Below are 71,502 nucleotides of genomic sequence, written 5' to 3'. Positions count from 1 at the left end.
CGCCTCCTCATTTTCTATCAACTCTCTTGCCCTTCTCCCATGGATTCGGGCCTCCAGTTCTTCCTCTTCCCCGGCATCGTGGCTGTTAGTTTGGAGGCGGTCAGAGGTAGGTCGGGGTTCATTGGTTCTGGGTTCCTCCACTACTGGGAGTGCATTTACTGGGGTGCTAAGGCCCCTCTGTTGCATTATCTGCCCTAACCAGTGAGCAATAGTCTGTAGCTGGAGAGCCATGGTTTGAATGTCCTGGTTAGACAGAGTCACGGTGGGAATATTCCCTGCCAAGCTAGGCGAGGGATTAAGAGGGATAGGCGTTTGGTTATTCAACGTTGTAGGGCTAGAAAAGGAGAACTGCTGCCCATCTTAGGCAGAGCTCAGGTCATTTGGAATGTTAAGGTTACTTTCTTGGTGGTTTGCCATCATGGATCTCAGTGGGTTTTGAAAGTGAAAACTCCGGTGATGAAAAGATCTCCTTCGTTTTCCACAGACGGCGCCAATTGATGATCTGAGATCCAATAGAATAGGATTTACAAGGGTTTTGGTATTGAAAAATAAACTTGAACTTTCTGGGGAGGGGACTCCCCTTTTATCCATTTCGCTATGCTTGCTGGTGACGTGGAAAGGCCTCTCCATGATTGGGACACGCGTCTCTGACATACAGATTCGGGCGTACGAGGGTATCAGCCGCCTGCTCCATGCGTAACGGCCTCTGATTCTCCCCGTGCGTACGCTCGAGCGGATCTGCTAGGCTGTCTGAGTATGGCTCTGGATACTGGGCTGGGCCGAGAGTCGGGCCGGACGCTGAGCCTGAGAGGAGAGGGCCTGCAGGTCGCGGACTAGGCCGATCTTAGTGAAGAAGCTTGGTTGAGCCCGGTCTTGAAGGTTGAATGAGCCAGACTTGTTGTGCATATCAGGTGCGTGGGCCTCTACGTTATGGGCTTTTGGCTGTGGTCAAGCCCCTGATCCGGGGTGAAGAAATCCAGCGGTCATAAAAAATAATGATAAAAATGAAGAGCAAATAAGAAAAAAGGGAAAATTAAAGGAAATGAGAAAAAAGGAAGAAAAAATAGAAAAAAGAAAGAAAATGAGAGAAAGATGAAGAAAAAATAAAGAAAAATAAAGAGAAAATGAAGATATACAAAAGAATGTAAAAAAAAAGGTTAGAGTATATATATGAGAGAAAAGAAAGTAAATGAATGAATAATGAAAGAAAAAGGAAGGGAAAATGATAGAAAGTGGAAGAGAAAATGAAAGAAAATAAAAGAAAATGAAAGAAAATATAAGAAAATGAAAGAAAAAAATATGAGAGAAAATAAAACAAAAATCAAGTGATAAAAGAAAGATCAATAATGAAAGAATATTGAAGAGAAAATTGAAGGAAATGAAAGAAAATTGAAGAGAAAATTGAAGGAAATGAAAGAAAATGAAAAAAAATTGGAGTTAATAATTAAGAAAAAAAAAAGATAAGGGAGAAATGAAGAAATGAGGAGAGAGAGGAGAAAGAAAATGAATGAAATGAAAGGGAAATAAAATGGGGAGAAAGAAAATGAATGAAGTGAAGGGAGATAAAATGGGTGAGTGTATAAATACGCGAATTAGTAACGGATTTAGTAACGGATTTAATCCGTTACTAAATTTTAAAAAAAAACGCGGGCGAACTAAAATAAAAAGGCGGTATTATTCTCCAAATTTTAGTAACGGATTTCTTAATCCGTTACTAATTTTTAGATTAGTAACGGATGTAGTAACGAATTAAATCCGTTACTAATTTTTTTAAAAAAAACGCGGGCGAACAAAAATAAAAAGGCGGTATTATTCTCTAAATTTTAGTAACAGATTTCTTAATCCGTTACTAATTTTTAGATTAGTAACGGATTTAGTAACGTATTAAATCCGTTACTAAATTTTAAAAAAAAAAAAACACGGGCGAACGAAAATAAAAAGACGGTATTATTCTCCAACTTTTAGTAATGGATTTCTTAATCCGTTACTAATTTTTATATTAGTAACGGATTTAGTAATGGACTAAATCCGTTACTAAACTTAAAATAAAAATTTGGAATTTTAAAAAATAAACAATTGATTTTTTTATTAAAAAAATAGTAACGGATTAAATCCGTTACTAAATCCGTTACTAATTATATAATATATTGCATTCCGTTATTAAATTCGTTACTATTTTATTTATTTAATTTATTTATTTAGTAACCGATTTAGTAACAAATTTATTAACTGATTGAAATCCGTTACTAATTTTTAGCTAATTTAGTAACGGATTTATAACGGATTTCAAAATCTGTTATTAAATTTATAAATAATTTTATTAAGTAACAGATTTAGTAACGGATTGTTAATCCGTTACTAAATAATAAAAATTAATAACGGAATATAAAATTCATTACTAATCCGTTATAAATTTATAACGAATTTAAATCCGTTACTAATATCCGTTACTATTTCGACAGATTTTTGTAGTGAATGGCAGCAGAGAGAATTAAGCTATTGAATGATTGCTTAATGAATATGAGAAGGACTTGCTGAAAGCAATTGTTTCAACTGAAGGGAGTCAAATTTTGAACATGACCTGATGGCTCCACGAGAAATAACAAACTGAATCGTTGATCGAAGGCCTACGCCTTCTACCACTGAAGATGAACAGCACAAGAAGACAGAAGCACGTCCATCCACTATATATCTTGCTGAGTTTCTGATAATAAAACCAAAAGCTGCTTGGATTAAATCTTAAAATTTCCATGAAATTAATGTATTCAACTTCTCAAAAATAATAATTAAAATATTTATTTCATTTGATTAATATTTTCTCTTAATTTATCATGAATTTAAAAATAATAATAAATTATTTCATGAAAAATTTACTTCTCAACAAGAAAATTTCAAAGTAATGAGTTAGAAAGACTACTAATTTATTAAGTTTAATAAAAAAATATTTGTATTTATTTAGAGTATAATAAATGAGGCTTTAATAAATTAATGAAGTAAAATTTTATTTTTAAATGGAGACAATAATACAATTTGTATATAGTTATAATGGAAATTTTGAATATATAGAAGCAAATTTTGAGGGACAGTGATGACACGATTCTGAAAGTTGAGAGACCAAAATGAAATTTAGATGTATGACCAAAATAAAAATGAAAATTAAAAAAAAAAATCAAGAATTTATTTCACTAATAAACTTATTCAACTGCTAAATTGGCATGTCATCTTTTTATTATAAAATTTTTCTTTTCGTTTCTGCCTTTTAAGTTGCCTACCACGAAATCCAGCAACCATTGTTCATATTATCTTCATTTTGAATAAGTAATTCACTTCGTTGCTGTCTCTGTGAGGACACTGTGCAGCACGACAGTTTCCACCGTTAGACCAGGCCCAAATCCGAATAAAACACCCCACTCTAATCCTTCTCCGGTGGTGACTTTCCTTTCTTCTAAAGACTTCTTTCTCATTTCATCCAAGATAAATATCACACAAGCACTGGACAAGTTTCCATATTCACTTAGAATATGCCTGGTTGCTCTCATCTTTTCGGGTTTTAGACTAAGTTTTGCTTCAACCTGGTCCAAAATGGCTGGACCACCTGGGTGAGCTATCCAGAATATAGAGTTCCAGTTGTTGATACCAATTGGACTGAATACTTCTACAAGGCTTTTCTCTATGTTCTTTGAAATCAAACTTGGAACCCTGTCTTGCAAGTGAAAGGAGAGACCCACTTCTCGTAAGTGTCCTTCAATGGCTCCATCAGAGTCAGGGAGGATTGTTTCTGCTGTAGACACAAGTTGAAACAATGGATGCTCGATGGAAGTGTCAGGATCGGCTCCAACAATTAAAGCTGCAGCTCCATCACCAAAAAGAGCTTGACCCACCAAGGAATCTAAGTGGGTATCAGCAGGACCACGAAAAGTGACAACAGTTATCTCAGAGCACACAACAAGAACTCGAGCACCCTTATTATTCTCAGCCAAGTCTTTGGCTAGACGGAGGACCGTCCCACCGGCAAAGCAGCCTTGCTGATACATCATGAATCGCTTGACAGAGGGACGAAGACCAAGGAGCTTAATGAGCTGGTAGTCGTAACCAGGCATGTCGACTCCAGAGGTTGTGCAAAAAATAAGATGGGTGATCTTGGACTTGGGTTGGCCCCATTCTTCTATAGCCTTAGTTGCTGCTTTATTCCCTAGCTTAGGGACCTCCACCACCATAATATCTTGACGAGCATCAAGAGATGGTTCCCAGTAAGTGCAGATATTGGGATTTTCTTTCAAGATTTCTTCAGTTAAATGCATGTAACGTTTCTTAATCATAGATTTATCACCTGTTACCACAAATAGGATAATAATAATGAGAAATGGACTACATGTAGATTTTCATTTTAATTTATATGAATAAATAGTTAGCTCAAGCTTATGTAACTATAAGTAAATAATCATTAAATTATATCTAAATTTGTATGTTCATATATTTTAATTAATTTTACGTCAAATTTCAATATAAATATTTATTATTTATTAATTATAAAGTTTATTCTCAAATAAAATCGAATTTAAATCTAGCAATAAAAGATTTAAAAGGAAAAATAAACGTACAAATGCGCTTGAACTTCTCTTTCAACTCAGTCATATGCTCACTCTTGGTCACCCTGAAGTAATAATCAGGATAATCAGCCTGGTTGACACAGTTAGAGGGAGTGGCGGTGCCAATGGCGAGGATGGTGGCAGGACCATGGGCTCTCTGGGCCTTTCTGATCTCCTCTACTGATGCAGCCATTGATAATATTCAATTACTTGAAAACAAATTAAACAAAGGAATTTGATTGTGCAGTAATTAAAGAAAGCTCCAGGTCTGGTGGAATAATGGCAGCCTCAAGTGCTGATTATATATGCGAAGCTGGTTGGCGAGGTTTGGTGGAATAATGGCACGCGAGTGGTAGACGTGTTCCCACATGCATAAATTGTTCAAAAAAAACAAAAGCTCCCCGACAATAACTTTCAGGAAAATTTTTTTTTTTTGTCTGGGAGATAGTGAAAAAATTTTCTTAATGAATTAAAAAAAATAAATTATATTAATATTGTTTAATTCTTTTAATATGACAACTAAATAATAAAAAATAAATTACTTTTTAAAAAATATTTTCTATTTATAAATTATTCTCATGAATCTTAAATGTTTCGATATTATTTGTTGCAAATTAACAATTAAAGGCTTATCAAATTAAATTTAACAATTAAAAAAATAAAATTGATATACAAATTTTAAGATATCATCTTTAATCAGGATAATGAAAATACTAATTATAAGTAATAATTTTATTTATATGATATTAATTGGATCAATCAGATTTCAAACTCACTAAATTTAATTTTCAATAGATAATTAATTTTGGTTTTTCTTTCTCGTAATTTCTGAAATTTTTTATATAATTAAACTTTATTGTTTGGCGAGAAAATAATTTATGTGTGTAAAATATTTTTGAAACAAAATTTATTTTTATTTAATTGTAATGCTAAAAAAAACAAAGGATATAAATAAGATTAATTTATAAAAACTTCATTAGTATTAAAAAAGTTTTTGGAAAGAGGGTGGGATTTTCTCTGAAAAGTCGTTTAAATTTTTTGATGTAATCCTAACTTTTTGCTGCTTCGTGTCCTAATTGTTTGGTTAGTTTGTTTTTGTTTGATTTTGCTTTTGTCCGTTGTTTTGCTCTTCCTTTGTATTTTTCTCTTAGCATGCACCCTTCAGGTTGTGTCTTGTCAAAAGTTAGATTGCGATGGATTCCTTATGTTTTTCATGGATTTCATTATAGTAAATTTTTTTACTTATATATATATAAATGATACAAGAAGAAAAATAAAATTATAGTTCTATGAAAAAAAAATTTAAAATTAATTTTTATATTTTTTAAGGTTTGAAATATTCAAAAAAATATTAGTTAATATAAAATATTTTCTTTAAAAAAATAACTTACTCGTCTCTATAATAATTCAGAAATCGGACTGCTACCGGCGTTAAAATTTAAATTCACTTAAGGTCGCTGGATTCCGTAGCAAGTCTACTATATATCTTGTTATACCTTATATAATCCCATATATATACATAAAAGCGTATAAAATATTTTTATCTCATAAACCAATATACTTGACATATACATACGTGTATCATAACTGAAAATATAAAATTTATATTAGAACCCGAATCAAATATGTGAGTATCATAACTGAAAATATAAAACTCATACTAGAATTCTCATCAAATACTCCAATATAGTTAATATTACATGCCTCAAATTTTATTGAAATATAACTTATACTTTAAAACTTTTATATAAAAAAATCATAAATAAAGAATTATAAAAAAAATTCAGGCAAAACACAATTCTAATTCACAAATTATTATATCTCAACGGCTATACTATTATATCAAAGTTGTACCTTTAAAACTTTTATATAAAAAATCATAAATAAGGGATTATAAAAAGGAAACTCGGGCAAAATACAATTCTAATCCATAAATTATTACATGTCCAGGGCTATATTGTTACATCAGAACTGTACTAAATAACTCTGCGACCTCCCGAGCTAACTCTGGTCATGCACACCTAGGGTTAGAGGAAAGGGATAACCTATAAGATCCTAATGAGCAGAAACATAAATAAAAACAGTTTAATAAAACATATGATCGTATGAATGTATCATAACACAGATAATTCACATCAAGATGGACTTCTCACCAGTAACCCTTCATAATTTCAATTGCGTCCGGCCCACAACGGGTACTTCTCAGAACTTTCTCTTAAATATAAAATAATATATCTATAGTGCCAAGAGTGTAGAATGCGCAATTCTGGTCTCTCCTTTACATAGTGTCAGGGGTATAGAATGGGCATCCTAATCTTTCTATATCCGTCATAACATATCATAGCATGGTCGATGGCTAGTAGGTCATCCAACATCCATCCACAACAACAATTAATTGCAATGTATCAAATTCATAAATTCTAATGCAAATAACCTAAATATATAAATGGAATTGATGATGCATAACCATACTTAAAACGTTTAATTTCTTTAAAATAATAGTTTAGTTTAGTTTTGCTCACATTTGGCTGACGGAAGCTTAGCTCTGAAACAGTTATCTCACTGCAAGCCTTTACGGTCTCCTAAGTCTGATCTTACATAGATGGACTTAAATGAGGGATCGAACATAACTTTTACAACACTCAAAACTACACTAAGAAACCCCTATAAACATATAAGAAAACATGTATAAAGCAAGCTGAAAAAGGTTGGACAAAGAACTTTCGACGGCAGGTTCGACGGCCTAAAGTCCCCTTACAGATCTGAAGGTCAAACCTTCGGGGGTAGGTTAGGCGGCCAAAAGGCTATCTTCACAAGCAATTTCAGCGGTCGAACCTTGTTTCGGTAGCCGGACCTGAGTTTTTCTATAATGAAGAACCCGATTCTGCCTCAGCCCATAGCCATCAAAACATAATAGAACTCACATGCAACAACTTAACAGCAATAAAAACATCCATTGTTGACTTAAAAGGTTTAGAAAAACTCTAGATACACCAAAACCAACATGCAAACCACTCATCACATAAACATTCAAGGTTCAATCATAAAAAAAGAAAAAGACACCAGCCTTGCATGAATTCTCATAACAACAGCTCCAACTCACACAACTCACATTTAGCCCAAAATAATAAGTTTTTGAGAAAACAAGCTTACTTCTTGAAGAACACACAAATGCAACAACAAGAGAAGGATCTCGGAGAAGAAGGGATGAGCTCTGAATATCCCAAAAGCTAGACTCGAAAAAATGAGAATCAATTCTTCAAAATAGAAGATAAAAGTCATGAATTTTCTAGGAGATTTGAAGAAAACTCAAACAAAATCATCAAGGGATCGTAGGCTTACCTCTGCCTAAAAGAAGAGAAGAATTTCTATCAAAAGCAGACTGAGACTCTTTTATAGATGGGTCTGCCAGTATATGTTCAGCAGCCAAACATGAGAGGTTCGGCGGCCGAACCTTGATAACTTGAAAAACTCTTTTCTTTAAAAAAAAATACATTATAAAAGACTTCAAATTCATTTTATAAAAAATCTATTTTACCCTTCTAAAGATTCTAGTTTTGATATTTCGGATTCCAACAGAGATTCTATCAGAAAGTTGAAATTTCGACACCGGAGTTTAGTCGGGTATTACATGCTTCCCACTTTAAGAACATTCATCCTCGAATGTTCAACCATATAAGCAAACATAGCATACATATCAAGAAAAGACATAAAACCATCTAACAACTTACTTTAAAAGAGATGAGAGTACTTCTTAAGCATCGACTCTCTGATCTCCCAGGTACACTCTTCCATATTGTGGTGATTCTATAAAACTTTCACCATCGTAATTTTCTTATTTCTCAGCTTTTTGATTTGTGTGTCTACAATCCATACTTGTTGCTCAACATAGGTGAGATCTCCTAGGATCTTTACATCAGGCTCACTAAGAACCTTGTCTGGATCTAACACAAATCTCCATAACATAGAAACATGAAAAATCGGATGGATTCTCTCCATGGAAGCAGTTAAATCTAACTTGTAAGATACATTCCCAATCTTTTGCAAGATTTCAAAGGGTTCGATGTACCTTGGAGCTAGTTTACCTTTCTTTTCAAACTGAATCACCCTTTTCAAAGGAGACACCTTAAGCAATATCATATTTCCCTCTTGAAAGACACCTTGCTTTCTACGGATGTCTACATAGCTCTTTTGCCTAATCAAGCTGTTTTGATTCTTTCTTTAATGATGGGCACTACCCTGTTGGTGATATCTAGTAACTCTAGCCCTGCTAAGGCATTTTCTCCCTCTTTTTCCCAATAAATAGGTGACATGCACTTCCTCCCATATAAAACTTCATATGGAACCATCGCAATACTAGCATGGTAACTGTTATTCTAGGCAAATTCTACTAAGGGTAGGTGTTGCCTCCAAGAACCACCAAAGTCTAGCACACACATTCTTAACATGTCCTCTATGGTTTGGATGGTCCTTTCTGATTGTCCATCAATCTGTCAATGGAAATCAATGCTAAAATCTAATCTTGTGCCCATAGCATTATGCAGACTCTGCCAAAATCTGGAGGTAAACTGGGGTCCCCTATCTGATACTATAGAAACTAGAGCTCTATGCAGTCTGAGGATTTTTTTCACGTAGATTTGTGTCAATTTATCTACAGAGTAACCACTCTTGACAGGAATAACGTGAACATATTTGATCAATTTGTCCTCTATTACCCATATAGAGTCGTGTCTGTTGGACGTTGCTGGTAACCCCACTACAAAATCCATTGCCACGTTTTTCCATTTCCATTCTTGTAATACCCGGCTAGATCCTAGCATCGGAATCCCGACTTTCCGGCGGAATCTCCGTTGAAATCCGAAAATCTCGAATGCCGGAGCCTTCTAGAAGGGTGAAATTTGTTTTCTAAAATATTTTCACATGTTTTTATGGTTTTAAATGGAAAAGAAATGGAGTTTTGAAAAGAATAGGCCAAGGAGGAAGGACCCAGGTTCAGCCGCCGAACCTCATGATCGGCCGCCGAACATGGGGCTGTTTCGAGAGTGCTTTAGGCCTCCGAAGGCTTTGAGGGAAGAAGCCAGGTTCGGCCGCCGAACCTCAAGTTTGGCCGCCGAACATGGGGGTGTTTCGGAAGCAGGTTTGGCTTCCGAAGGTGTTCTGCTCAGCCACCTATAAAAGGCCCCCAGATCGAAAATGGGCGAGTTTTCTCTCCCCATTTCGGTCATAGGTGAGTTCATGCCTCCTTTGGTTGATTTCATGTCTTTCCTTCAATATCCCAAGGTTTTTATAAGTTTTACGGTTGTTTTGAAGAGTTTTAAAGCTTAGATAGAAGTTTTGGAGCTTGGAGATTTTTGGAGCTTGGATTCTCCATATCTTCAAGTTAGGATTGTACCAATCCTCGATCTTCAAGAGGTAAGTGTAGATCCTTGCTTTCCTTTATGTTTCATAAAGTTTTAAGTAAGTTTTAAGAAGTTTTGATGCATGGGATAGAGTAGATGTGCATGTTTAGGTTTATGTGGGTTTTATGCCCAATGTTTGTTTATATGATGTTATATTGGGGGTTTAAGTTAGTTTATGCCCCTATATGCATGTGGGAGTATGTTTGCATGTTTGGGAGAGAGCATGTGAGGTTTTGGGTGGTTTGGAGGTTGGTTTTACTTGTGTCGGATTCGGACCTGCTGTTCGGAGGGAACCAGGTTTGGCCGCCGAAGGTATGTTCGGCTGCCGAACCTACATGGAAGGCAGCTTTGGCCGCCTAATGTGCCCCCAAAGGCCAGGACTTTCGGATCTGTGAGAGGCTTCGGCCGCCGAACCTGCCGCCGAAGGTGCCATACTTTCGGCTCTGGAAGGACTTTCGGCCGCAGAAAGTGCCCCCGAACCTGCATGGCTTTCGGCTATGGAAGGGACATTTGGCCGCCGAAAGTGCCATGTCCAGCCCTTTCATGGTTGTTTTCTATGCATGTTTTGAGGATGTTTGAGGGGGTTTTTGGGGAGTTTTTGGGGAGTTGTTTACGAGTTGTTTAGAGTATGTTTGGCACCTCATTCGAGTCCACCTGTGTAGGATCGGACCCGAGGAACCGAGGAGGCCAGCAGAGTTAGCTGTTGCAGAGTCAGTCCAGCGTCTGCCAGAGGTGAGTAGAACTAACTCAAATGTTTTAAGCATGTTCACGCATCATGATTACCATGTATATGTATTAGGCTGTTGCATTAGATTTCACGAAGATGTTGCATTGCATAATTTGCTGTTGATGTGGATGGACCAAGGCGACCCCAATAGCCCTAGATATGATATATTAATGAAGTCCTGAGAAGCCCCATCGAGGGCCGGGCATAATAAAGTCCTGAGGAGCCCGAAGGGCCGGGCATAATGAAGTTCTAAGGAGCCCGAAGGGCCGGGCACTATGATATGTTACAGAAGTCCTGAGGAGCTCCTTCGAGGGCCGGGCACAGACAGAGGGAGTTTTGGTGGTCATGTCCATCCGTGATGTGAAATGTTTGTGCTGTGATGCATTCCATGATAGCATATGATTTATTATTGTTTTCCCTGTTCTGCTCATTGGGCTTTTTAGCTCACCCCTTTCCCCTAACCCCCAGGTTTGCAGGTCAAAGGTAGTCCAGGAAGACATCAAGGGTAATGTCATGCTTATGTAATAGATTAGTGTTTTGGTGTGGACATGTAATGTAAATTGATATAATGTATTGTAAGATAATGTGATGTAATGTAACGTAAAGTAGAGTTATATTTATGGATTAGTATTGTGCTTGGCCCTAAGGCTTAGTTAGTCCCTTTTTAGTACATGATGTATGTAATGTTTTAGTGATGAGTTGTGTTTGAACCAAACTTGTGGCATGTGACGTTTATCACGCTAGAGTATTTGATGAGGACTCTAGTGGAGGTTTTATGTTTATGGTTTTGATACATGCACAGGTTAGGTTTTAGTTCATCGGATGTGATCCAAGCTTGATGTATGTTATGTTGACTCTGCTAGAGCTTTTGTTGAGGGCTCTAGCATGGGGTTCTTTTATGTTTCCAGTTATGTAGCATACGAATCAAGCTTGGTGTATGAAAGATTTTAAAGTTTTATGTTTATGTTTGATTATGTATGGGATTATACCAGCTGTACAGGATGTATGTCAGGCTTGCTACGGGTCCCGGCGGCCTTAAGCCGATCTGGATCCTAGCGCCGATAGCGGTCCGATTTCCGGGTCGTTATAATTCTAGAATCGGTAGTGAGTTGAATATTCCAGCTGGCTTCTGATGCTCTAACTTCACCCTCTGACACACTTCACATAAAACCATAAACTGAGCCACTTCTCTCTTCATAGAAGGCCACCAATACACTTTTTTCATATCCTGATACATCTTGGTAGCTCCCAGGAGGACACTGTACCTGGCATTATGAGCCTCTCTCATAATGTCTCCCTTCAAGTTTATGTTATCTGGTACACATAATCTATTTCCATAATGGAGAATCCCATTGTTATCAAACCTGAAATCCCATTCTTACCTTGTTGAATTGCTCTTACTATTTTCACCAACTCTGGGTCCTCGTACTGTTTCTGTGCCACTTGTTCCAGAAACACAAGTGTCACTTTCATTTGTACCACCAAAGCACCTGTACCAAATAACTTCATCTGTAAACCTTCACTAACAAGCCTGTAAAACTTTTTCACGATCAGTCTCCTTTCCACTGAGATATGGGATAAACTACCAAGTGATTTCTAGGTAAGAGCATCTGCTACTACATTTGCTTTATCCAGATGATACTGGATTTTGCAATCATAATCACTAAGCAGTTCTACCCATCTCCTTTGCCTCACGTTCAACTATCTCTGACTCAAGATGTATTGCAAACTCTTATGATCTGTAAAGATCTCACACTTCACTCTATACAAGTAGTGCCTCCACATCTTGAGTGTAGAGATCACAGCTACCATCTCTAGATCATGTGTTGAAAAATTTAACTCGTGCTTCTTCAACTGTCTAGAAGCATAAGCAATTACCCTATCATTCTGGATCAATACACAACCTAGTCCCACTCAGGATGTATCATAAAACACTGTGAAATTCTTATTACTTGTAGGCAGAGCTAACATTGGTGTTGACGTCAACCTTCTCTTTAACTCTTGAAAAATCTCCTCAAACTAATCTGACCAGACAGACTTCTGATTCTTCTGGGTCAACCTGGTTATAGGAGTAGCTATTTTGGAGAAATCTTGAATGAATCTCCTGTAGTAACTTGCTAAATCCAAAAAGCTTTTAATCTTTGTTACCATAGTGGGTCTGGACCAGTTAGCTACTGCTTCTACTTTCTTAAGGTCTAACTAGATTCCATTTTTTGATACTTCATGCCCCAAAAAAGAGATACACCTCAACCAAAACTCACATTTAGAGAACTTGGCATACAACTCATATTTTCTCAAGGTCTGCAATACCCTCCTTAGATGATGGGCATGCTCCTCTACATTTTTGGAATACACTAAGATATCATCAATAAAGACAATAATAAAGTGATCCAAAAACTGTTTGAAAACTCTATTCATGAGATCCATGAATGTTGCAGGGGCATTGGTCAGCCCGAACAACATCACTAGGAACTCATAATGCCCATATATGGTCCTGAAAGCTATCTTAGGCACGTCTTCTTCTCTGATTCTCAACTGATGATACTCGGATCTCAAATCTATCTTAGACAAACAACCGACTCCTACTAGCTAGTCAAATAGATCATCAATCCAGAATAAAGGATACTTATTCTTGGTAGTGACTTTGTTCAAATGCCTCTAGTCAATACAGAGTCTTAGAGATCCATCCTTCTTTTTCGCAAACAACACTGGAGCACTCCAATGTGAGATACTAGGTTGGATGAAACCCTTATCTACTAACTCTTGCAACTGTTCCTTTAGATCTTTCAACTTGGCAGGTTCCATCCTGTAGGGAGGAATAGAGATAGGTCTAGTTCCTAGCAATACTTTAATTTCAGACTCTATTTCCCTAACAGGTTGTAATACCCGGCTAGACTCCGGCGTCGGAATTCCAACCTTCCGACTGAATCTCCGTTGGAACCCAGAATCTCGAAGCTGGAATCTCCTTAGGAAGGGTAAAATAAGGTTTTTATTAAATGGATTTGAAAATTTTAAGGTTTTAAGAAAGAAAGAAAATAGTTTTGGAGAGGAAAAACCAGGTTCGACCGCCGAAGGTGGTGCCGCCGCGGGATCTCCTCTTTCGGTCCCCTAAGGTGGTTTATCTAGCCACCTATAAGAGGCCTTCAGCCCGAAAGTGAGAGAGTTTTTCTCTCCATTTTCGGGCAGAGGTGAGTCTTTGCTACCCTTTGATGCTTTTGTGGTTTTTCCTTCAAATCTCTTAAGAAATTCATGAGTTTTGTTTTGTTTTTGAAGATTTGAGCTTGAATCTGAGTTTTTAAACCTTTGAGACCTTCGGAGATCATTTTTCTTTCATCTCCAAGTTTGGGTTGCTGCTACTCTTAGATCTCCAAGAGGTAAGCCTAGACCCTTGTTTTCTTATGTTTTAATTAAGTTTTAAGAAGGGTCAAGGGGTTAAAAATGCATGAAATGATTAGATCTAAAAGTTTTAGGGTTTGTGTTAGCTTTGATGATGAATATTTGCTCTTATGAGTTTTTGTTGTTGTTTGTTGGGGTTTAGGCTAGTTTTTATGCCCCTTATGCATGATGAGTGAGTATGTATGCTTTTGAAGAGTTGGGTGGCTGTATGTATTGGGCATAATCGAGTTCTGCCTTGCTGAAGAACTCAGGTTCGACCGTCGGAGGCAGCCTTTTGGCCGCCTAACCTGCCCCTGAACGCATGACTTTCAGATCTGTGATGGGGTTTCGGCCACCGAACCCGCACCCGAAAGTCCCTGACTTTCGGATCTGTGTGGAGTTTAGGCCGCCGAACCTGCCCCCAAAAGTCCCTAACTTTCGGATCGGTGAGGGACCTTCGGCCGCCGAACCTGCCGCCGAAAGTCTCCTACCCAGCCTTCCTTTACTTGTTTTATGTGCACATTTTGGTATGTTTAAAGGGGTTATTGGGGAGTTGTTTAGAGTCATGTTTGGTCCCTCATTTGAGTCCATCTGTGTAGGATCGAACCTGGGAGACCGTAGAGGCCTGCAGTGAGTTAGCTGCATTTTGTTAGGCAAGCTTCAGCCAGAGGTGAGTAGAACTAAATTAATATATTGTTTTAAAGTAATCAAACTTTTTAAGCATGTTCACGCATCACGAATGTCATATTTATGTATTAGGCTGTTTGCATTAGAGCTCACGAATATGATGCATTGCATAATTTACTGTTGATGTGGATGGATATTGGATGACCCACTAGCTCTCGAGATGCTATGATATGATATGATACGGAAAGACCAGGACTTGCCCATTCTACGCCCCTGACACAATGTAAGGAAAAGACCAGGGCTTGTCTATTCTATACCCCTGCCATTATGAATATGTTATGTTATGTTTAAGCGAAAGTCCTTAGGAGTTCCGTCGAGGGCCGGGCACATGAACGCAACAACAAAGGAAGGATCACAGAGAAGAAAGGATGAGTTCTGAATATCCCAAAAGCTAGACTCAAAAAAACAAGACTCGATTTTTTAAAACAAAATGTAAAACTCATTAATTTTATAAAAGATTTAAAAAAAAAAACTCAAATAATATCATCAAGAAATTATAGACTTACTTCCGTCCAAAAGAAAAGAAGAATTTCTCTCAAAATCAGGCTGAGACCCTTTTTAAAAATCTATGTTAGATTTTGGTGTTGCTTTGTTATCAGTCTTAATTTTGCGGTAGCTAAAAGAAAATAAAATTAACTTTCTTATTAAAAATACTCTTTATAGTTTCTTTATCAGAATTTAATCCTTGTATATGAAAATTTTTACATATGTAAAAAAATTGAAAATGTAAAAAGATAAAACTAAAAATCTATATACATTAAAATCTTTGTTAGACTTAGGAATTGTTTTATTTTTCAATCTTAATTTTATGATATTTAAATAAATGAAATTACTTAGCTGATTAAAAATAAAATAAAATATATTTTACTCTCTAAATTTTAATATAATTAACAAATCAATTTTTATAATTTTAAAATTAAACTATTAAATTTTTAAATTTTAAAATCATTCAAATTAACTATTAAAAAAATCTATAATTAGTAATAAGATATAACTCTATATTTCTAAAATATTTACTTGTACAATTAAAATATCAGTTTTTTTAATTAACTACTCAGTTTTTTTAATTTTATAATACTTAGACAATTAAAATATCAGATACTCAATGTTTAAGGTTTCGTTTTATATAATATTTCAATTCTTAAATTTTTTAATACAAATAATTTTAATTTATTTTATTTTTAAATAATCTTTAATTAATATTGAAATAAAATTTTTTATTTACATCAAATTACATATGCAATTAAATAATTACTTCAAAAATTTACTATTATTTATAAAATTTAACTCTCAGCGATGAGAATTTTCAATCGTTTTATTTATATCAAACATTTAAAATAATTAATTTTAATATTTATATTTTATATTTTAAAAAAAATCTTAATAATTAACTTTTAACTATAGCTAAATGTAAATTTTTTAAACTCTTATATATTTTGTATAATAAGTTTTTGTTTTTAATTTTAAATTCAAATAATTATATTAAATAGCAAACATATTATATAGAATTTAATAATAAAATTTATTAAAAATAAAGTAATTATATGAATAAATAATTATAAATTAATTAAATATAAAATATGTAAAAGAGGGAGGAGTATGGATAGAGATGTTGATAACCTGAAAACCTACCATGCCAAGTTATTAATAATTAATTTTTAATGTTTTATTTATGTACAAAATAATAAAAATTTTAATTGGATTCATAATTTTAAAAAAATATGTTAAATTATTCTTAAAATTTTTAAAAAAACTGATAACTAATTAGTTTTTTTATTTTTTTATACTATAATAACATATAAATTAATTATTATAATCTTATTTAATTTTATTTTATTTTTAAGAAATTTATCAAAATATTTTTTAATATTTAATAAAATTTAATATTTTTAAAATGGATATAAATGAAAAGTTAATAAAAAATTATTTTTTTAATATTTATAAAATAATAAAGTGAGCGAAAATTATGAAATTGAAAAAATAATATTTATAATATCTCATACACTAAATTACAATTGAGGACTGAGCCCAGCATTAGAGCTAGCTCATGGGCTCACAGCCCACGGTTAGAGGGCGTGCCAATTTTTAATATTATGAATAATTATATTAAAAATTTTTAAAAATATTTATTTAGATTTAGTCCATGATATATTTAATATAAAAAATATAAAAGATTATTGTTATAATTTTTATTTATATAATTAATTGATTCCTGAAAGTATTGTCAATCAATTACATTAATTTAATAAAATTCTATGGTATTTTTTTAATATTAATGGAGTAATAAAATTGTAATTTTTTTGGTTAGCTTAAATAATTAATTCACTATAAAATATATTTAATTTAATATATAATATTAAAAATATCTAATAAAATAGTTGTATTCCATTATAAAAATAGGATAAGCAGTTGCACTAATCTGAATCCAACTTTTAATTATAGATTAAATTAACTAATTATATAACTGATAAAATAAATAAAATAAATAATTAATAAATTTTTTAAAACGTTAAAAATATTTTAATATATTTTTTAAAATAAAAATACTACCTAATAAATTTTTTTCATATTATAAATATTATGTAGTAATTTTTTTTTATATGTAGCTTGTAATGTAAGGGTAGATTGGTAATTGGATTGAGAACATTATCAATTATCTTAAATTGAAATTGAAGTATTTTGTGATACAATTTAAAGTTTGAAGGACAAAAGTGAAATTTAGACTTCAAGAGTTGATAATTAAAAACAAAATAAGAATTTATTGCAATAATACACACATTCAACTGATAAACCGACCAGACTTCTTCTTATAATAATATATATATATGTTTTTTTTTTCATTTCTACCTTCAGTTGTCTACCACAAAATCCAGCAAGTCTTGTTCTTATTATCTTCCATTAGAGTAATTGATTCATTGAGTTCCTGCCTCATGTGGAGACACTGTGCAGCACGACAGTTTCCACCGTTAGACCAGGCCCAAAACCGAACAAAACACCCCACTCTAATCCTTCTCCGGTGGTGACTTTCCCTTCCTCTAAAGACTTCTTTCTCATCTCATCCAAGATAAACAACACACAAGCACTTGACATGTTTCCATACTCACTTAGAACATGCCTGGTTGCTCTCATCTTTTCAGGTTTTAAACTAAGTTTTGCTTCAACCTGGTCGAGAATGGCTGGACCACCTGGGTGAGCTATCCAAAATATGGAGTTCCAATCGCTGATACCAATTGGCTTGAATGCTTCCACCAGGCTTTTCTCTATATTCTTTGAAATCAAACTTGGAACGTCTTTTAGTAAGTGAAAGGTGAGACCCACTTCACGTAAGTGTCCATCAATGGCTCCATCAGAGTCAGGAAGGATTGTTTGTGCTGCAGACACAAGCTGAAATAATGGACGCTCGATGGAAGTATCAGGATCGGATCCAACAATTAAAGCTCCAGCTCCATCACCGAAAAGAGCTTGACCCACCAAGGAATCCAAGTGGGTATCAGAAGGACCACGAAAAGTGACGGCAGTTATCTCAGAGCACACAACAAGAACTCGAGCACCCTTATTGTTCTCAGCCAAGTCTTTGGCCATACGGAGGACCGTCCCACCAGCAAAGCAGCCTTGCTGATACATCATGAATCGCTTGACAGAGGGACGAAGGCCAAGGAGCTTAGTAAGCTGGTAGTCGCAACCAGGCATGTCGACACCAGAGGTGGTGCAGAAAATAAGATGGGTGATCTTAGACTTAGGTTGACCCCATTCTTTGATAGCTTTAGTTGCTGCTTCCTTCCCCAGCTTCGGGACCTCCACCACTACAATATCCTGACGAGCATCAAGAGATGGCTCCCAGTAACCGCACATGTTGGGATTCTCTTTCAAGATTTCTTCATCTAAATGCATGTAACGTTTCTTAATCATAGACTTATCACCTGTAAAAATAAAAGAAACAACAATAATAAGGAAAAGACTACATGTAGATTAAAGATTGTGATACGATATGAATATCAATAAAATATTTCAAGAAAATTAACAATAGAGAATTCAAGAGCAATAAAAGATTTAAAAGGGAAAAAAAAACGTACACATGCGCTTGAACTTCTCTTTCAACTCAGCCATGTGCTCACTCTTGGTGATCCTGAAGTAATAATCAGGATAATCAGCCTGGTTGACACAGTTAGAGGGAGTGGCGGTGCCAATGGCGAGGATGGTGGCCGGACCCTGGGCTCTTTGGGCCTTTCTGATCTCCTCTACTGAAGCAGCAGCCATTGATGATTTGATTGTGTAGCAGAGATGAGGTAGTAAAGAGAGCTGCAGGTCTGGTGGAAGAATGGGAGGCTCAAGGGGTGCTTATATATGGGAAGGTGGTTGGTTAGATGGACGGAGGGTCGATGGCCACGCGGGCCTTGGTGTTAGCTGACTTCAGTGGTAGATGCGGTACCACTTGCATAAAGGTTGAATTTTAGGTAGTTTAATTAATTCTACCAAAAGTATTTTTCTTGATCTCAAAGATGTAAAAAAAAAAAAGTTTATAAAGTGGAAAATATTTTCTTAATAATGAAAAATTAAATTATTTTTTCAACTCAATTCGTTTAAAAAAAAAAGTTATTTGTTGAATTTAAGAATATCAACATCATTAGTTTTTTATATTTAAATTTTATTAATACGTACTGACAATTAAATAATAAAAAATAAATTATTTTTTAAAAAATTTCTTTCATTTATAAAAATTGAATTTTATCAATCTATTCATAAAAAAAATTTATTTATTTAAAATTAATTTAAATATAATAAAATTCAATTTAAATATTTTATATTAAATCAATTAATAATAAAATTTAAATTAATTTAATTTATTCATCATTCTTATTATTTTTAAACTAAATATAAACATTTATTTTATAAATAATAATTATTATCACATTTATTAAAACAAATATTATTAATATTTTTGTAATATTTAAAATCTGAATTTTATATAATTTTTTATTATTAAAAATTCTCTATGGGAAGGGCTTATTTGAACTCAGACAGAAGGAAGGAATGAGCATTAATAAAATAAAGAATAAATTATACTTTCGGCTCTGAATTTTAAGAAAAATAACGAATTAATCTTTTAATTTTAAAAATTAAATATTTAAATTCTTATATAATATATTTATTTAATAAAATAGATGAAAAGACTGTGTTATTAAACGAAGCTATTATATAAAGATTTAATCATCCGATTTTAAAAATTAAGAGACTAATCTATTAATTTCCTTAAAATTCAGAAATGAAAATTACTCCCTTTTATACCTTATTTTCATAATAATTAACAAAGTAATTAAATCATTTAAATTCTAACAAAAATAATTTTTAATGCGACTGAATTACCATCATCGCATCTAAATATTTCGATTTTAATTATTTTTTTTGAATAAAAAAATTAAATAATTAAAAAAATAATAATAAGAAAAATTTTAAAAATTATAAAAGTAATTATTATGTGATAAGAGTAAAATTAGAAAAATAAATTAATACTCTTAATCTTTCTAAAGCAACAAGTATTTTTAGACAAATAAATTTTTTAAAAATGACAAACAAAATTGGATAGGATTATTTATTTTTATTTGATTCAGTTAATTGCTATTAAATTTAAATCATATTTAATTTATTTTAAAAATTAATTCAAAGGAAAGAGTATCTAAAATAAATTTATTTTTTAACTTTGCAAATTACATTAGTGTTATTTAATTAATGCGTTGATATATATATATTTCCAATCTTTTGATAAGATTCAATTCTTATAACCCCTCATTATCTATCACCTTAATTATATCTTGATGCATGATGTTGATTAGCAACTGCATTGACAATTAGATTACTTGCATAATCATCTTTCTCTAATTTTTTTAGAGAGAGCTTTCTTTCAGGTTTTTTTTTTAAAGAATTAATTTTTTTTAATTAGATTTACTGCTTTTTTTGCTCTTTCCAAACAAGGGAAGTCACTTCTCCTCCTCCGGGTGAGAGGCGTAAATTTTTCTTTTTTTTTTTTATTTTGTTTGTGATTGTTTTGTCTTTATTTTTCTCCGGAATGGACTACATGATTTGATTATCTATAAATTCTGCTGAAAAAAGGAAAATTAAAGGGAGAGCTATTGTTTGGCAATGGCTATCTCTTAAAGTCTATGCTAAGCGTCTTGCCATTATTGATGACTCTCAATTACTAATATATGTGTGAAGCTCTAGTCGTCATTCTTTCTGCGATTTGTTGTTCATCTGTGTTTTCTCTCTTAGTAGGTCGATTTTTTCTTCTCTCCTTGCCTTTGGTCCATACTTTTGAAAATATGGTTCTCTTCTCTATTTCCTGTCTTGATTCAACAATAAGATCTAAGAAATGTGCTTTCAAAGGAAACCTTTCGATTTGTCTTTTAGTCTTTTGAGCATCCATGATGTGATTTTCCTTTTTACGATGATTTCTCATCTTCTAAAGAGGGTTGGGTCTCAAAAATAGGGTTGATCGGTGCTCTATGGGAAGGGTTTATTTGAGCTCACACAGAAGGAAGGAATGAGTATAGAGAGATCTAAATGCTAGATGAAAAAGAATGATAGGCGGTTTTATAATAATAAAATAAATGATAAATTATATTTTAGTCTTTGAATTTTATGAAAATTAACGGATTAATTTCTTGATTTTTAAAATCAAATATTTAAATCTTTATATAATAGATTCATCCAACAATATATTTATTTTATTTATTTTATTTGATGAATTTATTATATAAGAATTTAAGTGTTCGGTTTTAAAAATTAAGAAATTAATCTGATAATTTTCTTAAAATCAAGAAATGAAAGTTACTCCATTTTATATCTCATTTGAAGATTTTTCATAATTATTAACAAAGCAATTAAATCATTTGAATTCTAACAAAAATAATTTTTAATGCGACTAAATTACCATCATCGCACCTAAACATTCCGATCTCAATTATTTTTTTTCTATATTAATTTATGAATAAAAAAATTAAATAATTAAAAAAATAATAAGATAAATTTAAAAAATTATAAAAGTAATTATTATGATAAGAGTAAATTTAGAAAAATAAATTAATACTCTTAATCTTTCTAAAGCAAAAATATTTTTAGATAAATTAATTTCTCAAAAATGAAAAATAAAATTGGATTATGAAGAATTATTTATTTTTATTTGGTTCTATTAATTGCTATTAAAATTATATTTAATCCATCTTAAAATTAGCTCAAAATAGAAAAATTATTTAAAATTCTTATAAAAAGCACATTATTTTTATTCCAAATTGATGTGTCCAACTATTAATGTCATTATTAATTTGGTGATATATATATATTTCCAACCTTTGAAAAATGGATTAATTTTTGTCAATTACTGCTGCTCCTTAATTGCTTCCTAAGGCTGCACCGAGTGCAAAAAATAGAAAGAGAAATGCTTTAATTATAATTAATTATAATAGCTGATCAGCTCTCTTTGTCTAAGATTCAATTCTTATAGCCCCTCATCATCTATCACCTTAATTATATCTTGATGCATGATGTTGAATAGCAACTGCATTGACAATTAGATTATTTGCAGATTCATATCTCTCTAGTTTTTTCTTATTTTAGGAATTATTCCTTTTTTTTTTGTCAGATTCGCTGGCTTTCTTACTCTTTTCGAATAAACAAAAAAGTCTTTTTTTCCTTTTGTTCAAATACGTGGATATTTTTCCACCTCCAGTGGGAGATGTAGATTTTTCTATTTTTCTTTATTTTATTTGTGATTGTTTTGTCTTTATTTTTCTCCTTTGAATAAATTATTTATAAATTCTTCTAAAGAAAGAAATATCAAAAGAATGGCTATTATTTGATAATAGCTATCTCTTAGAGTCGATACTAGTCATCTTGCCGTTATTGGTGACTCTCATATCACTAATGTGAGAGTGAAACTCTAGTAAACACCTCTCTGCAGTTTGTTATTTATTAGTGTTTTTTGCCACTCGATTTTTCGCCACTCGATTTTTCCTTTTTTCTTTAGCGTTGGTTCATACTTTTAAAAATATAACTTTTTTTTTATTTTTCGTCTTGATTAACGAAAAATTTAGAAAATGCATTTGCAAAAAAAATCTTTTGCTTTTTGATTTTTCGTTTAGTCTTTTGAACATCCATAATAAAGTTTTTCCTTTTACGATGATTTCTCATCCTCTTCTGGATGTTACATTATGATCAAGCTTTTTAATTTTTGTGTGTCTCGTTTGAGATTTGGGTCTAAAAAATAGAGTTGATTGGTGCTCGATGTTGGCGGCCAAAAGTCCCTGTTATGGTCCCCATCGGTGGCTACAGGCTAGACTATCCTTTTCCTAGAGTTAAGGTTTGTGGGTGTTGCTTATGGGTTTGAGTTTTATGTATTTGGACCTTAATAGTCTTTTATTTCTTTAAGCATTTCCTTTATATGGGCTTCAGCTTAGAATTTTTTTTATAAAATATATTTTCTGAGGCAAAAATAAAAAATAAATTACTTGAATTATTCTTAAAATCAAGATATAAAAAATTATTATAATTCATGTTAATTTATATATAGATTACATATTTGTTTTGAATAAAATATTTTTTCAAATTTAAAAATAATTTAAATTAATTGATCAATTTATTTTAAAAAATTATAAAAATTAAAATAATTGTAATTTTAACAGAATATAAATTTAATTAAGAATTTGAAATAGCAACAACTTCATAAAGAGAGAAATCGATCGTCAATTGTTTGATTCAGGTAGCATTAAAAAAAAATCATAAATAGAAAGGAGGAATAAATCAAATCCAAGCAAGAAAAATTAAAGAGAAAATGGTAGGAGAGCCATACGAAGTTAATGTGGTTTGGTAGTTAAGAGAAAATGTGTAAGAAAACCAAGTCAAGGCTCAACCTACTACAGAACAGAAGTTAATGTGGTTTGGTAGTTAAGAGGTAATACCTAACCACTTTCCTTGTCCTTCAACTGTTTGCCTAACTACTTTTCCCCTTAACACAACCATGAATAACACTAAAGTTTTTATCTTGTTTTTATTTTTAACTCTATAAAACAAATATTTTATGATGTTATTGATATTTTATTTAAATAGTCAACATCCTAAAATTATTAAAGTTTAAAGAAAAAGTTTTCTGAAAAATTATTTTTCTTTTTCCTTCTATTTTTTTTATTATTAATAATATATAAAATAAATTATATTTTAATTTATTAATTTTAACGTAATTAGCATGTTAATTTTTTTATTTTTAAAATTAAACATTTAAACTCTTGATTTTTACAACCGTTCAAATTCAATATTTTTTCTGTTGTTAATAAAATATGAAATAATCACATTACCCTTAATTGACTAGAAAAATCTTTAGAAAAACCTACCACTTTCAAGCAACAAACATACTTCTCAATATTTCTCACAGACATTTTATCAAATAAGATAGGTGCATCTCTTCAATCTACTCCCTTTTTAGCTACTGATTTCACTACTATTGAAATCTAAATACCACCAAATCAAATTCTTATATCCTCAACACCTTGAAAGCCCAATTAACCAAGCATTAGGTGCATATCTTTCAAATAATCAAAGTATTAATTAGGTATTTATGTTTTATATGTGGCAAAACTCTACCAAATAAAATTTAAATATAACTAAAGAAAAAAGAAAAAAAAAAGAAAAAAAATGAGGTGATTTATTAAGAGTAAAATTGAGTTTTAAAATTTTTATCTCATTTTTTATCTATTTTGAAAAGAAAAAGAGTACAGAGTGACTTTTTAATTCTTGTATAATGAAAAGAAAATATTCATAAATAATTTATTTTTATTAAGAAATGGACATTATTATATGTAAATTCGGATGTATGGTACACATCAATTTATTCCCGTGCATTTTCCCTTTTTAGTTGGAATAAATATGCTTTTGGATGTTTTCTCTAAAATTTAAAGTGTATATTCTTATCCGAATTTTATCAATCACTTATTCTGATTCTATAAATTAATCATTTTAAATTATTATCATGATTCCTTCTTATATTATATTCTATGTATAAATTAAAAAAAAATTTAACCACTAATTATATTTCATCAAAAAATATAATAAATACATTAAATATTTAGAAGTTATAACAAAAAGACGGAGTATTGGGATATTTACCTTATGTATTCAAATAAAAATCTGATAGATATTTATTCAGAGTAGAGAACAAACCTAAAAAAATTGAGATTACATCCGTTTTTAGCTCTCTCTAACCCTACGTCTCTTATTCCTAAGAAGTTTTCTTCCACTGGCAGATTTTTTCGGAAAACTCTATTTATTTTGGCGTGGACAGTAAACATGCTTATTATTTTATTAGTCTAACAAAATTTTAGAGAATATATTACAATTTATTATTAATTTATTTATATTTAATTTAATTATCTTGTAATAATTGTGACATTAAAAATATTTAATTTCATTATCTAAAAATTTAAAGTTTTTATATAAATATAAATTAATATAAATATTTAAATTTTTTATTTAATAGACCTAAAAAAATAAAATTCACCTATGTAGATTAAAAAAAAGTAATCAAACTTAATTGAATGTAATGGCTAAAAGTTAAGTTAATTGTGAGAAATTGTTTTTATTGTCTAAAAATTTAACGATGTAAATGTAAAAATTTGCAACTTTTTGAACTTTTTATTTAATAAACTTAATAAATTTAATATTAAAATTTTAATTATAATCGTTTAATAACGTAAAATTTTAAATTTTTTTATTCACTCTAATAAATTACTTAAAATTTACTTATAATTATAAAAAATTTTAAAGTTATAATTTTATCATCTTAAATTAAAAATTATAATTACAATTAAATGTAAAATGGCCTTTTCAATCAATAGTACACAAAAAAAAAAAAAAAAAAAAAAAACCAGAAACCATAGCTCCATCCTCGACTACCTTAAATTAATGCGTGCTTGAGCTCGAGCTCTTGCTCTTTGAAGAGATGGGGAATCCTTTCTTTTGGACTTCAGCTCGAGTGTTTTCTGGGTTTGGCCTCTATTTGCTCATTTGAGTCGATGGAGTTTTAGGATCTTTCAAGGATTGTACGGACATTCTCCGCCATTCCTCCATCAAACTTGCTGTCATCTTTCCTACTGGAGATTTCCTAGGGGTAGCACTTCTGGAAGAAATTTCGAGTCAAATGCTTTTGATTGTTGAAAGAAGGAAATCAACTAACTGAATCGCATTTTTTTCAATTAAATTAATTTCTTTAATGGAATCAATTGGGTTTTAATTAATTTTGACAATTCAGTTCAGTATTTTTTATTCATTTCGAAGGCTCATAAGAGCCATTCCACATGCTTTAGCAAAACTGTGTCATACACAGTGAAATAATCATGTCCCTCCATTCAGCTTTTCAAGCCGAAGCACAGTGGAGTTTCTGAGCTTCAGATTAACAGGCCAGCTCAAGATTGCCTGTTGTTACAATGCTGCAGCTGATACTGTAAAGGGCAACCACAAGTCCACAGCTAGGATTCACTGGGACACTGCTCGAATTCATTACCATTAAGGAGATTGTGTATACAGTTTTATGCTAGTTTTGTTGCCCGCGACTCTTCTTCTCCTCAATACCCGATTGAGTAAATCTGCATCGAAGAACATCTAGCACATCTTCCATTTTCACGTCTTTAAGTGCCAGCAAAACCATGGCATGATATAGAACATCTCCCATCTCTGAGGCAGTTCGTGTACTGTGCTCATTCTCCTCTATCGTTCTGCACAACTCATCTGCCTCTTCCCTATAAAATACAGAATATTAAAATCTAAATTTGAAAAAACCTGAAAAACAGTCAAAAGAAAGGTACCTAATTTTTGAGCAAAGCAAGTTGTTATCGAGCAGTAGCCGTTTAGTCCAGGAGGGTTTTCCATGTTCCGGCGCTGCTAATTCTGCTTTGCGCTGGGAAATTGTGGACTCTAATGAATACAAAGTTGTCAATGCCAGTCTACTGCCCTCAGTCTGCCATGGATAATACAATTTCCTTTTAAATCCCTACATCAATTTAAGATATGTGAAACTAGAGCATGATTAATCACTTGAAAGAAAATTATTTGACCTGCTTCTGTTCTAGAACATCATTCACTGATGTATAATAGCAAGTTTCCGATCCAGTGTGGCAGGTAGGCCCATCAGGTTTCCCAAGGTAAATAATCTGAACAAACAATCAAACAAGTAAATTCAAATCAGAATTTGTAAATAACACTTCATAATTCCAGCCAGATTGTTAAGAACATACAGAGTCGCAATCACAATCAAGAAAGATGTCATGGATATTGATGAAATTCTTGGAGGTTTCCCCCTTTGTCCACAACGATGACCGTGACCGACTGTAAAATGTTGCCTTTCGAGATGAAATGGTTGTAGCTAGTGCATCCCTGTTCACAAACCCTTGCATTAATATGGCTCCTGTGTCAATATTTTGAGCTATAGCCACTGCCAAACCTTTGTCGTCCCATTTTACACTGTCTAACAATGTCTCAACCTAAAATTTTAGACAGTTAGCTAGTTCACTCTTGCTTATGATTGTATGGAAATTAAACAATAGCAGGATACTAAGCAAAACAGATTTGGAACCAATGCATGTGCAGTGCCATTTTATTTTTTTGCTCCCCGTCGTCATATACACAACTGACATCAGGGAATGTGTGTTACATTATAAGATTGCATTACTTATGTATGTTAAATTTCTTTCCAAAGAAATCACAATGAACAAAAGAAACTAATTTGCATAACATAAGAACTGCATTCATAAACATCTAACTGGCTAGCTAAGCTAAGATGCCAAGACAAGGCAGCTTCAAAGGTACTGAGGCTTTCTTTTCAAGAATATATATATAGTTATTCCGGGTGAAAGGATTTAAATGGAGCATCAATGCAACGTTTCGTGCTAAAACTAACACAAAGGCGGCCTCCTACAATGATGTGACATAAATGAGGATGAAAACAGAAACAGAAATATGATTTAAAAAGACATTCAGCCTTCTCCAAAGCCATGTCTGTGACAACGTTTCTGCCATGAGAATTAAAAGGGGAACAGGTAGAGGGAAATGTGAAGTCCAGATGTAGCTCAAATAATAATCAACCACATACTATTGGGCAACGATGGACACCTTCAAGAGATGGTCAATAGAAAGATGGAAACCCATCCATCATATTTGCTTCCCTCTCTTTAATTTTCCAGACAAGTAACGATCTCTACCACAAGAGACAAGGTAGATTTCTTACTTTCTGGTTGAATCATGGTCATTCAAATAAAAGCAATATTAAAGTTTCAACAAGCAAATGCATGATCTTGAAAAGCACTGAAAAAGTAGCAATATAGTTAGCAAAACTACCAATGAACGTTTAAGAAAGAACCTTCTCTTCTTATGAGGGAGCAAAAAACCATTTTAGTAGAGAAATGGCAAGTTCTTTTTAAAACTTGGACTACTCAGTAACTCTTTTAATGCAAAACACACATGTGAATCAGTGAGTATATTGCAGTGACCACATGAAAGATATGTAGAGTCCAGATGTAGCTCAATAATAATTGAAAACATATTATTGGGCAACGATGGACACCTCTAAGAGATGGTAAATAGAAAGATGGGAAACCCATCCATCACATTTCCTTCCCTCTCCTTGATTTTCCAGACATGTAACAATCCCTACGAAACAACACGCAGTAGGCATCTGACTATGTCTGGATACCATAATATAGAAACATAAAAAATGGACAAAGGTTAAAACAGTAGCTTTATCAAACAGAAAGATATGTAAATTTAAGTACCCTGGATTCAAGGCACAGATCTCTATCAGATTTCTTCCCAGAAGCAAAAACTAGACAGTTCTTGCTCTTCCTGGCATTGTCTCTGCTGCAATCACCAACAGGGAAGAATGCACGGCCTCTTGAGGAAAACCCAAGAGATTGAACACAGTGCAAGGATGAAACCGCCATTAGAAGCACAAAATCTAAGCTCTTTCTCTGCTATATCAAGGTCATCCTGCAACTGACCAAAACAAGCCATATACAAACATCAAGCTATGAAATGCTATAGAGCTCAATTAATGGCAACAAAGCTGAATCAAATACGATACCTTTAGTTTAGAATAGGGCTTGGGCTACCGAGTCCACCAGCTGCGGCGCTTCGCTACTCACTTCTGCAGCGGTGAGGGGGTAGGGTTTTTAAAGAGGACGAGAGTATATAAAATGAATAAAAAATAAATTTTGCTTAAATGAGTGGGAGATATTTTTGCTGTCACATGCAGTGACGGAGTCCAAGTAACTGCCCACAAAGAAACCAAAGCGTAATTAAGAAAGTGGTTTCCCTTCAGCGAAATATCATATTTATATAAAAATCTAAGACTAATCGTAACGAGTAAATTAAATTAACTAAGTTAACAATAAATTATTTTATTATTTTAAACTTTTATTTAATTAATAAAATAATTATTAGCTTTATTTATTAAATTCAATTATTTTTTTAATAATTTTTTATTTTTTTAAATCATTAAATATAATAACACCAAAAAAAATATCTATAGTTCTTTTTAAAAAAAAATCATGAAGATTAGTATTTGCAAGACCATGAACAATAACATTACCGGCCTCCTTACTCAAGATCCGATTAGACTTCTGAATAAAAATAAAATGTTAATTTATAACCCATTAATCAAATTCAGATCAATCATCATCTCCTGAGGGACAAGCATTCATAATGAACTTTACATCCATTTCAATATTATAAAATAAATTGCTACACAATCAATTCAGAATCTATTTTAAATAAAAAAAATTTAGTTAAATTAAGTAAAAACAGTATCTATGATAAAGAGCATACGTCAGTTTAAATTGAAAAATCTAACTAAAAGTGATTGATTTTAATTTAATAATTCGATTAATTAAAATATTTAATTTAATTTAATTAATATTTTTTAAATTATTCAGTTTTCAATTTGATTCGATATAAATATAATAAATAACATACTAATCAAATTAATTAATTTTATTATATATTATTATACTAATCTTTGTCTAACTCAACTAACAGTCCAATTTCAATATCTTTCATTCTTCCCTTATCTAACTCAATCAGCCACACAAAATTAAATATATTAAATTTATAAATTTTAATTTTGATATAATCAAACCGAATTAATTTTTATTGGCTTAGTTCAGTTTAATTATATTTTAATAATTAATTTTTAATTTTTTTAAAATTTAATTTTTAATTTTTTCAATTTAATTCAATTCAAAATCGAGTCGAGACAATACAAGTTAAAAATAAACATACTAGTAGAATCACTAATAATTATAAAAAAGAAATACACCTCAAATCCCTCAGTACAGCACCTTTCATATTATATTTTAATTTGTTAACAATTAAAATGTAGAAATTAATTTTTAAATTAAAATTAATATTTTTTACTTTAAAAATAATAAAAATAAAGTTTTGAAATTGATTTTAACGGTATTTAAAATTTAATATTAATATTACATAATAAAAGTTTATGTACATTTTTAATATTATTGAGTATGTAATATTAAGAATAAAAATTTAACAGAACTTTTGATGAATGATTTTGGTGATACTCAATTATTATTAAAAATCATACAATCCGAAAATCGGACCGCTACTGGTGCTAAGATTCAGATCGATTTAAGGTCGCCGAATCCGTAGTAAGCCAACTATATATCCTGAGTACCTTATAAAATCTCATAAATGATCACACATCATCACAAAAACTTAAACATTCCATGAAATCAAGCTCAACATGTACATGTATCATACTAAATCCCTCATCAAATGCTTCAGTATGGTTAACATCACATGCCTCAAGTTTTGTTCAAACATAACTCATAATAAAAACTTTTACATAATTATCATGTTAACAGATATTACAAAGGTAAAGAAAGTTAGGGCCAAACACAATTATAATCCATTAAAATTTACATGTCCACACTATACTATTACAAGAACTATACTAGCTACTATGCCGACTTCCCGATGCTATATTTGATCTTGCAAACCTGGGATTAGGGGAAAGAGATAAGCTACAAGAGTTTAGTGAGCAGAATATAAAAACAGTTTAATAAACATATGCTCATATGAAATGCGTCACAACATAACCAAGATTTGTCACCAGTAACCCTCTATATATTCCAATATGTCCGGCCCTCAATGGAGCTCCTCAGGACTTTCGCTTAAACATAACATAACATATCCATAATACCAGGGGTGTAGAATGGACAAGCCCTGGTCTTTCCCTTACATCGTGCCAGGGGCGTAGAATGGGCAAGCCCTGATCTTTCTGTATCATATCATATCATAACATCTCGAGGGCTAGTGGGTCATCCAATATCCATCTACATCAACAGTAAATTATGCAATGCATCATATTCGTGAATTCTAATGCAAGCATCCTAATATATATATATACATGCTATTCGTGATGTGTGAACATGATAAAAAGTTTGATTACTTTGGTTCAGTTCTACTCACCTCTGACTGACACTTGCCTAACAATGACGCAGCTAACTCACTGAAGGCCTCTACGGTCTCCCAGGTTCGATCCTACACAGATGGACTCAAATAAGGGACCAAACATGACTATTATATGACTCTAAACAACTCACCAAAAATCCCTTTAAATCTACCAAAACATGCACATAAAACAAGTAAAGGAAGCCTAGGCAGGGGACTTTCGGCGCCAGGTTCGGCGGCCGAAGGTCCCTCACAGATCCGAAAGTCGGGGACTTTCGGAGGCAGGTTCGGCGGCCTAAGCCCTTCACAGATCCGAAAGTCAGGGACTTTCGAGGGCGGGTTCGGCGACCGAAACCCCTTCACAGATCCAAAAGTCCATGCTTTCGGGAGCAGGTTCGGCGGCCTAAGCCCTTCACAGATCCGAAATTCAGGGACTTTCGGAGGCGGGTTCGGCGGCTGAAACCCCTTTACAGATTCGAAAGTCCATGCTTTCAGGGGCAAGTTAGGCGGCCAAAAGGCTGCCTTCACCAGCAGGTTCAGCGGCCGAACCTGGGTTCTCCAACAAGGCAAAACCTGATTCTGCCCTATGCATACAGCCTCCAAAACTCTCAAATCCTCACTCCCAACTCTTCAAAACATGCATACTCACTCATCAAGCATAAGGGGCATAAAAACTAGTCTAAACCCCAACAAACAACAATAAAAAACAACACAAGAGCAAACATTCATAAACAACCCAAGTCAAATCTTATAACTTTAGATCTAACCATTACATGCATTATTAACCCTTAACCCTTTCTTAAAACTTGATTAGAACATAAAAAAAAAACAAGGATCTAGGCTTATCTCTTGGAAATCTAAAGGCAACAGCAACCCCAACGTGGAGATGAGGTAAAACGGTCTCCGGAGGTCTCCAAGATTTCAAAACTTGGATTCAAGCTCAAATCTTCAAAAACAAGAGAAAAACTCATAAATTTCTGAAAGATCTGAAAGAAAAACAATAAAAGCATCAAAGAGTGGCAATGACCCATCTATACCCGAAAATGGAGAGAAAAACTTTTTCATTTTCGAATTGGAGGCCTCTTATAGGTGGCTGGATAAACCACCTTTAGGGACCGAAAGAGGAGGTCCCGCGGTGGCACCACCTTCGACGGCCGAACCTAGTTTTTCCTCCAAAATTCTTTTCTTTCTTTCTTAAAACCTTAAAATTTTTAAAATTCATTTAATAAAAACCTTAGTTTACCCTTTCTAAGGAGATTCCAACTTCGAGATTATGGTTTCCAATGGAGATTCTGTCGGAAGATTGGAATTCCGACCCCGGAGTCTACCCAAGTATTACAATATATATGAGTTTTAAAATTAAAAATGTTTTGAAATACTGTTAAAATTACGCTTCCTTGTGCTTCCATGGCAAGTTTAAAGCTTCCTGATGTTGTTAACCTTGAGTCGCATATTACACCTTCCAACATAACTAAGTATATTGCCCAGAGACTTTTAGATGCTCCGTTGTATTTCATTCGAGCGCCTCTTCCAAATGAAAGGATAGTCCTTCCTTACCCTCCCCCTCCGGGTTTGGTAGATCCCCAAGGGGGTCGTCGCATAGTGTTTTTCTTGAAGCAGAGAGAATTCGGTCTACCGTTTCCTTTTACCCCTTTCTTTATTGAGGTCTTTGAATACTTCGGGGTAACTCCTCGGATGTTATCCCCAAATTCCATTTTGTTCATGTCCTGTTTTGAGTCTATCTGCCTGAGTTGGGGTTTTACACCCACGGCTTGTCTGTTTGTTACTTTTTTCCGTCTGGTTAGGGCGGTGCAAAAGTTCTATTATTTTTCCCCCCGTACTGGGTTATCTCTTTTCACGGGGTACAAGGACTCCATAAAGGGATGGATGGAGAATTTCCTTGTGGTGGAGTTAAAATTAGGGTCCGCCTGAACGTGGGAGGTGGATCTAGGTTAGGGGGAGATCTTTCCGGGTTGCAACGAGCTGCCCCAATTGAGTCTTATTGAGCAGGTCGGGCTGCTTCGACTGACTTCCGTTGAGAGGAAGTATGACGTCGAGAAGTGTATGTTCGCGTCCAATCTTAGGGATATCCGGGACACGGGTATAATGCCTTGTCCGACTATTCTGTTTCTTCTTTGCTCATAATATCGGAAAGTATGCTGATTCTTTATAATTTTGTTTCTTTTACAGCTTCTGAGGTAAAAATGGATGACATCAAGTTCCCCAAGAACTTTGTCCTGTCTCGGGATAATATGCATGCCATTTTCGATGCCTTTGGGGATGGGCGTTCAGTGACTGAGATTGCTGCGGAGATGGTTCAAGCTGCTTCCTCCAAGAAGGTTAGCCGACCTCCCGCCAAAGCTTCTTCTAGAGCTTCGAAGCCAAGCTCTCGCAGCACCAAGTCATCTCGGCTGTCTAGCCGAGGTGGATCGAGCTCAACTTCGAGGCCTGCTGAAGGGTCTGGATCTACTCCAGCCTCCTCAGAGGTCGTGAGGGAGGCCTCCCTAGCTATCGTGGATCAGACCCAAGGTGCTGAACAAGTGGAGCAAGGTATTGCCCATTCTCCTGAAAGGGTATTAGGGGGAAGTCTAAGTCCCCCGTTGTTGAAGATAAGGAGGCCTCTGGGACAGGGCTGGAGATCGTCCTTATAGAGGACCCAATTCCAGAGGTTTCTACCCGAGATGCTCCTGCCCCTGTGAGGACTGAACCTGAGGGTTCTGAGGACATTCCATCAAAGACCGGGGGCAAGCGTCCAGCCCCCCCTGGAATATCTACCCCATCTCCTGCTCGGAAGAAATCCAGGGCTGCCGCAGGATCTTCTCCAGCTCTTCCTTCCATTGGGAAGGGGAAAAGTGTTCCTGTCGAGCCTTTGTTGTCTTCTTCTGACAACTTTCTGAACGCGTCGGATATTACTCCTGAATCTCCGGCTAGTGCTGTTGCTGACCTTCTCAGAGAGCGAATGTTCAGCGGAACTACAGAGGCTTCGGATCCTCGTCTTCTTGCCCTGACTGGTCTCTTAGCCAGTTCTACCAAGGAGCAAGTTTCCTTCCGATCTCGCTCTCGTGAGGAGCTCGGGTCTTCGATTAGAGAGATGCTTCTGCTGGTAAGTTATTTTTTCACCTCTCTGTAGATTTGCTTCGTTTCTTTTTCTGACAGTTGTTCTTCCTTTTTAGGTGACGGGCCTCTTTATGGAGGTGGATGCTCGTGATCGCTCCCTCCAGGAGTCTGTAGACCGCCGGATTGAGGAGGCGCGTCTGGAGGAGAACTTATCTGCAACCAGTGACGCAAGGGGTAATCTGGTAGCTGCTCGAGAGCAAATCCAGTCCCTCCAAGTGGAGCTGCATTCGGCGCTAGAGGCCCTTAAGAAGGCTAATGAGAAGGCGGCTGAGACAGCAGGGCATATCAAGTCTTTAGAAGCAGAGCTGTCTCAGACTCGCGAAGTTCTCAAAGTGTCTGATGAGAGGGCAGCTGCCTTGGAGGTTCGCTGCGAAGGAGTTTTAAAGCAGCTGTCCTCTATGACGGAGGCCCTTAAAGAAAGGGATGAGGCTATGAGTCAAAAAACTGAGGTCCAACGCCAATATGATGCCTTAAAGGCTGATTTTGAAGGACTTCAGGTTCATCTGGAGGAAGTGAAAACTCAGAGGGAAACAGCCCTAGCTTGGGTGGAGGTCCTTGAGCAGGAGTTGAGCACGAGCTCTGATCGTATCAGAGACCTGGCTTCATCGGCTGAGGAGTTCAACCTTCGCCACCAGCAACTCAACCATGAAGTCAAGACCTTAGAGCGCAAGTGTTCAGCCCTGCTCGGGGTAGTAAAGCATGTTGAAGATAAGGCTCAGTTAGTGCGCGAGCAATGTATTGCGGAGTATCAAGAGTCTGACGAGCTGAAAAAGAAGATCGAGCAGGCCTGTGAGGCTCATCTTCAGGACTACAAGGACTCTTCTGAGTTTAAGGAATTTGTAGCTGAGGCCTGCGAGGAACATCTCGATGAATATAAAGCTTCTGGTGAAATGAAATCGACTATTCTTAAGAAAGCCTTCCGTATGTATGTGACCGGCTACAATCGCGGCTTAAGAGAAGCCAGACACGCTCCTGATACTCCTTTGGCCGAGCTTCGCAGGTACGAAGTGGACTCAGATGGCGAGCCAGTGCTGTATGGGGAGGATGATTTCCCTATGCCCCGAGGAGATTGCCAGAGGGACATATGCCGGCCAGCTGAGTCTTCTTCGGAAGAATCCGAGCTAGAGGGGGAGGACGTGGAAGTCCTTGAGTCGGGGAAGGATGACCCTAACTCTGAGAAGGAGGATCTCCACCTTGAGTCAGAGATAGCTCCTGTTGTAAACGTTGAGGGCTCTGATCCAAGGGATTCCGAGCTCCCTTCAAATGTGACTGCAAGTAGAAATAATGTAGGCGAGGGTGTTCTTACTGATGTAAGTCCTTTAAGGACTATTTATCCCCCCACCTCGTCAGAAGGATAATTTGTAATAGTTATTTGTAATGGAATATCAGTTTTCTTTTTCCTCAAAGTACTCTAATATCTTTTTTCTCATATTTGTACACTATGTATTCTCATTCATAAGCTCTGGATTGCTCTTGAGTTGCAAGCTCAGCTCTTAGTTAATAGTCTGAGAGATCAAATCTCATACCTTTTAATGGCGACTAACATGTCTGTTTTTTGCTTTTAGCCTTTCCTTCTTGGTTGTGAATTTGGATGTCTGTTCCCGATAAACTGATTTTGGAATATAGCCTTTTCCTCCTCCATTTGTCCTCCTACAGGTTTCTTCGTTTATGGGCCTTTTGAAAGAGGGAGCTCGGCCTTTTGTTTTGGCCTTCATACCTTGGGCTTTTGAGGATGCAAGTCTATCCGAGCTGGGAGCTCGACCTTGAGCTTAATATAGGTCTATCCGAGCTGGGAGCTCGGCATTTTGCCCGATAGCCAATCTTTTAGCATTAGCGTCTGTTTCGAGGTCGGCGCTTTTTGGCTATTGTGCCCCGAACCTCTTCAGGAGGTCGGAACCTGATTTTGCCTTGGTAGCTCTGGGCTCCTCTCTTTTTTGTGAGGTCGGAACTGTGTGTTAAGTTGTCCCTGCATATGATATGGGAATTTTCATTTCGGGAAGCTCTTAAGTCCTTCACCGACCATTTTTTGTTTTTAGGAGATCTTACGGGATCCTGACTGTTTTTGTTCCGGGGTGACCTCGGGGCCCCGCCGGCAGTTTTTTGTTTTGTTTTCCCGGGAGTTCTAGGGGATCCCGGTCTTCTTTGTTTACCCGGGAGTTCTAGGGGATCCCGGTCTTCATGCTCCGGGAGGCATCTTTTTGATCCTCACCGGCCGTTCCGGGGTGAGCTCAGGGCCCCGCCGGCAGTTTTGTGTTTTGTTTTCCCGGGAGTTCTAGGGGATCCCGGTCTTCTTTGTTTACTCGGGAGTTCTAGGAGATCCCGGTCTTCATGCTCCGGGAGGCATCTTTTTGATCCTCACCGGCCGTTCCGGGGTGACCTCGGGGCCCCGCCGGCAGTTTTTTGTTTTGTTTTCCCGGGAGTTCTAGGGGATCCCGGTCTTCTTTGTTTACCAGGGAGTTCTAGGGGATCCCGGTCTTCATGCTCCGGGAGGCATCTTTTTGATCCTCACCGGCCGTTCCGGGGTGACCTCGGGGCCCCACCGGCAGTTTTTTGTTTTGTTTTCCCGGGAGTTCTAGAGGATCCCGGTCTTCTTTGTTTACCCGGGAGTTCTAGGGGATCCCGGTCTTCATGCTCCGGGAGGCATCTTTTTTATCCTCACCGGCCGTTCCGGGGTGACCTCGGGGCCCCGCCGGCAGTTTTTTGTGTTTTCTTGAGGTGTTTGTACAAGATTCAGGCTCATTGGCCTTACTGTCGCTTCGTCATCTCAGCTGGTTTTGTGCCTAACTGAGGTCTTGTTTCAAGGGATCTTTCTAAGCCCTGTTCTTTCTTTTTTATGGAGGAATGTTATTCATAAAGATAACTCATATTTGTATAAATAATTTTTATTTATTCATTTTTGTCAAAATACAATGTTTTTCTTTACAAATATTTCAAGGGAAATACCTTTTTAGGTGCTGGATGTTCCAGGCGTGGGGCTCGGGGTTCCCTTGCATATCTTCGATTCGGTATACCCCTGGCCTGACCACTTTTGTCACCTTGAAAGGACCTTCCCAGGTCGGTGCCAACTTGCCTGCGGCCACTCTTTTTCCTGTAGCTTCTAGGTTTCTTAAGGTCAGGTCTCCCACTTTTAAGCTTCTTTCTCTGACCTTTTGGTTGTAATATCTCGCTACTCGTTGTTGATAAGCGGCAGTTCGGACTTGGGCTTCCTCCCTGACTTCCTCAAGAGCATCCAGGTTGCTTCTTAACTTATCCTCATTGGTATTCTCACTAACGAATTGGACTCGATGAGTGGGGATCTGCAATTCAACTGGGACTACTGCTTCTGTGCCATAAGCAAGTGCAAACGGCGTTTCTTTAGTGGGCGCTCTGGGAGTGGTTCGGAGTGCCCATAGTATGCTATTGAGTTCTTCTGCCCAATTTTCATTTGCGCCATCCAGCCTTTTCTTTAATCCTTGAAGGATAGCCCTGTTAGTGACTTCTGTTTGGTCGTTAGTCTGAGGATGAGCCACGGAGGAGAACTTATGCCATATACCCATGTTCGTCGTGAATGCTCTGAAAATGCTGCAGTCAAATTGTCTGGCGTTGTCTGAGATAAGTACTCTAGGTATGCCAAATCTGCAGATGATATGTCCCCATACGAAATCTATCATCTTTCGAGCTGTGATTGTGGCTATCGCTTCTGCCTCTGGCCATTTCGAGAAGTATTCCACAGCCACCACTACGAATTTCCTTTGCCCCGTAGTCTTGGGGAAAGGTCCCAGGATGTCGATTCCCCATTGTGAGAAAGGCCATGGACTGGATATGCTTGCTTGAGGAGTGGCAGGGGTTCTGATGGTGTTAGCAAATCTCTGACATACGTCGCACCTCCGGACAAACTCTTCTGCTTCTTTTTTAACAGTGGGCCAGTAGTACCCTTGCCTGAATATTTTGTTGGCTAATGTCCCTGCTCCCTCGTGAGCCCCACATAGGCCTCTATGTATTTCCTCCATTACCTTTGCAGCTTCTTCCGGACTCACACATCGGAGCCATGGGCTGGACTTCCCTTTTCTGTATAAGGTTCCCCTTATTGCTTGGTAGTTGGCGGCACGAGCTGCTATCTTTCTGGCTTCATCTTTATCTTTGGGGAGCTCACCCTCCTCCAAGTATCTCAGGTATGGGGTCATCCAAGTTGGGCTCTGTTCTACCTGCAGTACCGTGTTTGTCTTTTTAAAAGCAGGTGTACGGACATGCTGTATATATACTTCATCGGGAAGCTGTTCTAACTCTTCTTTAGTCAATCGACTAAGCAGGTCTGCTTCCTCATTTTCATCCCGAGGTATTCTTTGAAATCTGACGATAACTCCCCGACCTGTGAGCTCGGCTTCTATAGTCTTTACTTTATCAAGATAGTTCTGCATGATGGGGTCCCTAGCTTGATATACTCCCGTCACCTGGTTGATTACCAATTGAGAGTCGCTATTCACCTCAAGGTCGGTTACCCCTACCTCCGAAGCTACCAACATTCCATTTACTAAGGCTTCGTATTTGGCCATATTGTTAGAAGCCGTAAATTCTAGACGCAAGGCATAACATACTTTAAAACCTTCTAGCCCCTTAAGCATTATCCCAGCGCCACTACCCTCAGCACCTGATGCTCCGTCTACATACAGCTTCCAGCTAAATTCTTGGGGGGCTCTCTCTCTTCCCCCTTTCTTGATATCTCTGAGGATGATCCTCCTTTCTCCTCATTGAATGCGCATTCTGCTATGAAGTCAGCCAGAGCTTGGGATTTTATAGCTGTTCGAGGTCGGTACTCTAGACAGTAAGGGCTAATTTCTACAGACCATGCCAACATCCGCCCTGAAGTTTTCGGCCTATGTAAAATCTTCTTTAAGGGTTGGTCTGTCATCACGACTCCTTGGTGGCCTTCTAGATAAACTCTGAATTTCCGGACCGCTAGCAATAAGGCGTAAGCCAATTTTTCAATGTTCGAATATCTGACCTCAGTGTCTCTGAGTACCTTGCTAACGTAGAAAACAGGTTTCTGTTCTTCTTCTTCCACCCTTACTAGTACTGCGTTGACTGCTTGTTCTGAGGCCGCCAGATATATCAGAAGTTCTTCTCCTTTTATGGGACTGCTGAGCACATGAGGCGAGCTAAGATACTTCTTAAGTTCTAAGAAGGCCTTTTGGCAATCTTCTGTCCATTCGAAATTCGGTACTTTCCTCAACTTTTTGAAGAATGGCAAGCACTTTTCTGCCGACCTCGACATGAATCGGTTAAGCACTACTACTCTCCCGGTTAGTCTCTGAACATCTCTTACACAGGTCGGTTCTGGCATATTCAATATGGCTTCTACTTTTTCCGGATTGGGCTCAATGCCTTTACCACTCACCATGTACCCCAAAAATTTTCCTCCCTTAATTGTAACGCCCCGGAAATCCGGACCGCTACTGATAGAGCCAAATTTAGACCCATTTTCTATATTGTTATTTATGTCAATTTACATATTTTCTGCCTAATTTTGTGGTTTTGATCTTATTTTGCAGAAAATGGAGTAAAATGGTAATTTGGCAAAAAATGGCTCTAAATCTGCCCAAAAGAGAGTAAAGATGCACAAGCATGGTTTGCCCAACTTGTTTGCCCAAACCAAAGTGAAGCTGAGAAGAAGAAGAAAAGCGATAAGCTGGCTGTCCAGACTGTTTGCCCAAACAGCACTAGGCAAACAGCGAAGCAAGGCAGAATGTAGGCAGAAACTGATCCCAGACAGCCTGTTTGCCCAAACAGCGTCGGGCAAACAGCACCAGCAGGCAGAAACCAGCAGAAATCTGCCAAACTTGCTGACCAGGTCAACACGAATCCCCACGCACTCCAAACACGTGGGACAGCTCAGAAACACCTGTGTACACCTCAGCAAGCTCTCCTACATATTCAGGAAGCCAAGAAATAAAAAGACAAGAATGCCCTCCAAGAATTCAAGACTAAATAGGAAAAAAGAGTCCCAAACTAAAAAGGAAAAATAGGGCAGCCTCTTCACCTATAAAAAGGCATGCAAACCAGCAAAGAAGACATCCTGGAATTCGGGGGACTATCCTTGGATCAAGACACCTACGGCAGAAGCTGCACCAGCAGCTGCGCCCTTGCGCCAGCCCTTCTTCTTCCTTTTTCTTGTTTTCTTTCTTTTCTTTTATGTTAGTTTCAGCCATGAGTGGCTGAAACCCTTTTGCTAGTTGAAGAATAAGGTGAAACTTTGGTTGTTCATGGATTGTGAGATCTGAACCTTTGTGTTAATCTTTTATTAATCAATATTTATGCAATTTTGTGCTTAATTAATTGTTGCCTTGTTATCTTAATCAAATTGGCCTATTGATTATTGATTGCAAAGTTATAAATCTGTTTGTTTGGATAATTCTTAGTCCGTAATTGCTGGAATTGTTCACACACAAGAACACTTGGTGTAAAAAACCAAGAAATTGCATAATCTAGCAATATCACCATGCTTATGGGTAGCTAGAATTAGGTCTCTCTTTCTCTTAATGCAATCAACAATTGTTTGTTGCCTATGGCCCAAGGACGTTCCTTGGCAATTTGTTGATTAGTGATTGATTAGAGGACGTTCCCTAATTGATCTAAGCTTAAGGAGGGATTTGGTTGGTGAGAAGCTTCTTCCACCTCCTAAACTAATTTATTGAACCTAATAAAAGAATCTTTTGTGTCAATGATCAATCCCAACAACTAAAGTGGACCCAATTCTTCAACTGGGCTTTTCTCATTATTGATTTCTCTTTACTTTATTACTTGCTTTACTTGCTTGCTTTCAATTCTAGTTTAGACATCAAATCTTCAAAACCCCCAATTTTACTTTTATTGTCTCTTTATTTACTTGGTCTTGATAAGAAGAATAAATAGTATTGATTCCCTGTGGATACGATCCCTTTGCCACTGTCTACAAGTTATTAAATTGTTGGTAACCAAAAGGGTTATTTTTGACCGGCCTCGACAACCGACTGTCAAAAATTGGCGCCGTTGCCGGGGAATCAATTTAACTAATCTATTTTTCTTTCATGACCAGGTCTGGATGCAAGGACATTCAACCTTACGATCCAGAAATTGAGCGCACATCAAGGCAACTAAAGAAGAAGAACCAAGCCTCAAAAGCATCCACATCAACACCTGCTGTCCAAACAGCCCCTGTTGAAGCCTCTACTGTCCAAACAAGGACAGCAACTACTGTGAACAGTGCTGAACCAGCAATAATCCCAGAAAATCCTGCAGACCAGCAATTTACAAAAACAGCAACCTGCTGTCCACCTTCTGCTGCATTTTCTACTGTCCAAAAACAGCAACCTGCTGAAGCTGCTGTCCAAGGGACAGCACATACAAAATCTGCCATAACAGAACTTGGAGTTGCTGTTCAAAACAGAACCAGCAACATTCTTAATCACACCAAACCATTGCAGATCTGAATCATGGAGGAGGAAAGTACATCTAATCTCCCTTCTCAAATTCCTGACCTAACCTCTGTTGTGGAAAGATATGTCTTAGCTCTACAGGCTCGAAAACTTCAGCAATCCCAACCATGTAGGATATGTGCATATGTAGGACATCTAACCTCTGAATGTCCTACACTTTATGAGGATGACCAACAAGTAGATGCATTTGGAGGATACTATAGCCAGCCAAGACATGATCCCTACCTTGAGACATACAATCCATATTGGGGAGACCATCCGAATTATGATTATGCTGGGGTTGACCACTACCAGAACTACCAAGGAAATCAAGCTCAACCAGCACCTCCAAATTTCAATGACACTCTTAATGAGGTAGTGAAGACTATGCAAATGATGCAACAGCAAATGGATCAAATGGCCACCTCGTTAAGTGCAATCATGTTGAGAAGAGAGCAAGAACTTCAAGATGTATGGGATGATGATGAAAGTCCCCAAGAAACAGAACCTGCTGCTGTCCAAACACCAGCAACTTCTGGAAGTGCTCCAACTGAACCAGAACCTGTTGATGGTTTAGACATCATTGATTATTGGAGCCAAGAAACTTTTGATATAAATCAAAATGATATGCTAACCAATGATTTTTGTAGGGAGGACAGCCAAGAAGATGAAAAGAGCCAAGTGGAGCTGCAACACACAGCAAAGGACTTTTGCCTAGAGCAGACAGACTGTTGTTTGCCCAAACAGACTGGGCAAACAAGCAAACAGGCGGCAGAACATGCAGATGACTGTTTGCCCAAACAACCCGCAAAGGCAGATCAGGCAAGCCTCTGTCTGCCCAAACAGGTTCAGCAGCCAACTGAGATAGAATGCAGACCACCCAAGTCAATTCAGCAAGAAAACCTCAGTTTGCCCACATCAGTTGCCCAAACGGCTGTGGCAGAACACTGTTCACCTGCAAAATCAGCAGAAAAGCAACCATCAAGTTACTGTTTACCCAAACCAGCTATGCAGATTGTACAAGAAAATTGCTGTTTGCCCAAACAGCAAGTCAAGACAGATTGCTGTTCGCCCAAACAGCAACATAAGGTAGAATTTATTTTGCCCGAATTCGATACTAAATTGCAGCTACCTATGGAGAAACATGCATTGGAGTTCCAAGTGCTGCCCAATCATCTCAAAAATGCAAACACAAGGGCCACAAGTACACCTCACCTCAAAGAGGAGGAGCTAATCATGTTACTTCATGAGTACATGAAAGAAATAGGAGGGGTGATGACCAAATCCAAAGGCACGCTACACTTCTTACTCAATGCAGTTGGGACCCTTTTCCCTCCCCCAATTACTTGAGCCTTGATCAAATGGAGAAGGTCCAGCCCGTGACCTTAAACAAGGGCGCACCACACAAACCACACCAAGGGAGTACTCAATTTTCTTTGAACTTTATTTTTCCAATACATGAGCTAGGTGTGGGGGTGCACATTTTTTTTTTAGTCATTTTTAGTTTTAGTTCGAATAGCCACATTTTTGCTTTCAGCTAATAAAAAAAAAAAAAAAAAAAAAAAAAAACAGAGATATGTCATCGTTTGCCCAAACAGCATGGGCAAACAACCAGGAGTGCAGAAATCAGTACCATAACCCACTTCCAGGTTTTTAGTTATTTTGCAGGTTAAAGTTGGATGACCAACCTGTTTGCCCACACAAGCTGGGCAAACAGCATAGATAACTCAGAAAAAGTTGGCACACTGTCTGCCCACACAGCAAGCTACCTGTTCGACCAGCTTGTTTGTCCACACGGCTAGGCAAACAACAAGCCTTCACACAGAATGCTGCAGAAATTCCACCTGTTCTACCAGCCTGTTTGCCCAAACTGTCTGGGCCAACACCCAAGGCAGCAACAGCAACAAGGAAGAAATCCTAAACAGGGCAGTACTTTCTTCATCTTTATTCAATATTCTATTATGCCCTTCCCATAACAACTCTTCTTCTTCTCAAAACTTCTTGTTGCTGCACAAAATGGACAAAACCTTTGCATTTTCTGCTGTCCCACTGCATGACAGCATGTTTGGGCATCACACAAACAGCACTAGTGGGCCAACCAGCAGCATACCAAGCTGTTTGCCCACACAAGCTGGTCAAACACCTGCAGCAGGTCAGCAAGCAGCCTATATCAGTAGGCCTACCAACCAGCAGTCCACCACCAAACAGCATATCTTGCCACCTGCACGCAAAGACAGCTAGTTCACCCAGCTGTTTGCCCAAACAGCACTGGGCAAACAACCACACCAGGGAAGTACCAGTTTTTCTTTTTGAACTTTAATTTTTCCATACATTGAGGACAATGCATGATTTAGGTGTGGGGGTGCATATCTCTGAATTTTACTTTTAAGTTTATTTTTGCTTTAATCTTTAGTTTGCTTGCATTAGGCAAAATTTTTTCATTTTTATGCTTTCAATAATACACACACAACCACAACCAACCTTCTTCTTCTTTTTTTTTGGTTTGCTTTACTCAAATACATAGGCTATGTTGGATGAGCCTTCTTTCCATGACCCCATTGATGTGATAACTCTTTAAACCTAAGTTGAATCACTTGTAGTGAGTTGCATTCATTTTTGGGAATTTCCTTTTGAATTGAATCCTTGAGCTTGCCATGGTAAAAAATATATTGATGACCCTCAATCGATTGAGAAAAAAAATTAAATTTGTGTGAATGAACTTAATGTGACTTGATTTAGCAATTGGTGTTGATTTGCCCAAATCATTGAGAGAAAGAAAATTCAGCAAAGGCAAAGACCTCAAAAGCACAAATTGAAAATTGTTCTAATGGTCAAAAGACTATGAACAAGGCTAGTAGCCACTTGGATAGGTGATCAACTGAAAATCTAAACCTTCAAATCAAAAATAGGTTGGTGACCTTTCCAAGCAAGATCTAAAGTGCAAAAGCCTGAATAAAGTACTTCAAGGTAAGGGCAAGTCAATCCAAAAGCTAGAAAAAGTCTTAACATATAATGTGCATGATCTCTCTTGAGGAAAACAAATCCTAGCCATGGTAAGTAAAGGGAGACAAGGAAAAGAGGAAAGTAACCTTGGTGCATGCACACTTCACTACAATGCTTCAAAGTAGGGGTCTAGGGTATGAGCTTAAGTGGTAATAAGGATCAAGTGGAAAAAGAAGCTTGTTTGACTAAACCTATTTGCTTGAGGACAAGCAAAGGGTTAGGTGTGGGGGTATTTGATAGAGCCAAATTTAGACCCATTTTCTATATTGTTATTTATGTCAATTTACATATTTTCTGCCTAATTTTGTGGTTTTGATCTTATTTTGCAGAAAATGGAGTAAAATGGTAATTTGGCAAAAAATAGCTCTAAATCTGCCCAAAAGAGAGTAAAGATGCACAAGCATGGTTTGCCCAACTTGTTTGCCCAAACCAAAGTGAAGCTGAGAAGAAGAAGAAAAGCGATAAGCTGGCTGTCCAGACTGTTTGCCCAAACAGCACTAGGCAAACAGCGAAGCAAGGCAGAATGTAGGCAGAAACTGATCCCAGACAGCCTGTTTGCCCAAACAGCGTCGGGCAAACAGCACCAGCAGGCAGAAACCAGCAGAAATCTGCCAAACTTGCTGACCAGGTCAACACGAATCCCCACGCACTCCAAACACGTGGGACAGCTCAGAAACACCTGTGTACACCTCAGCAAGCTCTCCTACATATTCAGGAAGCCAAGAAATAAAAAGACAAGAATGCCCTCCAAGAATTCAAGACTAAATAGGAAAAAAGAGTCCCAAACTAAAAAGGAAAAATAGGGCAGCCTCTTCACCTATAAAAAGGCATGCAAACCAGCAAAGAAGACATCCTGGAATTCGGGGGACTATCCTTGGATCAAGACACCTACGGCAGAAGCTGCACCAGCAGCTGCGCCCTTGCGCCAGCCCTTCTTCTTCCTTTTTCTTGTTTTCTTTCTTTTCTTTTATGTTAGTTTCAGCCATGAGTGGCTGAAACCCTTTTGCTAGTTGAAGAATAAGGTGAAACTTTGGTTGTTCATGGATTGTGAGATCTGAACCTTTGTGTTAATCTTTTATTAATCAATATTTATGCAATTTTGTGCTTAATTAATTGTTGCCTTGTTATCTTAATCAAATTGGCCTATTGATTATTGATTGCAAAGTTATAAATCTGTTTGTTTGGATAATTCTTAGTCCGTAATTGCTGGAATTGTTCACACACAAGAACACTTGGTGTAAAAAACCAAGAAATTGCATAATCTAGCAATATCACCATGCTTATGGGTAGCTAGAATTAGGTCTCTCTTTCTCTTAATGCAATCAACAATTGTTTGTTGCCTATGGCCCAAGGACGTTCCTTGGCAATTTGTTGATTAGTGATTGATTAGAGGACGTTCCCTAATTGATCTAAGCTTAAGGAGGGATTTGGTTGGTGAGAAGCTTCTTCCACCTCCTAAACTAATTTATTGAACCTAATAAAAGAATCTTTTGTGTCAATGATCAATCCCAACAACTAAAGTGGACCCAATTCTTCAACTGGGCTTTTCTCATTATTGATTTCTCTTTACTTTATTACTTGCTTTACTTGCTTGCTTTCAATTCTAGTTTAGACATCAAATCTTCAAAACCCCCAATTTTACTTTTATTGTCTCTTTATTTACTTGGTCTTGATAAGAAGAATAAATAGTATTGATTCCCTGTGGATACGATCCCTTTGCCACTGTCTACAAGTTATTAAATTGTTGGTAACCAAAAGGGTTATTTTTGACCGGCCTCGACAACCGACTGTCAGCTACCGGCGCTAGGATCCAGATCGGCGTAAGGCCGCCGGGACCCGTAGCAAGCCTGACATATAACCTGCGAACCTGTTCAATCCCATGCATGATCATACAATACTCATAAACCTGTATACTTTCTCATACATCAACCAGCTCAACCTGTGCATTCTCATAAACATAACATAAACCTCCACTGGAGCCCTCATCAATATACTCCAATGGGGTATTTCATACATACATTGAGCCTGGTTAAACATAATCATCATAATAAAAACTATAGATCATGTATCAAGGGATAACAAACACATATGGTCAAGCACTACTCTATTCCTCAAAATCATATCATTACATTACATGACCTTACAAAACTTTTTCAATATACATCAGATCATCATGTCCACATCTAACCATTCTATTACATAATTGGAAACTTTACTCTTCTACACTTCCTGGTCTAGCCCGAACCTGCAATCCTGGGGGGTAAAGGGAATGGGGTGAGCTACAAGAGCCCAATGAGCAGAATAAAAAAGCATTTAAAATACATGCGATCATGGAATGCATCACATCACAGACAAGCCACATCAAGGGTAAACCTGTCACCAATTAGTCCCATATTAACTCTGTGCCATGGCGTAGTCAAAGGCTCACTGGACTTCCTGTAATCATAACATATTAACTCTGTGCTAGGGCGTAGTCAAAGGCTCACTGGACTTCCTGTAATCATAACATATTAACTCTGTGTCAGGGCGTAGTCAAAGGCTCACTGGACTTCCTACCAGGGACTATTGGGTCATCCAACATTTACCCACATCAACAACGTAATGTGCCATGCAACATATTCGTGAAATTTCTAATGCAACAACCTAAAATATCACATGGCATATATGATGCATGAACATGCTCAAAAATTTATATCTCATTACTTTAAAAACTTAAGAGTTTATTCTACTCACCTCTGGTTGGCTCTAAAGACTCTGACAAGGTACTGAAGCAGCTAGCACTACTGGGGTCCTCGGTTCCTCGGGTCCGAACCTACACAGGTGGACTCAAATGAGGGACCAAACATACTAGAACATAACTCTAAGAATACCCCCAAAACCCCCCTAGAACATCATGAAATAATCACATAAAGATATGCATGAAATGGCTGAACAGGGCACTTTCGGCGGCACCTTCGGCGGCCGAAAGTCCTGGATAGATCCGAAAGTCAGGCACTTTCGGCGGCACCTTCGGTGGCCGAAAGTCCCAGACAGAGACGAAAGTCTCTTTTCGGGGGCAACTTCGGCAGCCGAATGCTGCCTCCACAAAGGGGGTTCGGCGGCCGAAACTCCCTTCGGCTGCCGAACCTGGTTTCTGCCAAAGGGCAGAAACTTGGTTCAAACGAACCTCTTGCCTCCCAAAACCTCTAATCATGCATAATCTTGCTCTACAACATGCATACTTCACATACATTACACCTAGGGGTCTCAAACTATCATATACCCCATCTACAGCACTTCAAACAGCACATAAACAAGCTACATTGTTCATCAAAGCATCAAAACCCATAAACTCATCAATAAGCCTAAACATGCATCTCTACCCATAAATCAACTTAAAGCTTGTTTAAAACACATAACAAGGGTGGATCCGAGCTTACCTCTTGAAGAAACGAGAGGAAAGGCGATCCTAGCTTCGAGATGGAGAGATTGAGCTCTTTGAACCTCCAAGTACCCAAAACTTGCTCTTTACTCACAAATCTTCAAAACAGAAGTTAAAACCCGTGAAAACCATGAAAGATCTAAAGAAAACACTCAAGATCGAGGGAGGAGCGGCGGAGACTCACCTTGGCCGACAACGGGGGAGAAAAAGCTCGCCCGTGCGGACCTAAGGGACCCTTTTATAGGTGGCTGGCCAGGCCACGTTCGGGGGCCGAATGTGCCTCCGCATGCATGCCATGTTCGGCGGCCGAACTTCATTTTCGCTTCCCTCACTCATGCTTTCGGGGGCCTAACGTGCCTCCAAAACGCATGCAAGTTCGGCGGCCGAAAGTCAAGTTCGGCGGCCGAACCTGGGTTTTCCTTCAAGCTATATTCATGCAAAAACTCATTTAAAATCATACGTAAAACCATTAAATACATGAAAACATTTCATAAAAAAAAATATGATTTTACCCTTCTAGAGGTCTCCGACATCCGAGGTTCCACCGGACGGTAGGAATTCCGATACCGGAGTCTAGCCGGGTATTACACTAATGAAGAAAGCACATTTTGCTGGATTCAACTTCATTCGGTATTGATCTAACACCCCAAATATCTCCCTCAAATCTGCTACGTGTTGTTGGAAAGTTGAACTTTTGACCACCATATCGTCCACGTACACTTCCAGATTTCTACTGATCTGATTTTTGAAGATTTTATTCATCAACCTCTGATAAGTTGCCCCGACATTTCTCAATCCAAAGGGCATAGCCCTATAACAGTAAGTTCCATCTTCAGTTATGAATGAGGTCTTTTCCTCATCCGACCTTTCCATTGGGATTTGATGATAACCCGACATAGCATCCAAAGAAGACATATAATCAAAACCGGCCGTTGAGTCGATCATTTTATTAATATCGGGGAGGGGGTAACAATCTTTAGGGCAGGCCTTATTTAGGTCGGTAAAATCTATACACATCCTGTATTTGCCATTGGCTTTTTTGACTAACACAGGATTTGCCAACCACTGTGGGTACATGACTTCCCTAATAAAGCCTGCCTCTTCTAGCTTCTGCACTTCTTCCCGGGTGGCCTGCTGCTTCTCTCTTCCCACTACTCTCTTCTTTTGCTTTACTGGTCTGGCCTTGGGGAGGACATTCAATCGGTGTGTCATCACTTTGGGGTCAATTCCCGGCATGTCTGAAGGCTTCCATGCGAAGGTCGGCGCGTGACTTTGGATCAGGGTCATGACTTCACCTTTTTGTTCTTTGGTGAGGCTGGCATTAAGACTGAAGACCTTGTTTGCATCTGCTTCTGATAAGGGGAAGGTTTCCAACTCTCCAACTGGCTCTGTCCGGGCTTCTTTTGTTTCATCTCTGACCTCCAGAACTTCCGAGTCGAGTGCTTCTCCAGTTGAGCTCGGCTCTGTTACTGTGGCCAAGTATACCGCTCTTGCTTCCTCCTGGCTGCCCCGGACCATTCCCACTCCTTCTTCCGTTGGGAACTTTAGTGCCAAATACCTGATGCTAGTGACAGCTTCAAAATCGAACAACGCCGGTCTCCCCAAGATTGCATTGTAACTCAGTGGAAGTTTGACCACCAAAAACACCTCATGATGGGTGCGAACTCTGGGTGCTTCTCCCAGGGTAAGAGCTAGCTTCACCTTTCCTTCTACAAGTACCGGTGCTCCTCCGATCCCCTTGATTGGTGACTGGTCCCGAACCAGCTGTTCTTCTGGGATTCTCATCTGTTGGAAAACCCGATATGGTAGCAAGTTGACCTTACTCCCATCATCTACTAGAACCTTCTTTACTCGAAAATTATTAATGATAGCCTCAATGACGAGCGCATCATCATGGGGCATCTGAATGCCTTGTGCATCTTCCGGAGAGAAAGCGATAGTCATGGGAGAGTGTTCGACGATTTGCATGACTTCACTATTGCTGGTCTCTCCTTCCCGGTTCCTCTTCTTTCCTCGACGGCTCATCCGTCCTCCCGTTCCTCCAACAATCATGTGGATGGTCCCACTGGACCCATCATTCACTGGTCCAGCTCCTATTCTCCTAGGGGTCTGAGCTGTCGAACCAGGCTGAGGCCTCTGTCCCTCTGGCTTCTTCACAAAATTTTTGAGGTGCCCCCTTTTTATCAGCCTCTCAATCTCCGCGATTAACTGAAAACAGTTATTCGTATCGTGCCCATGGCTCCGGTGGTACTGACAATACTTGTCAAGATTTCTTTGATCTGCTTCCGACTTCATGGGTTTGGGCCACTGGAGGAACTCCTTATCCTGGACTGCCATGAGCACTTCGGCTCTGGAGGCGTTGAGGGGAGTTGGCTTCTCAGGAACCCAGGGAGGGAGCACTTTTGGTTCAAGAGCCCGAGGAGGAGGAGGAGGCCTTTGATCCCTTCTCTCCCAGGCCTGCTTGTACGGCTCAAGCCTCTTTCCATGTTTCTTCTCGTGTCTCTCTGGCCTCCTCTCCTCCGGGACTTTCTCTTTTCCTGCCATTCCTTTAGCAAATCTACTCGTCACTAAGGCGTCATCCTGCCGTATATACTTCTCCGCCCTCTTCATCAACTCAGCTAGTGAGGTCGGAGGTTTCCTGCTCAAAGAACCAAAGAACTCAGCAGAGGTTGTTCCCTTTTGCATGGCCTCCACCGCCCTTCCTTCATCTAGCTCGGGAATCTGCAGGGCCTCCGTATTAAAGCGGGCGACATACTCTCTGAGTGATTCACCTTCTTTCTGTTTCACTGTTTCTAGATAGCTCGTCTTCCTATCTGCTGGCACCCCGGCTATGAACCGGCTGATGAAGCGGGTGGCAAGATCTCCAAAACTTTTAATGCTTCCGGCCTCCAGGCTGTTGAACCACGCCCGCGCTGGTCCCGAGAGCGTTGTTGGGAACACCTTACACATTAAGGCATCTGACAGGGTTTGCAACTCCATGAAGGTCTTATAGTTCATGACATGCTCTCTCGGGTTACCAGCTCCATTATAGGCCGCCATTGGCGGCATCATAAACTTCTTGGGAACGGTCTCCTGCTGCACTATCTTTGAGAAAGGGGAAGAAGTGGGCAAAGAGGTTTGGCTCTGGTCTTTCTTACCTAGCTCGGCTAAGAGCTGCTCCTTCAACCTTTTCAACTTTTGGTCCATTTTCTCGTCTGCTGAGCCGGATCTTCCCTCCAAGCTGCATTCCTCTTCTTCTGTTGCAGTTCCCATTGTTTCGGCAGAATAGTTGTCCGCCCCTTCATTTTCTATCATCTCTCTTGCCCTCCTCCCATGGATTCGGGCCTCCGGTTCTTCCTCTTCCCCGGTATCGCGGCTGTTAGTTTGGGGGCGGTCAAAGGTAGGTCGGGGTTCATTGGTTCTGGGTTCCTCCACCACTGGGAGTGCATTTACTGGGGTGCTAAGGCCCCTCTGTTGCATTATCTGCCCCAACCAGTGAGCAGTGGTCTGTAGCTGGAGAGCCATGGTTTGAATGTCCTGGTTAGACAGAGTCACGGTGGGAGTATTCCCTGCCAAGCTTGGCGAGGGATTAAGAGGAATAGGCGTTTGGTTATTCAACGTTGTAGGGCTAGAAAAAGAGAACTGCTGCCCATCTTGGGCAGAGCTCAGGTCATTTGGGATGTTAAGGTTACTTTCTTGGTGGTTTGCCATTGTGGATCTCAGTGGGTTTTGAAAGTGAAAACTCCGGTGATGAAAAGATCTCCTTCGTTTCCCACAGATGGCGCCAATTGATGATCTGAGATCCAATAGAATAGGGTTTTACAAGGGTTTTGATATTGAAAAATAAACTTAAACTTTCTGGGGTGGGGGTTCCCCTTTTATCCATTTCGCTATGCTTGCTGGTGAAGTGTAAAGGTCTCTCCATGATTGGGACACGCGTCTCTGACATACAGATTTGGGCGTACGAGGGTATCAGCCGCCTGCTCCATGCGTAACGGCCTCTGATTCTCCTTGTGCGTACGCTCAAGCGGATCTGCTAGGTTGTCTGAGTATGCCTCTGGATACTGGGCTGGGCCGAGAGTCGGGCCGGACGCTGATCCTAAGAGGAGAGGGCCTGCTGGTCGCGGACTGGGCCGGTCTGAGTGAAGAAGCTTGGATGAGCCTGGCCTTGAAGATTGAATGAGCCAAGCTTGTTGTGCATATCAGGTGCGTGGGCCTCTACGTTATGGGCCTTGGACTGTGGTCAAGCCCCTGGTCTGGGGTGAAGAAATCCAGCGGTCATCACTAGTGATTCCATCCTTTATAAGCAAGCTAATTGGATTCTGAAAGAGTATCCTCTGAAGCCTTTATCGAAAGAGAATCATGATACCTCAGTCCATTGGGTATCACAACTCATTGACCATGTAACTCACTCTTGGAATAGATGAGCCTTGAATGATAATTTTCTACAGGAGGATATTCAACATATTCTCACCATTCTGCTATCCTTATTTAATAGAGAGGATAAGCTTGTATAGTACTATCATCGACATGGCATCTATACTGTCAAATCGAGCTATATTTTAGCTCACCGTATGCTGACTTCCAATCCTTCTATGAGGAGCACTTCAGTAATATTGATGAGACCTGGAAAAGGATATGGAAAATTCATCTACCAAGTAAGGTCTCTATTTTTCTTTGGATGCTTCTAAGAGATAGACTACCCTGCAATGAGCCCCTTCATCATAAAACTCCACAAGTTGATCCTTCATATCATTGGTATGGTGAGAATGAATCTATTGTGCACTGTTTCTTCTTTTGTCCCCAAGAAGTAGCTGTTTGGACAAACTCTCCTCTTAGACTATGCTATACCCTTTTAGATTGTTCTGACGCTAAGAATTGCTGGAATAAATTAATTAAGGTCATTGTAGCTCATCTTGAAGGTTCTCTCCTGTCCCAAATAGCAGTTTTTATCCTCTAGCACATTTGGAAAAGTAGGAACACTCGTCTTTCGATATATAAGAGATCTAGACTGTATTATTATTAATAATGCCCTCTCTCATTTGGATGATTTCACTACTACTTCAGCTTCTTTAGAGCCAGATCCCACTCAGCCACCTCATAAAAGAATCCCTTTGACTCGTTGGCTCCCCCCTCCGAAGGGATTTATTAAGTTTAATTTTGATGCAGCTGTGAGTTTAAAGGCTAGTAAGGGATGTTCAATAGTAGTTGTTAGAGATCATAGGGGCAATCCCTTAGGCTGGAACTGCAAATTTTTCTAAGGCGTTAGGAATTCTTTAGTCTTGGAAGCTTTTGCTTGTAGAATAGTTCTTTTAACCAACCAAAAGAGTTACTCCAAGGTTATTTTTGAAGGAGACTTCTTGATGGTGATCCTAGCTATATCTGGTCATGATATCCCTTAAAGTATTGAAGATCTAATCAAGCATGTTAGGCACCTTGCTTCATCTTTTTCTTCGGCCTCCTTCGTTTACTGCTTTCATCAAGGAAACTACGCAACTCACTCTTTTGCTGCAAAAGCCATGCGTGACCCCAATTTCTTTTATAATCTGATGGCTCAAGATAGCTTTGTTTTTTGCTCTATACCATCCTGATTTATATGCTTTCAACCTTTGACAATATATATATATATATATATATATAATCAAAATGTTAATGTTATTTTTTAAGTCATTATCGATTAGGACCCATAAATAGAAAGTTAACATTGAAAAAAGATATTATGAAAACCTCTCATAATTTGTCCATTGAATGTGGTCCCGCTGAAGAGAGAGTAAAGGGATATTTTCACATTAAAATCACGTAAGTTGTCCATTCAATGCGTTCATTGAATTTTTTAGGAAATGTTGTTTTTTCTTTTCAAAGAAATTAAAGTAAAAGGGTAAAAGATTACGTATTTCGTCATTGAATAAGTTAGATTAGAATAAAAATAAAAATATAAATATAAATTGAAAGTGAAGAGTAAAATAAAAATAATAATAATAATATATTTAAGATCTCTCCTTTACTACTGAGAATTTTCCTTGACTTCATTTATATTTTCCTTGTTTGAAATTTTAAAATTTTATTTTAAAACATAACAAGGAAAAAATCAATTTTTTTAACCTTAAAAAATATTTTTAAAAAATAATTATTTTAAAAGAAAAATTATAAAAAATATACACGAATATGTGTAAAAATTGAATTTTTTTTTCTCTCTACATATATTTTATTTCCAAAAAAAAAAAAGCTACTATTAATTTTGATGGTTGATTAGAAATCCATCCAAGGAGATTGGAGATGGCTATTCGGAAAGATTCTGCAACAACGCACTCCAATCTTTTTAAAGGGGATTTGGCTGTTTTGTTTGCATCGGAGAACCTACGCTAATTGGTACGGCTACCCCACCAAAAGGAATATGCTTGCTGTTGGAAGCTGACGGAATAATTGTTTCTCTTTTACAAAAATTTAAAAAAATCGCAATAATTTTTAAAATTTTATTTTATTTATAAAATAATTTAATTATAATAAAAAATTATTCAAATTAAGTACACTAAATTATTATAAAATATTAAATTAAATATTAAATTAAAATAATTAAATTATTATAAATTTAATAATTAGATTTGACATTTTTAATATTGAGATTGAGATATTATTGACTATTTCTGGATAAAATTTAGAGTTAAATTTATGCGATTAATTTTTCTTTTTTAAATTTTTTATGAATATAACATTATGCTTTTCTTTTTCAATATTAACATTACGATGGTTAAGTTTTATTAAATATAATTATATTTTTCTATATAATATTAGTAATTTTTAGTACAAAATTAAAAATAATTAAATACATTTTCAGTATATATATATATATATATTTTTTTTTTCTCTTTTATTGAAAAAAAGAAAAAGCTCAATGCTCTTGTGGCTCACACGGAGCACCGTTCGATTAGCATCGCATTTTTCCTCTTTATTTATTTATTTATTTGTATTTAATTTCACGTCTTTCATTTTTTTGTGATGGATACCATCTCGAATTCCAATGTGACTGGCGATCCTACTGCTCAGCTCCGGCCAAATTCTCCCCGGCGATATTTCAGCTTTACTTCAACGCCACGCACGGCGGGGGATTGAATTTTCTTTTGATTCTTTCCTTACTGAATTTTTCTCTACGGTAAAATCTCTATTTGACACCTTCTCCTTCTCTGGTCTTACCTTGCATTTTGAATTTGAAATTCCCTTCTCTTTGACCTCCATTTATTTAGACCTACTTGGATTTTTTTCAACGATCATGAATCGGATTGAATCTTCCTGCATTTTGTCAAAGTGAAGATTTGGGGTTATTTTTTTCTCTACATTTTATGTTTGATGCTTGGCGACAATCGCTCCTCCTTAATTATATATATATTTAGAGAGAGGGGTAGATAGATTTGGGGATTTTCTTTTTTCTAAGGTCATTTCTGAATTTGGAGGTTTGCATATCTGTTGCTAAAATGGAGGCGAAATCCAAAAATGGCAAGGAACAAAGATCGAATTGTTGTAACCCAGTTCAGAAACCAGGGCCAGTGACCATGGAACATGTTCTATTGGCTCTGGGAGAGACCAAGGAGGAGAGGGAGCAGAGAATTCGTGCTCTTTTTAATTTTTTTGATGCTGCGAATTGTGGGTATCTAGACTATAACCAGATTGAGAAGGGTCTTTCTGCGCTCCAAATACCTGCCGATTACAAGTATGCTAAGGATTTGTTGAATGTGTGTGATGCCAATAAAGATGGGCGTGTTGACTACCAGGAGTTTAAGCGATATATGGACGATAAGGAGCTTGATGTCTACCGTATTTTTCAAGCCATTGATGTTGAACATAATGGTTGCATTTTGCCAGAAGAGCTGTATGATGCACTTCTCAGGGCAGGTAAAGTTAGACTTCCCATTTGACTCTGCTAATCTCTCTTTGTGCTTCTTCCTTCAATGACTTACTAATTCTATTCATTCTAATTGTAATTGCACTAGCATTCTTCCTAATTTCTAGCAAAAACCAAGTTATCACTATCATTTAGTTTGTTTACTATAAATGCATTTTAAGGTGCATAGGTTTTAATGAAATGAATTTTGGAGTAATACACATCTACCTAGTAATCTCCTTTAGCATACTCAAATCTTAAAATGTACACATTGGCATGTTTCCCCTCCTAATCAAAATGTAAGGTCGTTGAAGTGGTGAACCTGGAATCCCAGATTGATGGCATGATATGTGGCTGCAGATTAGGCCTGAATTTTCTATTCCCAACTACCCTACTGTTTCTAGCATGCTGACTGTAATTTCTTGTTTTATATGTAGTTTGGATGTTGCGAAAAATGCATTATGCACCTCTATAGAAGAATGTAGATTGTGGAAAGGGTTGTGGGAATCTGTTCTTTCTAGCTACTGCTTAGTGTAAACTGGAAATGCTGAAATGATAATAAGGAGCCTGTAGTTTATGATATTCTTTTTTCGTTTGGAAGCACAGGCCATAGTTTGCTTCATTGTACAACTTTTATCACTTTTGTGGAATACAGTTTCCTGTCAGCCTTCTCACATGTGTTATATGCTTTTTTAACCTCACTAGCATTATTCTGACCTATCATCTTTCACCTAATCATTGTCTTGGTTCAAAGTGTTTGGAAATTAGAATTGATATTTTGTAGGTTCATTCTATAAGCCACACCAGTCTTTCTTTTGTAGGGATTGAAATTGATGATGAGGAGCTTGCACATTTTGTTGAGCGAGTGGATAAGGATAACAACGGTGTTATAACATTTGAAGAATGGAGAGACTTTCTTCTGCTGTACCCTCATGAGGCTACTTTTGAGAACATCTATCATTACTTGGAAAGGGTATGCCTGGTTGACATTGGGGAACAGGCTGCTATCCCAGAAGGCATCAGTAAGCATATTCATGCTTACAGATATCTGATTGCAGGAGGAGTAGCAGGAGCAGCATCTCGTACAGCAACTGCACCTCTTGATCGTCTAAAGGTCGTTTTGCAAGTACAAACAACACCTGCTCGTATAATGCCAGCACTGAGGGATCTATGGAAGGAAGGAGGTGTCCTGGGATTTTTCCGAGGCAATGGATTAAATGTTTTGAAAGTGGCACCAGAAAGTGCTATCAGATTCTACACCTATGAAATGCTTAAAAAGTTCATTGCGCAAGCAAAAGGAGGAGATAAAGCCGATATTGGTACTCTAGGGCGACTTTGTTCTGGTGGTGTCGCTGGTGCTGTAGCACAAACTGCTGTTTATCCAATGGATCTTGTAAAAACCCGATTGCAAACTTATGCTTGTGAAAATGGGAAAATTCCTAACCTTGGGGCAATGACAAGGGATATATGGGTTCAGGAAGGACCCCGGGCATTCTACAGGGGCCTTATTCCATCTCTTTTAGGAATCATCCCTTATGCAGGCATTGATCTTGCTGCATATGAGACCTTAAAAGATATTTCCAAGAAGTACATTCTTCAGGACAGTGGTAAGGTCTCTTTTATTTCCTATTTAGCAGCTTTTGTTTTTGAAATATTTTGCTTTAATGGTTTTCATTTTCTGTTTTTCAAATGTCGGGCTTCATTTTGAAACTACTACTTTCTGTTCTAGAACCTGGTCCTCTTGTGCAACTGGGATGTGGGACTGTGTCTGGAGCTCTTGGAGCAACATGTGTTTACCCATTGCAGGTTGTCAGAACAAGGTAAGATGTGATCCTGGTGTATGTTGTGACATGGCCTAATTCTTTCTTTTAGCCCCAGTGTATATTGCCTAATTCTGTTTCTGGTCTTCAGAATGCAAGCTCAGCGTTCTGACATGGGTGCTGCTTACAACGGAATGTCAGATGTATTCAGAAGAACTTTTCAACATGAAGGGATTAGGGGATTCTACAAAGGGATATTCCCGAACATGCTCAAAGTAGTTCCATCTGCAAGCATTACCTATATGGTTTATGAGGCCATGAAAAAGAGTCTGGATTTGGAATAATAAATTGTGCTGCTATTATCATACTTCAACTACAACTGACATGGCTAACTGTCTGCATGACAAATTGTGGGGATGGTCTGTTGATGAAGATTTAAATGATTGTAATAAGTTTAGTAATTGAGTAGGTTAGGATTGCTTCTATTATATTGATAGAAAATCCTGCATCAAATACATTGAAGGACAAAATTGGGTTGTCCATATGCTTTCGCACTTTTGTTGTACGATACAAAAGCATAAAGGATAATGCACTCAATAACTGAGTTTGTAATTCTTTTTAGTGGCAAATTTTGATAGAATTATTATAAAACCTATGCCTTTTTTTTAGTATTCTTTCTTTGGTAACACCTGATTATGGGATTTCTGCTGCTGTACTTATCCACACTGACTTTAAAATGAAGAGGGTTGCTCCTAAGCCATTGGTCATTGTATGCTTGTTTGGTGTCAGTTACTGTTAGGATTATTATTTCAAAGATGTCTTCTTCTGGTTTCTCTGTGACCTCAGCAACTGCATATCCAGATTTTGTTTCGGATTGTGGACAGCTTTATGAGGACCTAAAGCTCATTGCTTATATTCAAGAACACAAGGGAGGTATTAGACCTTGCCTCAAGGAGCTGGTTAGATTCCTTGTCATCAAACATCATAAGATTTAATATCATATTCTCCATTTCAAGCTTTATGTATATTTCTATGGGAAATGATATAATGTGATCCCCAGAAACAGAATTCTTCATGGTTCAGGGTTTTATATGAAAATCACAATGTGATAACAGTATTTATGTTCTAATTTCTTGATTTGGTTTCTTGATGTCATGTAATAATAGGTCTCCAAAGACGTGAGAAGAGTTGCAGATTGAGATGGGCTAATTATATTATGTCTGATATCAAGAGAGGAGAGTTTGGTACAGAGGAGGAGCTAAAGATCATTCTACTTCATGCTTCTTTAGGCAACAGGTAAAATTACACAACTCATGGTTAATTGATGTTGTACTATAATTCAATTCAAAAATTTCTGGTCCAGAGGATATGTTTTCAATGAAATAAGTTTATATATTGATGATGCAAATTTTATTCTGATAAGTTTCTTATTGCTAAAATATATAAATTGAAGAATATTTTGTTTTTAACAAGCCATCTCTCCCACTTGATGGGTTTTTGTTGTCTGGTCAAATCAACTAATAGTTCTATTTATATATTTGGAAATCTTGATCATGAGTTGTTTTATTCAATAACCTTATTTGTTTGTTGTGTATGCTACTTTTATTTTTATAATCTCAACTCTGTTTTATGTTTATGTTGGAAATCAGGTGTGCATGGCATTACTTTCTATTCTCTTATATCAATGCAAATAATATGTTTCTTTTTTTCTTTTGAATATTTTTTTACTTATAAGACTAGTTAAAAGTATGATGTTTGTGTTAAAAATGTTTTATTTTTTGTATATGTGTGTGTTTTATGTATATGAATTATATAAAAAAGTTTTGGATATAGAACGTCGTTTCAAAAAGGCACTCGCTTTGCATCTTGCCTAAGGCCATAGGGTAACATATTGCCTTAGTGTTGCCTCTCTCCTCTCTTCTTAACAACATTGGTCAAGTGTCAAGATTGCTTCATCTCAAAGATTTAATTTCAGGTACTTTGTGCGCTGAATTCAAATTCTATATTCACTTCAATTCAATCACAATTGAACGGAAATGATACTACCATATATAACTGGAATCCATATTAGTTGTTATTGCATTCTTTGTTTGGAGATTTGATTTGGTTGGTAACTGTTTCTTTTTTGCCTCAAATGTCATGGTTCTGCAGATTTACGAGTGTCGTCCTGAGAGGGAAAGAGTTGGGAAATTCCTTGGCTACATTTGGATAGTGTTGGTAGGTGACTATTGATTCTGATTGGCAGGTTTTGGGAGATTGTATACTCAAAGGATGGTTCTGGCAAAAAGGTTGCAAAAGTTATGCAGCTTAAAAGGGCGCAAGGTTACTGCCCAATACAATGCTATGACATATTCAGTTTGCGTGCAGCTATATATTCAAATTCTCATTTTAGTTTAAGTGTTATTTGTTTCTATAATTTCTTTCAATTGCATTTTCATCTATTATTTCTTTCTTATAATTGTATGTAATAAGCCCTTGTGATAGCGAGGTAGTCCTAATGCTCATTTCTCATATTTTTCATTAATTTAGAGTGCAGGGACTTGGTTATGCTTCACTCCAAACTCGGTGCAAATAATCACAACCTTCAAAGATGGTTCTAAAGAGATTGGAATGTCAATAGTATGTGCCAATGTAATAAATATTTGTGTGATGTATTTATGTCAAGTGCTTCAGATTTCTCAAGAATCTTACATAATCATAACTTCTGCATTGCATGCTATGTTTGTAAATGATTTCTTCTATGTTGCTGGCCAATTTAATAGTATTTATTATATGAGGCTTTTTTTAAAGAAGTATATATTTATTGTAATGGTTTATTAGTAGCTATGTATAATTATTTAAAAAAAGGTACATAAATCTAGCTTTTTTTAAAATTATTTTTCTAGTTTTCCAATAAATTAGTTGTGGAATATTATTTTATTGCAGGTGAAGGTCCAGAATGAAACTAGGATTGCGGATATACGGGTCAGTCTTAATATGGAGAAATTTTATAATGCAACCGTTGTATTATTTATATACAATAATCGATTATAATGAATTTCATATAAATTTTAACATAATTAATGGTTGATATTTAATTGTTGTACATAGACCAGTAGCACTAGATATTTTTTAATTAATTTTGATGACTCAAATCTCCACAGATAAAAAATTCATGGAGTATATGTTTTGAGGTCATTTTTGCAGTGTTCAAACGTGAATTCAAGCTCCTTTGCACGTATATTTACTGTTGTACTCTCACAACACCGTCTGCCTATAAAACAAGGAAAATCAACCCCCACAGAGCCTCACTTTCTGCCCATTATAATGGCTAATGGTATCCTCTCTCTCTCTTTTTCGAGTTCAACAATAATTGGAGTTGAATTTAATAGGTTTTTTGTTTTTTTTTTTAAAGAATCTAAAGGTATATAGGAAATAAAAACCCGGATATCATTATTTTTATTTAGTATAAATAATTGAATAATACTTATTAGCTGAATGACTAAAAACAATATGTTGATTAGACTTCAACAATATATAAAATAATTTATATTCAAATACATGTGAAAGTAAATACAGTAAAATTATGTATATATGTATGTCTTTATTTATTACATAATTTATTAAAAATACAATTATATGATTTGACTATTAAATAATTGCGTAAAAAAATTCATTATTAGAATCCAATAATTTTGTATTTAGGTTCTAATTATAAGTTTTAATCTAAAAAATTAATAATTAAAAAAAAATATTAATATAATATTTATAGATTAATTAATTAGTTTTTATTAAAAAATAAATAAATACCTTTTAAATCTTCAAAACATGTGTTTCTAAAATTAATACCTAGCGAGTAATATGGTGTCATAGAGGCACGGCTTCAACTGATAACTATGTTTTACTAACTTTGTCCTTTTCTAATTTGGAATTATTCTTTTTAATAGTAATGTCAATAGGATATCTTCATTTTTAGTCAAGAAACTAAAAGAATAAAAAATTTCAGTTGGGATTATATGGATTATTAGGTGGAATATATACTTAAACTCTTACCCTAATTGGTATTAACAACCATAACTAAAATAATTATTTATTTCAATTTTTAAACTCGTAAAAATTATAACAATAAGATACAAATTAATTATATCAATTTTATTTAGTTATATCATTAATAATTTATCTGAAAAAATAAAAATAAAACTGAAATATTTTGAATATAACTAGAAATAAGTTGAAATATTTTTTTATTTTTTTAACAAATGAATAATGCATTTTTAATTAATTTATAATTTTTTATAGCAATAAAATATAAATTAATCATATTATTAATAATTTAATAAAAAAATTAAAATTGATCATATATATTGTTGATTATATTTTAAGTTTTGCTAGATGTACTCCAAAATTTTGTAAATGAATAAAGTTAAAATTTTGTAAAAGTTAAGCTTTAATTTTTAAAAGGTAAAGCACGTATTGTAAATATATCGAATGTATTTAATAATATCTTAAAAAATATTTAATTAAAAGTTTTAAATAGTGAATCAATATTTTACCTAAAAAAATCACTAATTTAAATTATATTTATATTTTAAGTGTATAAAGTAATAATTTATTACTGCTACTTTAATTTTTTTTTACATTTAAAAAATGGGTGAAATTTTATTATAACTTGTAATCGTATTATACGATTTTTTTCACATGAACTTATGTTCATTGTGAGTTTTTTTTTTAAAAAGTTTGTTTTTTTTTTTTTTTTATAAAATGCAAATTGTATTGCATTTTAAAAAGTTCAGCGGGCTTACATTCAAGGAGATTCAAAATAATAAGTTGAAACTCAAAATTCATAATAAACACAAAGCTCAAATCCAGAAGAACATATCCAATTTAAACCGATTGAAAGAAGAATCGAAGCATATCGACTGCACTAAATACAATCAACACCCACCACACCGACCAACAACTGAAAGGAAGCCGAAAAATAACAAATCAAGCCACATACAACTCTAAATAAGCACAAACATAGTAGTCAACAAAACAAGCAGCAAGCCAAACCCTCCAAAGTAGCAAACAAAATTCAAAACATGCAAACTGTGAATATATGTACTCATCGCCAGCAGCCATCGAAAAGGGAATCAGTTCATGACATTTTCAACCTACCATATTCATGGAGCCATCTGAAAGAGCTATATATCATTGTCTCTCTTGAAATTCCGGCCAAAATCCAACAGCGAAGAATCAAAACAACCACTCACATCGGTAAAAAAGTTCAATTATTAATCTCGCTCTCTTCTCCCTTATTCCTGACCCTTTTCTATATTTTAGAAAGTTCAATTATATAAGATGCATGTATTTTTTTCTAAAAAAAAAAAAAATATTTTTTTTTATTTTCTAAAAATTTAAATAAAATATTTTTATATTTTATAAATTAAACTATGTAATTAATTTATTAAAATATTAGTTAATTTATTTTAAATCTAATTAGAATGACTAAAATAGTATAAATAATTTAAATTATAAACAATTAAATACCAAAATTTAACACTAATACAAATTGATTAATGTTTTATGATATATTTTTATAAATAAGTTAATTTTTATCAAAATACAAAAAATTCAGAATTTTTTAGGTGTTTTAAATAATAATAAAATAATATTTACCATTAATTTGTAATTAAAAACTTTTGAATTAATAGTTAAATTAGCAAAAATATAATAATGGAATATCGGATGTTGAGGAAATCCCTGGAGTCCCTACCTGACCCAAATGGAACCTTCCAAGGCTAAGATAATGACTGATGACATATCTCCACATGGATCAACCGGTCCCACCACTGTCACGTGTTTTTGAAATTTCTACCTCAGTATTTTTTTATATTTACAATATTAGCTCTACTTTTTTTGACTTTTTGGATTCACAAACACAAAAATTAACGTTTTTTAAGAAGAAAAATAAAATAAAAAATTTATAATATATTACTCATTTTTTATTTTATTTTATTACTCATTTTTAAAAATATATTACTCATTTTTTAATTTAATTTATTTTATTTTTAAAAAATCTCTTAAAATCTCTTAATATTTAATAAAATTTAAAATAGATATAATTAAAAATTAATAAAAAAATTATATTTTTTATATAAAAAAGTAAAAATTATAAAACATAGAGAGTATTTTATACGATTGTGAGCAATAAAAAACAAGAAAGAAAATAATATTATGAAATAGAGCGGATATGTATTTAGATTTTTAATTTTTAATCATTAATTTAAGATATTTAATGAATATTTTTAGAATTATATTTATATTAGTAATTTTGTAGTCTTTCACTATCAATACTTAATTATTAATCACATTAATTAGTAAAGTAAATATATAATTTAAGTGGTTGCTTTTTTTTCAATATCTTTTTTGATTTGTTGAAATTTCTAAGAAAAATTTACTAGTGTACGTATGAGAATTAAATCGAAGAGATTTGGCGGTGGAGATGGATTCAAAATTCCAACTACTTCGGATGATGGGAACGTTCCTCCCCACATGGGTGATGCATGTGAAATCATTATTGTAAGTAATTATTTTTCATAAAAAATTATATATATTTTATTTTTTGGGATTCAAAATTTTCAATGTGTCAGCTCTCCATGAAGATTGTCCGATTCTTTTATCTTTTTCTTTTATCTGTTAGATATAAATAATTATTTTTTTATTACGATACTTATTTTTATTATTTAAATTTATATATATAAATAAATTAAAATATTTTCTATATTAAACAATCATTTAATTTCTCTCAATACATATACCGATTAGATTACAAAATAACTAAATCGACTATTCTTCCTCACAATATATTACTGAATTAGTTTATCTCCTATTAAACTTATATTTATGGCCAATTCAGTCTGTGTTTGTAATATCAAGTCGATCCATTTAAAGATGATTAGATAAATTTTAAGTATATATTTTTTAAAAAAATTAATTTTATTTTAAATATAAAAAATTCCATCATCATTAATATTTAATAAAATATATTTATTTATTTATATTCTCGTTAAAAACTAACAGCCCACTAAAATTTAAGTATTTAATGATGTTTGATCATGAGTGACGTCATCAATAAAAAAATATAATATAAAAATTTAACACTTATTATTATTAAACTAATAATAATAAATGAATGATATTTTTACCAGTAATTTATAAATTTAGTTAGAAAATATTTATAAAGTGATAAAAATTTTGAAGGTATAAATAAATAGATTTTATTATAAAAAATTATATATAATAATAATTTAAAAAAAAAAAAAACTATTTTCATGTCGGTATGATTAAACAAAACGTCTAGGACCTACTGGTTGGTGGTAACGGTTCAGAGACGTGCATTCCTGTGTTCTCAATTAATAACACTATTTAAATTTATTAAATTTTATTTTTTTAATTATTTGTCTCAATGTTATTAATTTAATATAATTAAATTTATTAAAATTGTATTTTTAAATTAATAAATTTAATATTTAATATTAATCATCATTTGCAATGATTGATGAACAATTTGCTGTAGTTGTTGAACTAAAAATATCATTTTTTATAAGTTTAATGAGTTGAGTTCAGATTGATGAAAAGAAAAAAAAATCATAATAACCTTAATTTAATTTATTTCATGAGAAATAAAATTTTCCAACACAAAATAATAAGTAGATAATATATATATTTTTTTAAAAAAATTCATTATTAACAGGAGAGTTTCTAGGAAAGCATCCAAACATGTTATTTAAATAGAAGGCCAAAACAAAATGAGAAAGATCCCAACCACTAGGATCCAAAACATAAATAAGTTGACTTATTTATTTATTTTTATCATTTATAAAAAAATAATATATGTATAAAAAATTTTGTAATTTAACTTTAAAAAATAAAATAAATTTATTAAAACATTATAAAGTCTTTCTCATAATTAATAAATTATTTGATACTCATAAGGAGTTAGAGCGATTCGATTCAAATTAAAAAAATTGATCGAATCGAATTAATTTAAAAATTTAATTTGATTTTTTATTCATTTTGGTTCAGTTCGATTTAATTTTTAATTTTAAAAATTTTAATTATTTCAGTTCGATTCGATTTTAATTTAAAAAAAATTTAAAAAATAAATCAAACCGATTAGTAATAATATTATATTATTTTTAATATATAGATATTAGATTACATTAAAATTAAAATATTTTAATTAAATTTTAAAATACTAAAAGTAAATCATAAAAAATATAAAAATTATTAAAAATTTAAACCGATCAAATTAAACTGAATCAAATTGGTTCAGTTCGATTTAATTTTTAATCAAAATTAATTTGATTTTTATAAATATTAAAATTTTAATTTTTAATTTATTTGGTTCGATTCAATTTTAAATTAAACTGATCGAATACTCACCAGACAGATAAAATAATAATTTATTGAGGTTAATTTACATTAATTGTATAATAAAATTTAGTTTAGTTTCTGTTATTAATACGTTAAATAACTAATAATAATATATAAATATTTATTTTAATATTAAAAAATATATAATTATTAATCTATTAGATTATAATTAATAATAATATATAAAAATACTAATAGCATTATTGTGAATTTATGATTTTTATGATTTGATCAGTTCTAAATAATAACTAATAAAATTATTTTTATATAATTTACCAATTAAGTTTACAAGCCCAAATTTAACTCGTGAGCTTAATAACTAATTGCCAGCTCCATGAGCTACTTTGTCTATTCACTCACATTTAATTTGAAATTAAGAAATTTGTAAAAAAAATATTATAATTAATTTCCATATTTAAAATAAAAAATTTAAATTAGTAACTAAGATTTCTTTCTATTTGAAAAAAGAAAAATATATGAATTTATAGTAGGTCCATAAAATAATCATATTATAAAATTTTATGTATTTATATTTTAATTTTATATAAATTTGATTTAAAGTTTAATTTGGTCTAGTCTAGTAGCCACTCCTTCAATCCTATAGGAAAAAAAAAAAAAAAAAAGTCCTGATTGGCAAAAGTTGTCCATCTATATATACTACGGTTACTAATTCTTTAGAAAAAGGGACGCCATTGCTCAGCCCCGTGGTTATCTTTGGTCTCTGTCACTCTCTCTGGCTCTATGTTTCTGACTTACTCTGTTTCTTTGTAACCAAGAATTCTATTCCTTCTTCTTCTCATTCTGATTACACATACTCAAATTGACCTCTGAAAAAGAGAGAGATAAACACAAATAAGGCAGGAAATCAATATAGAACTTGTGGGATTTCTAGAAACCTTCGATTCTCAATCTCAAGCTCAGCCTCTGGACTTGGGTTTTTATTTTAGATGGCCTTTACCAAGTCAGTGCAGAGATTGAGCTGTTTTTTGGTGGAAAATTCTTGGTCATTGTAAATATTTCTTGCCTATACCTGTAGTTTGATACCAAAAAGGAAAAAACTCGGTATTTCTTCCTTGTCTTTATTTATGGTTAATAATTAAGCTCTTTTGTTGTTTTATGTATCATTTGATCAATTTCTTGCAATTTCTGTGAAGGTAGAAGGATTTCATTAAAGAAAGAACACTATGTCAGCTCTTCTAGCTAGAACAGGGAGACATCGACAACGTTATGAGAACAATGTTCGCCTTGTTTCTGGGTAACCCTCCTTCTTTCCATTTATGTAAATTGTTAAAATCTTTTTTTGTTTTTTCCTTGTTTTTTAGTGGTGGATGAAGATGAGTTCCTGCGTGTTTTCTATCTGCTTTCTCTGTCTTCAATAGTTTTGGGACTGTTTGTTTCTTCTGGCAAACATGCATTCCAGTCCTTGTTTTTCTCGGAATTGAATTTGGCCTATTCTGCTACCCCAGTAGTTATTGAAAACTGTGAAATTTTGTCTTGTTGTAGTCACCACTTTATCTCACTCCCTACCCAGAAGAGAATCCCAAGTTCTATAGTAAAAAACCCATAAAATGGGATGACACTTTTTTTTTATATACTTTCTCTTTTTTATGGGCTTTTTATTATTGACTTTTCTACATAGTTAATTTTGGATTTAGCATGATTTAATTTGTCCCATATGTGGAAATTATTAAGTTATAAGCTTTTGGCTAGCCCTGGCCCAGCCTTCATTATCAGAGGATTGAGATCTTCTCATGATTTTAGAAACATGAATTACAATTATCATGTTTCTACAATATCAATCATTGAATTTATAATAGAAATTATCATCTAAAATCAATACGAGCCACTTATTAAAAGTATTAATTTATTGGAAGTATCCTTCAGATTGTGCACAAGATATATTTTGTTGTCACCAACTGGAGAGAAGATCTGAATCTGATACTATTTCATATGCTAGGAAACATCCATCTATTAGGAAATTATAGTTTAGAGGAAATAAAGAAGGGTATTGATTCCATTTTCATTCTCCTTTATCAAATTTTGTGCCTAGAACATTCGAAAAAATTACAGCATAAATGGGTTTGAAGATGGAATTTTTGGTAAACTTGTGTTATGGGATATGAGATTCTCTGAAAATTCAGATTTTGCAACTGGAAAAATCCCCTTAAGCACTATAACTAATCTATTCAGACATGATCTGCAAGCACCTGCTGCATATGACTGAATGTTTCTGACTTGTATTGTGTGTGCATCAGATGTATTCCCTACAGAATTAGGAAAGACACTAACGAAGAAACCAATGAATTAGAAAACAGGATACAAGTCCTCATGGTTTCCTCCCCAAATCGAACTGATCTTGTGTTTCCTAAGGTATGAATTGGTCTTTTTCATCAGGTGTTCGAAAAAGAACTGATTTGTCTGTTCGGTGTTTGCCCCGTTTCGTTTCGTTTCGTTTCATTCTTTTGTTCTGTTGTCAGGGTGGATGGGAAAATGATGAGACTGTATATGAAGCAGCCTGTCGAGAAGCCATAGAAGAAGCAGGAGTTAAAGGAATACTCAGAGTAGGTTTTGTTTTCGGCTAAAAGATCAAATTTACTTCGGAATTAGATAGCAGGGACGAAAAATATTAAATTTTATATTTGCAACCTTTTTGCCTTTTATTTTCCTGCTTGGAAGACTTGTTTTGCAACAGAAGAAATTTGCTCTTTGCTCTACCTGTCAGGCTAATTACTTTTGGTGTTTTCAGGAAGTACCCCTAGGAATTTGGGAGTTCAGGAGCAAGAGTAAACAGGATCCTTGCACCCTGGAAGGAGGCTGCAAAGGTTTCATGTTTGCTTTAAAGGTCACCGAGGAGCTCGAAAGCTGGCCTGAACAGAAAAATCGAGACAGGAAATGGGTCAGTATATAACAGGAAAATTAACTAATTCGTGGACAATTCTTGTCTAGATTCGATTTGTGGTGGACCCAAAATATAAACAATCCACAAAAATTAAATTAAACTCATTTATTTATATCTTAAATCATTATGGGCCAAGTCTAGGTAAGTTTTTGCACTTTACAGGTTTATAGTAATGACAATTTTGCAATTTGCAGCTAAGCATAAAAGAAGCTTTTGAATCCTGTCGATATGAATGGATGCGAGAAGCACTGGGAATTTTTCTAGGAGTTGTAGAAGAGGACAAGAGACCTGAGATGCAGGAACAGATGATGGAACTGTCTTCCATGCCAGTTTCAGAAGTTGTTGCAGATTGTACAATGTTGTCATCAAACTGTTGTTCAAAGCCTGTGAATGGACAGCACAATGGTGTGATTCCATTCCCCTGGCAAATTCCTCTCAAGGGCTTGCCATTGACATAGAATATGCAGGTCTTGCTCTTTTACCTTTACAATGTTTAGGCTGTAGATTCTGTTGCATCTTTCATTTTATTTGTATTATAATGATCCACCATGTAAGAGGATCCCGCTAAGTATCCATAGCTGAAGGATTAAAATGCAGACTCGTAATTGATGAATTTGCCGGTTCGATTCCTAGCTAATGCACATCAATAGAGTCACTAATAAGTCTATCAGAATTGATACTGCATCAATAGAATCTCATCATCCATACATAATAAATTGATATAACATATTCGTATAAAAATATATAAACAGTAAGAATTAACATTCTTATCGAGACTATAACTTATAGAAAAGAAAATAGATTTAAGAATGGAATTAAATATGCAGTATTTACAGATAAAAATATTCGGTTAAATCTTTCGTCGATATTTGACTGTTATACATCAATGGTTGCTTGAATAATTTTTTCTAGTGGCTAATTATTTTAATTTAGCTAAATATATAATTTGATCCCTGATATTTACTCAAAAAATTAGTTGGTATCCTAATTTTTTTATTTTTAATTTTCAACATTTAATCTATATAAAAGTATAATTATTTAGTGCGAATGCGGCTTACACACGCATGCTTCAAATTTTTAATGGTTAAATAGTTATATTTTATTAAATGTAAGAGTTATAGTTATAGTTTATAAAATTTGGATGTTAAATATTTATACTTTTATAAAAATTAGGGGTCCAAAATTAATTAAAAAAAGATTAAGATGCCAATTGACTTTTATATAAAGATTATGGACCAAACTATACATTTTCCCTTTTAAGTTTGTGTGGAGGAGTATGATGCTTAGATGAAATTGATCTTTGACCCATGATTAAAGGCCCAAAACATATGACTTGTAACAGTTTTAAGTTATAAAAGTCTTTTAAATTATTGCAATATCAATTTATTTTTTTAGTTTCTATTAAAAAAATATTAAATTAGAGTAAATATTATAATATATCAAAAAGGTTGAGAAATTAAATTACTCATCTTATTTCTAAATATTATGTTATATTTTTATTTCTATTTGCCTTTCCTCAACATTTTATACTCATTTCTTATTTTATGATTAAAATTTTAAGAAATAATTTACTAATTTCAGTATTTCTTTTTTATATAATAAAAAAAATTATATTTTGCTTTTCTAAAAAAAGGTTTAAAATTGTTTGGGCCACTGATTGTCCAGACAAACAGGTCTTTAAAGTTCAGCCCACAATTCAGTGCCAAATTAATCCAATTGATTTAATTTGAATTTTTAATTTTAAAAATATTAATTTGATCTAAATAGAGAAAAAGGTTAAATTTATATTAATTGATTATTTAAAAAATAAAAATTGCAATTGCTGTGAAGCATAGAGTATGAGATGGAAGGTGGAAAGGCAGACAGTTTACCAAAATTCCGTAAAAAGGCAAATTACAATGAACACTCTTTTCTGATTTCAACATTCCAAGACTAATAATTCCATAATTCAAACAATTTTCACATTCCATATTTTCAACCTCAGTTTCCAAGGCCATCTCCAGGTTTGACTCCCAATCCTCTGCATGCATGTCTAATGTTCCTTCTCATAATCTTACTTGTAAATGTTCTGCTTTTCTTCCAATTATTTAACTAATATATAATCATTCCACTTTCACACGTGACATGGGATGACATTCCATTTCTTCTTTCCATATTTTCAAACTCATTTTTGAACTAATTACTCTTAAATTTTATGATAAATTTAAATTTAATTTAATTTTTATGGTCAACATCTAATAAAATTTTATGATAAATTTTTAAAAATAAAATTTCAACATATATAAATTTTAAAAGTGTGACGAAAATTATAAATTTATTATTAAATTTAAGACGAAAAAT

General features: G+C 35.2%; 5 protein-coding genes across 8 annotated transcripts; 2 read left to right on the top strand and 3 right to left on the bottom strand.

Annotated features, from left to right (window-relative positions):
* Positions 1–3,206: 3,206 nt before the first annotated feature.
* LOC110625592 (chalcone synthase 2) lies at positions 3,207–4,825 on the bottom strand. The gene is made up of 2 exons (XM_021771228.2): positions 4,602–4,825; positions 3,207–4,330 (listed from the first exon to the last, which is right to left on the bottom strand). The coding sequence occupies exons 1-2, from the start codon at positions 4,780–4,782 to the stop codon at positions 3,324–3,326; spliced, it is 1,188 nt and encodes a 395-aa protein (XP_021626920.1). The 5' UTR covers positions 4,783–4,825; the 3' UTR covers positions 3,207–3,323.
* A 12,684-nt stretch (positions 4,826–17,509) lies between these two features.
* On the bottom strand, positions 17,510–19,108 carry LOC110625883 (chalcone synthase). Its single transcript, XM_021771572.1, has 2 exons — positions 18,851–19,108; positions 17,510–18,697 (listed from the first exon to the last, which is right to left on the bottom strand). Exons 1-2 carry the CDS (start codon positions 19,032–19,034, stop codon positions 17,706–17,708), a joined length of 1,176 nt encoding a protein of 391 aa, XP_021627264.1. The 5' UTR covers positions 19,035–19,108; the 3' UTR covers positions 17,510–17,705.
* A 6,948-nt stretch (positions 19,109–26,056) lies between these two features.
* Positions 26,057–29,051, bottom strand: LOC110626932 (histidine biosynthesis bifunctional protein hisIE, chloroplastic). Its single transcript, XM_021773127.2, has 6 exons — positions 28,894–29,051; positions 28,586–28,805; positions 27,053–27,298; positions 26,873–26,968; positions 26,624–26,775; positions 26,057–26,557 (listed from the first exon to the last, which is right to left on the bottom strand). The coding sequence occupies exons 2-6, from the start codon at positions 28,751–28,753 to the stop codon at positions 26,353–26,355; spliced, it is 867 nt and encodes a 288-aa protein (XP_021628819.1). The 5' UTR covers positions 28,754–28,805; positions 28,894–29,051; the 3' UTR covers positions 26,057–26,352.
* A 26,154-nt stretch (positions 29,052–55,205) lies between these two features.
* Positions 55,206–58,537, top strand: LOC110625746 (calcium-dependent mitochondrial ATP-magnesium/phosphate carrier protein 2). Its single transcript, XM_021771369.2, has 4 exons — positions 55,206–56,117; positions 56,928–57,713; positions 57,836–57,926; positions 58,018–58,537. Exons 1-4 carry the CDS (start codon positions 55,700–55,702, stop codon positions 58,208–58,210), a joined length of 1,488 nt encoding a protein of 495 aa, XP_021627061.1. The 5' UTR covers positions 55,206–55,699; the 3' UTR covers positions 58,211–58,537.
* Positions 58,538–66,928: 8,391 nt separating this feature from the next.
* LOC110625991 (nudix hydrolase 12, mitochondrial) lies at positions 66,929–69,775 on the top strand. Of its 4 annotated transcripts, none has more exons than XM_021771712.2 (6): positions 66,929–67,272; positions 67,422–67,518; positions 68,519–68,633; positions 68,741–68,824; positions 69,010–69,159; positions 69,357–69,775. In XM_021771712.2, the coding sequence occupies exons 2-6, from the start codon at positions 67,448–67,450 to the stop codon at positions 69,618–69,620; spliced, it is 684 nt and encodes a 227-aa protein (XP_021627404.1). In that variant the 5' UTR covers positions 66,929–67,272; positions 67,422–67,447; the 3' UTR covers positions 69,621–69,775. The 4 variants fall into 4 exon arrangements, with proteins under 4 accessions (XP_021627404.1, XP_021627403.1, XP_021627402.1 ...); XM_021771711.2 differs by having other exon boundaries at positions 67,418–67,518; XM_021771710.2 differs by having other exon boundaries at positions 66,929–67,325.
* The last annotated feature ends 1,727 nt before the right edge of the window (positions 69,776–71,502 follow it).

Source organism: Manihot esculenta, chromosome 11, assembly GCF_001659605.2.
Source record: "Manihot esculenta cultivar AM560-2 chromosome 11, M.esculenta_v8, whole genome shotgun sequence".
Classification (NCBI taxonomy): Eukaryota; Viridiplantae; Streptophyta; class Magnoliopsida; order Malpighiales; family Euphorbiaceae; genus Manihot; species Manihot esculenta.
The sequence above is the reverse complement of the archived record's forward strand: the minus strand, read 5'-3'. Positions and strand labels throughout refer to the sequence as shown.

What these genes read in the sequence shown, in the direction of transcription:
- LOC110625592 (XM_021771228.2), bottom strand. Translation starts at nt 4,782, where the DNA reads ATGGCTGCATCAGTAGAGGAGATCAGAAAGGCCCAGAGAGCCCATGGT. An exon ending in AGAGAAGTTCAAGCGCATTT is followed by an intron (nt 4,331 to 4,601) that starts GTACGTTTATTT and finishes TTGTGGTAACAG; the next exon opens with GTGATAAATCTATGATTAAG.
- LOC110625883 (XM_021771572.1), bottom strand. Translation starts at nt 19,034, where the DNA reads ATGGCTGCTGCTTCAGTAGAGGAGATCAGAAAGGCCCAAAGAGCCCAG. An exon ending in AGAGAAGTTCAAGCGCATGT is followed by an intron (nt 18,698 to 18,850) that starts GTACGTTTTTTT and finishes TTATTTTTACAG; the next exon opens with GTGATAAGTCTATGATTAAG.
- LOC110626932 (XM_021773127.2), bottom strand. Translation starts at nt 28,753, where the DNA reads ATGGCGGTTTCATCCTTGCACTGTGTTCAATCTCTTGGGTTTTCCTCA. An exon ending in ATCTGTGCCTTGAATCCAGG is followed by an intron (nt 27,299 to 28,585) that starts GTACTTAAATTT and finishes CTAAAATTTTAG; the next exon opens with GTTGAGACATTGTTAGACAG. An exon ending in TTGATTGTGATTGCGACTCT is followed by an intron (nt 26,969 to 27,052) that starts GTATGTTCTTAA and finishes TTGTTTGTTCAG; the next exon opens with ATTATTTACCTTGGGAAACC.
- LOC110625746 (XM_021771369.2), top strand. Translation starts at nt 55,700, where the DNA reads ATGGAGGCGAAATCCAAAAATGGCAAGGAACAAAGATCGAATTGTTGT. An exon ending in TGATGCACTTCTCAGGGCAG is followed by an intron (nt 56,118 to 56,927) that starts GTAAAGTTAGAC and finishes TTTCTTTTGTAG; the next exon opens with GGATTGAAATTGATGATGAG. An exon ending in TTGCAGGTTGTCAGAACAAG is followed by an intron (nt 57,927 to 58,017) that starts GTAAGATGTGAT and finishes TCTGGTCTTCAG; the next exon opens with AATGCAAGCTCAGCGTTCTG.
- LOC110625991 (XM_021771712.2), top strand. Translation starts at nt 67,448, where the DNA reads ATGTCAGCTCTTCTAGCTAGAACAGGGAGACATCGACAACGTTATGAG. An exon ending in AATGTTCGCCTTGTTTCTGG is followed by an intron (nt 67,519 to 68,518) that starts GTAACCCTCCTT and finishes TGTGTGCATCAG; the next exon opens with ATGTATTCCCTACAGAATTA. An exon ending in CTGATCTTGTGTTTCCTAAG is followed by an intron (nt 68,634 to 68,740) that starts GTATGAATTGGT and finishes TTCTGTTGTCAG; the next exon opens with GGTGGATGGGAAAATGATGA.